We start from the raw sequence: 71,742 nt of genomic DNA, 5'->3' as shown, positions 1-71,742 counted from the left end.
ATGGAAATAGAAAAGGGAGTCGGATCAAACATGATCGCTAACTCTAGGAACGAACGAACGTATGTGTGCCAGAAGTTGTTAAATGCTTCAAGAATCCAAATCTCATTAATTAATTTTTATCTAACTAATTGTTATCTCCCTTAATTCTGCTCACTCGTTCAGTGAACCGAATACAATTTGGCGGGTCGTTAGATTTACCCAAAACACCCTGTATTTTTAATAAAACAACGTTTTCAGTAATTTCGGAAGGCCTGATAATGACAGCTGTCTAGTCGTTCGGATGGGACGAAAAACCGAGGTTCCGTGCACACTGGCGTGCACATAAAAGATCCCTTGACAGATGGAATTCGATGTAAGAGTAGGCCATATATATATATTGCCGCTGCCCGGACTAAATTTACCTCATAGCACACTGTGTGGCGCATGCCCGTCTTCATTAGCCCAGTTCGGAGCAAGACGCTAAAGGAGTAGGGTCGCCTGTCCATCCTCGTGGGTTTTCTCTGGGTTCTCAAACTGCTAAAGACCCCTACGCACAAGCGAATTATTGAAATAAAAATTTGATCTATGTGTTTGTCCCGAAATGACCTAGATTTTGAAATGACCTAGATTTTGTCCCGTGGACATTTTTTCTCTCTCTCTCGTACTCAGCAACTTGTCATTGTTTGCTATCTCTTCAACAACTTGGATGTCAGACAAAACCCTCACCTCATAAGCCATCTAGCTTAAGGTGGATGGTTCAGGAACCATATCAAAGGTTGCACCAGTAAGACTCTTTACAACACCTTAAAAGACAGTCTCAACGGGAACTTGACTTTCTAAACATGAGTATGCTGCCTTTCTAAATCCAACACTGTCTTTAAATTGTTTTCAGCAAAGATCACATTGCCTTCACAACTGCAACACATTTCCCCAAAATTACACCTCAGCCCATCTACCTTTTAATCCAAGAGCAGAAATTTTCTTTTCTAACAACCCTTAAAGATTCTCTACTTCATTTTCTACTTTTGACTTCTCAGTATTTATGATGGATCTCGATTGGTTCAAATTGGCTGATTGAGTTATCACAGAATTCACTTCCACGACTTTATTTGTGCTTCCAAGGTTTGCAATCTTTTTGCGGAGATCAATCTCAATTGTTTTTTAACTTGCACCTATCCTGTCTCAACCCAGTTTCTATAGCCACCTTGCGTGCAATTGCTTGTTTAAAATATCCATTTTATTAAACGAATCTTCTCTTTGAACCACATCAGACCGATTTCTGAGAAATTTAATTTTTGAGCGGAGACCTTTTGTTTCATTTGGCGAAAACATACAATTTACTATAAGCATTTGGGTTGTGCACAGTTCCCTGATCGGATAATAGTCTTTTCCAATTGACCTGCCTTCTCTTCAGCAGGGGCTCACAAATGTTCATTCGTGACTGTTACATCCACTGTAGACATGGCCTGTCTTTTCTCATTAACAGATATTACCATTTCATTGACTTCTTCCTCCGAGGATTCATCCAATCCAGAGTCTACTTACATAGCCCCGTGTTCATGCAGTGGAACAACAATTTCCGCATCAGGGAAGGCCACAATACTGCCCTAGTCACGATCAGGTTCACCTTTGTACCACAGCTGAGAGAGCTGTAACATTGATAATATCAACACCATTCTTTTCATAACGTTCTTTCAATTTATTGGCTAAAGCCTTAAATCTGTTCTTTTTGTCAGTCTTGTCATACATAAATTGAACAAATCCTTTCAGGGCCATCTCGAAATAGCAAGGTATTTTCATCAACAGTATATATCATATAGTATCACAAAATCGGTATATGATGATATAGTATCACAGAATCAGTATGTAATCATGCAGTATCACAGAATCAGAATATACTCATACAGTATCACAGAATCTGTATATAATCATACAGTATCACAGAATCCGTATATAATCATACAGTATCACAGAATCCGTATATAATCATACAGAATCAGTATATAATCATACAGTTTCACAGAATCAGTATGTAATCATACAGTATCACAGAATCAGTATGTAATCATACAGTATCACAGAATCAGTATGTGATCATACAGTATCACAGAATCGGTATGTAATCATACAGTATCACAGAATCAGTATATAATCATACAGAATCAGTATATAATATACAGTATCACAGAATCAGTATGTAATCATACAGTATCACAGAATCCTTATATAGTCATATAGTATCACAGAAACCGTATATAATCATACAGTATCCCAGAATCAGAATATACTCATACAGAATCAGTATCACAGAATCCGTATATAATCCTGCAGTATCAAAGAATCAATATATAACTCATCACTATCGTTTGTATCTTGTAAGGTAACTGTCTGTAATTATAAAACAAAATGAGACAAGTTAGCTTTGGCATGATATCGTGATTTAAAGTTAAACCTTTACATTTGACAGTATAAGAGATTTCGTGTGTATTTTCAATTTTCAATGCATAGCTCTTAGGGGCCGTGGCACAATATTCGTGTATGCAACAGGAATGATCTATTTCATCCGTAAAATCCCCTAGTGACACAGGGACATCATTGTCTGTGTCGAAATAGAGTACCCTATGTGAAAAAAATAGTCTTGTCGAAATAGAGTACCCCATCATTCAATTTGTCGGAAGACTCGTACAGTTTCATACGTCCATATGCCGCGGTGAAAGCCCCGACATGTGGAGCAGGGGGTATAAGATCGAGGCGAGGTGTAAACTGAACCCAAACAACGTCCTCTGAGAGGATTTCAATATTCTTCACTTCTGTCGTCCCATCCTACAACATGTCGTAGAAGACTTTGGGGTCAACTACGATAACTCATTGCACTCTTGCGTCGGATCGTTCTGCAAATTTACCCCAGAGAGTTAAAACATAACGTATCTCAGTCCTGGGCTTCTTGATATATTCTTATCCTCGAGAAAAATGTTTTCGTGTTGTTTGTAATCTGCAATATATTCCTTACGCTTTTGCTCAAGTACAGGCCAATCAATATGACTACACGTATCTAAGTTATTACAACTTCTGTGTGAATGATATCCATTGACAAAATTCAGCGAGACAATGGTAACCGTTAAAATCCTCCCTCTCCGGTGTTCTTCGCACCACAAGCACTGATTTATTTATCGATGTATAACGGACATACACGATGGGCTATACATAATATGGGGACGTGTATATTATTTTTATCTAACATAGTCACAAAATCATAAAAAATAAAATAATACCTTTACCGTCTATATCTTCATTTAAACTTTAACACCTATGATTAGGGTTCCACGTACAGTTGTGTACAATTATTACATTTCCGTACATCACAAAAATTGTTTTTACCGTAGTACAACATTTAAGGCATGCCCTATATTTCGTGCATGTTGAAACAGTGTATAGTGTTAAATTTTGCTTATGTCGATCAAAACAGGTCTGTCCACGAAGGTATCGGTGACAAATTCCTCATTTTATCCTATTCCTAGCCTCTATCAAGGAACATTCTCCAGTATATCTGCTTGATTTACACACATTTGCACAAACTTGTCACTTCTTGTTCTTATTGGGTTTTTCACATTTGTCACAGTAATGGCTACAGTTTAAACAGACCATGATTGTTTTTGATGTAATAGAAATGATTTTCCATTAAATACAATCTTAGAACAGGGACCCCTGGAATAGCGAGAGAGAAATGGGGTTTAACGTCCACTCGACACAAACTAGGTCATTTCGGGACTAACACATGGTTCAATTCTTTTTTTCATTCATTCGCTTGCGCGTAGGGGTCTGTAGCTGTGGGAGAGGACCCGGAGAAAACCCACGAGGTTGGACAGGCGACGCTACTCCTTGTCACGTACAACCGGGGAGTCGAAACCCCGCCAGTTGACTCAATGACAGACCATATGATACAGCGCGCGCGTGCTAACCATTCACCCCCCCCTCCAAGAATAGCATCTCCTCTGTATATAATACAGTTAGCTGCCTGGGCATCCTAAATCACAATCTGATATCTATCTTTTAAATGATCTTGAAACTTAACCCATTCAATTCGGCGAGAGGCGTAATGTGGGGTCCACACCATGCAGTCGTACAATTTCTTGGTCAAATTAATCTGTAGTGGATGTCTTTTAAGGTTAGTTTTTACTTGGCTGTAATATTTGATTTGTTCGGGTGCCTGTGGTGTTTTTTGATGAAACATTTTTCATACCCAGAATAATAGATTGTCCGAAGCATGTTTGATAGCCATCGTTGGGTACCGGTGTAAGGAATGTTTTCGCTTTAATAAAAGCCTGATTTAAAACCACACTTTTTGTAGGAATGTAAACAACCGATATAGTTGTTCTTGGCTGGTGTATTCTTCAAAATCGCTCATTTTATAACAAACAAACACATGACAACTAACTTTTCTGTTGCTTTAGAGTCTTTTGTCAACCCTTGAAGTGTTATTTGTAGCATGCACAGTTGTTTTGAGCGATGGTCTCCAGGATCGGGATCACTGTGATACTTCAAACGTACGAGATTATCCAACATCAAAATCAAGTGACACTGCCTAAGGCTGACCATTTGAGTTACATTACCAACTAGACTATCTTACGTAATATGATACTCCTTGATATAGGTCTGGTGGTAGAGCTGGCCATCCATCGACTTTGATATAAGGTTGTTTTCAGCAATGCTGTAAATCCATATTTACTTGTGATGTTGAAGAGCGTAATTATGCTGTTCATTAAAAGTTTCGTATGTTATTCGTTGTTGAAAATTCCAATAAAAGTATTAATAGAGTTCATTAAAAGTTTCGTCTGTTATTCGTTGTTGGAAAATTCCAATAAAATTTTTGTTAAATGTATTAATAGAACTTCATATACAGAGTACAATCGTTCATATTTTCTATTTAAGAAATTTTCAGACAAGTTCCTGTGTTAAAGAGTATCTTTGTTAATGAACATTTCAAGAATAAGTTGCATTTCCATACATCCGTCGACACTCATTTTCTCGGTTACGTTATATAAAAACAATATATATGTACATAATTTCTTTAACCGGATGTCGTCATGGTGTTAGGGAATTAGAATCAATGAACATAATATGATGACAGTTCAACGAATGATATTTGTTGTTGCACATGTTCAATATAACCTGTTTTGTTAATTTGTTGGTTGGTGCTTCGGGGTTTCAAGTACAGCCGACAATAATGTCGACTGTATCCAACAAATCCTGGATACCAGGACACATACGTTGAAGTCTCGTTTGCGTAACAAAGTATCTCAACACAAACCATCAAATACTTGACTGTTGTGTACTATAAATCTAGAATGTATGTTGGCCATTAGGGTTTTGTTCTTACCAAAACGGTCTTGCACCACTTCTGTGTGAATGATCCATTCACAAAATTCAGCGAGACAATGGTTACCGTAAAAAATCCTCCCCTCTCTCTCCGGGTTCTGTGCTCCACGGGCATCTCACGGTTAATTGAATTCTTTGTCGATGTATAACGAACATACACGAGGGGCTATACATAATATGGGGACGTGCATATTATTTTTATCTAACAGTCTCAAAATCATAAAAAATAAAATAATTGATACTTTTACCTTCAATATCTTCAATTAAACTTTAACACCTGTGATTAGGGTTACACTTACAGTTTTGTACAATTATTACATTTGCGTACATCACAAAAATTCTTATTAGATGGGTCTACTTTTTCAACACGTGCATCTACCATAGTATAACATTTAAGGCATGCCCTATATTTCGTGCATGGTGAAGCAGTGTATAGTGTTAAAGTTTGCTTAGGTCGATCAAAACGGGTCTGTCCACGAAATGAAATGGAGTTTAACGTCCTACTTTTCTGCTCCTAACCTGGGCCATGGTTGGGTACTGGTGTAAGAAATGTTTTAGCTTTCATAAAAGCCTGATTTAAAACCACACGAAATGAAAACAAGCCACCACTTTTTGTAGGAATTTAAACAACCGATATAGTGGTTTCGTTACCTAAAATGAAGGTTTTATTCGACTGCAAAATTTTTAGAATTTCGTGGGAATCAACTCTAGTGTCAGGCGTGTCTGAATTGGGGTGATTTATAGTTAAACTTACCCTTTCCAGCCTCTGTATGTTAAAATTGGTTCGGATGCTATTTAATATCTCGGTGATCAGTTGGTCTTACGAGTTGGGGTCCAGTGATGTGTCGCTGTTAACAATCTTCAACTGTAAAACTTCTGAGGCCACATTAAATTTCCTGGAGAATCGTCTTCAACATACACTTGCATGTATACAGTGCCAAATTGAAATTGTAGCCCAAAACTATGACAAATTAATTCTGTGACCAAGATCATTACAGGTTGAAGTTTAGTTTTCTAATGATTTCCTATAATCAGGTATTTAAAGTTATGACGTCTGTTGCGCACCAGACATGGTATTACCCAGAACACTCAATACCACATTACTTTGTGACATGTACCTATTTTTTTCCCAACAGACAATCTTTATGATTAGTCCTTTTATGAGTGCGAGATGCACATTTACATCTGGATTCACTTGGTGCAGTCTTTCGAAATGTATCCATGGCATTTCCGGACAGAGTTTGTTCTGGATCGAAAGATATTGACACACTACCATCGTTATCATCATCGGACACAGTTCCTTAAGAGTGCTGCAGCGATTTTGCGCTAAGCCATGTCTTTCGCTCCAGTTGTTCTAAAGAACAAGCCCTTTTCAGTAACGTCTTAGCACCCCTTTATTCATTTGAAGTTGTTAATTCTCTCCGTTTTATCTTGCGTTTCATCTGTATCTCCCATTGCTTGAGTAACTTTGGCAGCACAGGCAACCCTAAACGTTTATACAAATCTTCAATCCAACAATACTTAGTCCCTATGTTGTTGTTCATAAAAACTGAGTTGGCCTGTAGCAAACCAAGATTGGTTGAAACAACATAATGCAAACGGTGAATATTCCAATTTTTACTTCTAAAGTGTATTAGAATGTTATGTACACTTTCTGGTATATTGGAATGGCCTTTACCCAAATCTGGATGAATTATCTGATTCACATTCACATGAAAGGTTACGTGCCCTTGGCATGCTACAGATCGGCACAACACAGGCGGTTGTGGCGCGGACGATGAATGTTTCTCAGTCTGTCATAAGCAGGCTATGGTCCAGATACCGTGATACACAATCTGTACAGGACAGACCACGCTCAGGTCGACCAAGGGCGACAACTCAAGCCCAGGATCGATTTATCCGTACCTTGGCCTTGAGAAATCGTGTCATCACAGCAAATCAGATCAGCGCTCGTCTTCAAACAGACACTGGTGTGAGAGTGAGTGGCCAGACGATTCGGAATCGACTGCATAGGGGTCACCTTCGCGCCCGACGTCCTCGCGTGATCCCTTGTTGGAGAGATCATCACATTCAGGCAAGACGTCGTTGGTGTAGGGATCGTCAACACTGGGATAATCGACGCTGGAGCAATGTGATGTTTTCAGATGAGTCAAGGTTCACTGTTGATTTTTTGGACAGACGTAGGAGGGTGTGGGATCGTCGAAACGAGCGCTTCCAAGACGTTAGCTACGAAAATAGCATCTTTAACAAATCATATTTCATTTAACACCATATTTAGACCATATCATGAGCATCTATATCTGCTTAAGACTAAAGTTATTCCACCTTTCGGTATTCGCATACAACCCCTTTTGTCTGAGGCTGGTATCAGCCTGGACAGTATTGCGAATACCCCTTTCTTTAGGACTCCACCGTGGGCTATATCTCCCCCAAAGATTGATTTCCATCTTACACAACATAAAAAGAGAGATACTAGCTCTACGGTGTTTCAGTCTCTCTTTCGAGAGCTGAGGTCTAAATATGGTGATTATGCTCCAATTTATACAGATGGTTCGAAAGATGGTGATCGGGTAGCTTCAGCTACCGTGACACCATCTGAGACCATTTCTGTCCGCCTTCCACCTGCTGCTTCCATCTTTACAGCTGAACTCCAGGCCATTCTTCAGGCTTTGGAGTTCATTCAATCAACATCTGATTTAAAATATATAATTTTTACTGATTCTTTGTCCTCACTGCAAGCAATAAATAATAAACAGCTTGAACACCCATTAGTAGCAGACATTTATGGTCTATTACTATCAAACGAGTTCATCAGCAAGGACATTGTCCTTTGCTGGCTCCCCAGTCACATGGATATAAAAGGGAATGATCGAGCAGATTTGGCTGCCAAGTCTGCCTTAGATCTTCCCTTATCCGAATTTTTAACGCCATACACGGATTTTAAATCCTGTATAAATAATTTTATTTATGACCGCTGGCAACGGTCTTGGGATCTTGCAGGCACAAACAAACTTCATCACATAAAGCCTCTCCTTGGAGAATGGCCAAGCTCCTACAGGTCTAACAGGAGAGATGAAGTTATTTTGTGTCGCTCTCGAATTGGTCATACTTTTTTAACTCATATTTTCATTTTGAAGCGAGAGCCTCAACCGGAATGTGTTCACTGTCATGTTCCTTTGACAGTGAGTCACATCTTGATTGAGTGCAAACATCTCAAGTATATTAGATCTAAATACTACCGTTGCCAGTCATTACGTCAGCTATTTGCTCAACCGGAGCTATATGATAAAGTGCTAACATTTTTAAAAGAGACAAACCTTTATTCTCAATTTTAATTGTATATATTAAATCATGTATATTGTTTTAAATATTTATATATGTAAAAGATTTGTTATATTTATTTTAATTATATATTTTCTGTGATATTTGTTTTTATTTACATATATAAATTCAATTATGTGATATTGTTTTAATTTGTCTCGTTAGATTCACCATATGTTTGGCGCAATATAGCCCGGTTGGAGCTGACGTGCCATTAAACAACATTTCATTTCATTTCCAAGACGTTAACGTCATCAGACATGATCGATTTGGGGGTGGTTCTGTTATGGTGTGGGAAGGCATCACTGTTGCTGGAAGAACGGCTTTACATGTTGTTGCAGGGCGTGTTACAGGCCAGTACTACCGGGACAACATCTTGGCAGTCCATGTTGTGCCGTTCGCACGACGTCATGGCCGCCGTTTCATCTTCCAGGATGACAACGCAAGATGTCACAGGGCCAGGATCGTTACAGGTTACCTCCAACAACAGAACATCACCACATTACCTTGGCCAGCACTGAGTCCCGACCTCTCCCCCATCGAGCATGTCTGGGACATGCTTGGACAGAGGTAACGTCAACGTCAACAACGTCCTGCCAATGTCCAAGAACTTGCTGCTGCGTTGCAACAGGAATGGGACAATCTGGACCAAAATGACCTTAGACGTCTCATTAGGAGTATGCCACGTCGGATCAATGCTTGTTTGGCAAACAGAGGAGGATTTACCCGTTACTGACTTGGTTGTGATGCTGTGGTAACTTTGCTGTTTGACCCCGGGTATCATTTTACCCTTATAATGGTCAGTCTGTGCCTTACTTAGTCTAACGATCATTTGGAATAAATCGATGAATGTGAACTTCATTTCATTTTGTCATTTGTTTCTTCGTCAGATTCATTAGGTGACTTTAATAACACTTAAAAATCAAATATCCCCTACTTTTTTTGAATAGTATTTAAAATATTTTTATTAAATTGTATATTGACAGTGATATAATTGTACACTATTATATTTTCTTGATTATTATATTGTATATTAACTAGTCAAAAGCCAAGACTTTATGATTGTATTTATATTGTATCATTATCAAATATTTGTGATTGTACTATAGGCAAATGCCTTAAAGTTGTAAATAAATTATTTATTATTTAAAAAATCCTGGATACCAGGACACATACATTTTACGCACGTAATTTATTGTATTTCATCAGGAAATGCGTTCAAAATATGAGATTCTAAAATAGCAGGCCAAAGTTTCAAACTTCCCAAGTAAACCAACTGTTTTCTTTGATACGTATGGAAAAATCTTCATACTTGTTGGTTGGAGGGCTATAGGACTATTTCATAACTGTTTTTACCCATGATGTAAATACTAGTGCCAGTATCGATGATAAAATTAATTGAAATGTGGTACTTTCCAACTTGGATTATAGTTGTTGCATATGGTATGCAATAATACAAAGTAAACTCTGAAAACGCTTATATCGAATTCCAGCTGCAAAGGGATCCTTTACGTGCACACGGGACCTCGGTTTTTCGTCCCATCTTAACGACTAGACAGCTGTCTTGTCGGGCCCTCCGTCTTTTATCACTGACAAGGGGAAACCATGTCGGAAAATCAGGAATAGCTTCCTCGGCCAATGCAGGGATCGAACACCCGACCTCCAGGCTAGCGAACCAGCGTCTTACCCACCTAGCCACCGTGGCTCCCACCAATGCTGGAGGACCCTAATGTGGAGTATGTAACTGACTCAAAATCGGATGGCCTCTGCAGAGTTATTTCGGTACAATCAACGGTCACACGCACTCTTTATATAACTCTTCAAAACACTCTGGCATGATTTTTTTTTTAACTTTCCTCCTTGGCATCCTAGCGTTGATGTCTCATAGTATATGAAGCATACACTTTACCCAAGTAGTGAAAATTCGAGACACATGACTGTCACTGATTCTGAATCTCTCGGACGGGTGTAAATTAGCGGAGCCCTATTTTTACTCGAGTTAAAAACATTTCATCGATGGGTTGCAACTTTCGTTTTTTTCCATCAGAATTTATTGAGCCCCAATAATTAATATACCCCATTTTTAGTTCCAAAATTTATATATCTGTCCTAGACATTTTTAAGAGCTTTATAACAGTCTCATTTACTAACCGAAGAAGCAGTACTCATGGACGAACTTTACTAATTATATTTGGCACGCTTTGGTGAGTATTCTCTGAAATAGTTTGTCTAATTTATGTTAATATAAATTCATTTCCATTGACAATATGTCCAACATTAATTACCGAGCAAACACCATCTGACTTCGAATGGTTTCCTTTTGTATGGTCAGTACCATATTGCATCTCGGCGATGTTATACAAATCCAATGTCTGACAAGGGACACAACGCACAGCAAACACGTTTACCCATTACCGAGATCCCTGTAGTCGCCTATTACGACACGCAGGACATGCGAAGGGTATATTCTAACCACACCCTAAGTGTGGGGGGGGGGGCATACGATGAGTTGTCAAATATCGCAAATAAATCGCTTTGTTTTAAAATAGTGTGTGTGGGGGGGGGAGGGGCTCTTAATGTTTTCAAAAGCATGTAACCTTCATCAAAATGTACAAGTTTTGATATGGTTTCCAAGTCTCCAGCTTTTATTTTTCTAAAAAGCTATTGATGCATTTCCAAGGAAAATTTGCATTTGTAGGGTTTTCAAATTTGAGGAGAATATTGTCATCTCTTCTTTTAATTTCAGATTTGCATATTTCACTATAATATACAGAGCCCTTTCTTCCGTTTTTTTTTCAAAACGAGCATTTCCATATGCAACTCTTCCCTCAAATAAGCACTTGCTTGCCATTAGTAGTCACAAGTTCCGAAATTAAAGGTTTAGTCTTTTAAGAATTCATGTCATTTGTAGTTACATAATTATTGCTACACTTGGGATAGCTATAATTGCAGAAGTCATCTTCAGAATTCCTATACTCATCGGGATATTCCCGTCCCCCGGGTCAAAATTATGAATCTCTTTTTCATTATTTTCAATATAGTCTAACGATGTGAGAAGAGATCTTTTGCATTAGATATCCCACCTCCTTCACTCCAGTCATCTTTATCATGATCAGTTCCATTTTCAGTGTTTTCCAATTAATCACCTATGTTAGCAGTGCAGTTTACACAACTTACCACTTTATACGTGTCTTTATCTTCGACTGGCAGTTGATATTTATGGAGGGGGATCCTCGCCAAAACTCTCAATTTGTGAAAATACATTTGTCGATTTGTCAAAGTACATTTGTTAATTTGTCAAAATACAAAATACATTTGTCGATTTGTCAAAGTACATTTGTTAATTTGTCAAAATGCAAAATACATTTGTCGATTTTTGAAAATGCATTTGTTGATTTGTCATACAACAAAAATACATTTTTTCATGTGTGAAAATACCTGTCTAACCTACAAAGCACAAATTTTGAAATAACACAGCTTAACTTTACAGTTTCAAGATATGTAATTTCAACATTTGTATTTTCAAGATATGTAATTTCAACATTTGTAGTTTCAACATTTGCAGTTTCAACAGTTGTATTAACGACACTTGCATTATCAAGCCTTGCATTAACAAGCCATGCGTTAGCGAACTATGACCATATTTGGGTTGATGACGTTGATCATTAATCCGGAAAACGCCGAGTTTGGTCCTACAATGATGTCTCCCGTCTCAATAAAAATATCTCTTCTTGGGTGGAGTTTTTCAAGGGGAACTACTCCCATTATTTCCGTTCTTCAAACAGCAAATGAAACTAGTTTATAGGCAAATTCGTAAGTAATTCTCTCTGTGAATCAGATTGGTTTATAGGCTAGAGTAATATTTTTTAATTAGTAAATTTAGACAGTTTTAATTTGTAAAATCATATATCAACAGACATATCAATAATACAGGTGAAATTAGTTTTTGTTGTCAAAATTTATATTTGAAGATATTTGCACGAATTCGCGGAATTGGGGTGACACTGTGACTTTGAAACAGACACATAAATAGTAGTAGTTTTAGGCTATAATATTAATAATACCGTAGATCCACACATCTACTTTGACTAATATTTGAATTAAAATATTTTTTTAGATTTTGTTTTTATATGCATTGTGGTCTAGTCTATACTGGCGAGAGTTTTTATCCAGATTTAATGAAACTTTGTATGTAGCCTGTAGGGTATCTTTGTCTTCGTAAAATGAAGTTGGGTTTGATAGGCCTAACATTTGCAAGAGTTACTGCTCGTCTGCTCTTTTCTTGTGTGCTCTGTATAGAGACTCCAATCAGTGCATAAAAATGAGATGTTAAAAACTCCATTTCATTCATTTATTATCTAAACTAGATGCCATATTTTTTTTTATCCAAACATATTAATCAAACTTAGGCCAAAAAAATACCTGTGTTTCCTTTTTCCTCTCCAAAAAAAAATAGAGTCGGTAGGTAGGGTACTAGGGATTAAGTTGTTTTTTTTTCTGTTTCCCCTGCCCCTTCTTTTTTTTCGCAAATAGTAAGGAAAAATATTCCTGAAATACTCAAGCAAACTGATTTTTATACACCCACATACAAATTACGTGCAGAGTTAAGCCTCTTTTTGGGCAAAGTTCGTCAATTTAGACTTTGTGAGTCGGTAGCTAGGGATTAAGTTGGGGTTTTTTTCCGGTTCCCCTGCGGCCTCTTTTTTTTCGCAAATAGTAAAGAAAAATATTGCTGAAATACTCAACCAAACTGGTTTTTATGCGCCCACATAAAAATTACTTGCAGAGTTATGCCCCTTTTTCGACAAAATTCGTCAATTTAGACTTTGTGAACGCGATAGTCTACAATGTTCATCCGATAGAAATGAAACTTGGCATATCCAAAGATCTCGGATGAGTTCGAATTTGGTGCAATTCGAAAATTACGTTCAGAGTTATGCCCATTTTTTCGACAAACTTCGCCAATTTAGACTGTGAACGCGATAAGAGTCTACAATTTTCATTTGATGGAAACGAAACTTGGCATGTGTCATGGTCCGATCTTAATGAAACTTGTTATGTGTCTTTATCGCTATACAGTGCAGATCAAGTGCGAATTGGTTGCGATGCGATAAAAATCATTGAAGTTACTACCTTACTTGAGCAAAGCTGCTGGTGGGCGTATATCGCATGGCGACCGCTTGTTTTCCTTAAAACTATTTTTTCCCTGACAGGCCTATTTTATTCCTGGATGAACATCCACGAATTCCGGAAGAATATATACCCCTTTCTAGACAACACTGTTTATTCGAACTTAACGATTCTTAGTACCGTACGTATCTTTGTTTCCATGCAATGAAGGTCATGTTTGAATTTGGTTGTGATTCGATAAAAATCGTTAAGAGTTACTGCCTTTAGTTTGCCTGTGCACTTAAGGTGTAAGTCCAGTTATATTTCAAAAATACTTACAGGGTTATTCTGTTTTTGATAATGTCTAATTTTGAGAAAATGTTCTTGTTTTGGGTGTCTGTTGTGTTGTTGTCCAACTAAAATTCTTTTTTATATTTTTCAGAATAAAAATGTCAGATAATGATCTGAAGAAAACTGCTGAGCTTCTTAGGCAGGCAGCCAGAGAACTGGAAGAAAAATCTCGAACTACACAGACTCCTACTACTATATTACCTGGACCGTCAACACCAAATGTCAGCGAAATGCGCCGTTTGTTTTGTCCCTATTCTAGTATTTCGAGGACAAGTAATAAAAGAGTTGCTGGTACTGGTAGACAGAACACATGGACTCATCGTTTTTTTTGTGTGTCAAGTTGCACACAGGTAAAGTATTTATATGATAAATGAACATATTGGAATAAGCTGAATTTTAATAGGGCTCATCATCGCCCAGTCCACAAGGAATTTTTCATACAGCAAGGGCAAGAACTCTGAAAATAAACATTGGATGAATTCTGTATGTGTTCACAATACATTGTGGACTACAGACAAATGAAAGATAGACAGAGACGACATGTTCTTTGGTGGTTGTATTAAAACTATGCAGACACGATTGAATAATAATAATAATAACTTTATTCAGATACTACAAGGCCATAGGCCCATTGTACATCGAATATATAGTATGTTATGAGAACATCGACAAACTAACAATAAACAAAACAGTATACACATTATATACATACAGATGTGACATTCAATTGATAGTGGTACATAGTTTAGGTAGATGTGGTAGTAGGTGATAGCTTGTAGCCATATAGTAATACATATGTCACAGTTGATTTTGACCAAACATTTTACCACAAACATCACATTTAATACAGGGTAATAGTGGGTTGTGATCATTGTAGTTAAGTTGCAATGGCAGGAGCATTAACTGTCAAAAATGACATTAGGAAATCACTAAGTTACTACCTTTTGACATTATTACAACCTGAAGTTAGAAAGGTTCGACATAGATGCTACAACGCAGAATTATGCGGTCAAATCAAATTATTTCAATGTGAAGTTTGGATATTGGATTGTATAAGAGCAAGTTACTACCTTTTACCTTAGGTAGTACGACCAGGAAACTAAATCATGAGATTTGAACATTTGAATAATATTTATTATAGTAAGCTTATATTTCAGATGATTTATATTATTTAAGATTTTCAACAAATTTCTAGCTATTATTTGAATTTATGTACCAGTATGTATTTTTAATATATTTTTAGAACACTGTCCCTGATCGGTTCGCAAGAAAAGTCACACAGGATGCTGGACTGGGAGAAAAAAGAATAACTCTTTTTAAGAATGATGATGCGAAGTATTTTTCAAATGAAATATATTCACATTATCCAAAATTGATAGATGGAGGAGGGTATGATCTAAATCGTGCCATAGGAAGAACCATAATGGAGTTTATTGACCCCCCTCCATCAGGGTACACAAGTGCTTTTCTGGCACAGTCATACATTGGACAAGCCATCATATATATCAAACCCTTACAGAGAGATCTGGATATTACTATTAGTGGGACTCCAAAAGGCATGCAGGTATGTACAGTCGAGTTTTTTTATACGCCCACGCCATCGCCCCTGTCCATCTGCCCACAATTTGTTGTAAACCAAATAGAGACCAGAGTTAACAAAACTTACTGTAGTTGTTTATACATCCAGCATATGGAAGAAGCCTATCAACGTTTTCCGAAATTATTCCTGGCAAGCTACCTTATCCACTATTTGATTGATAATACCATTTTTGCAGTAGGTGATAAAATCATTCAACAGATCATTGGCCTTCCTATGGACACTGATCCTGCGCCATTTATGGCAAATGGAAACCTGCATAAATACAAATTCGATTTTCAAGATAGGAGTAAAACTAACTAACTGCACGCAATCTTAATAACACATTTCGATATATTGACGATGTAACTGCCATTAATGATAAGGGAAATTTTAAGCGCTACAGAGACCAAATCTATCCACCTGAACTTGTACTCAATAAAGAAAACACTGGAGATCTACATGCTGCATTCCTTGATATTGATATCACTATTGATGACTGTACTTTTAATACTACTGTATATGACAAAACAGATTATTTCCCTTTTGATGTAATTAAATATCCCTCAACTGAAAGTAATAGTAATAATGAAAATACCTTATATAATGTTTTTTACTCTCAGACATTTAGATTTATAAACATATGTAGCCGTCTTCAAATTTTATAAATAAATTAGTTTCTTTGTATAAGAAATGTTTAAATAAAGGTGCTCTTCACAGCAGACTTCACAGACAAATTGAAAAACTAATAAACAATCACAAATTGGATAAATTTAAAGTCTTTAATTCTAACTTTGGACAGCTAATATTTGATTCGTTATCATAATTTTATATTTTGTAAAATTATATGTTACTCTCCTATGGAGCGAATAGTATTTGACGTTTAGTGACTTGTTGCTGAGTTTGCGCTTACGGAGACCCCGTGGACCACAGCCCTTTCGTCAAGTGATTTTGATTGCTACTGGTAGAGTTTGTTTGTCTTCTCTGGGAGTATTTGCCTTTTTATGTACTGTGTATATTGTGTCTTGTATTATATACTGTGTGTGTTATGTCTTGTATATATCTAGTTTTGTGCAGTCTACCTGCATCGTCTATTACATTATATTAAACACAAACTTTTGGTTGAATATAGGATAGAGTAGTGAATGTCAAATTATTAGCATTTAATTTGTAGAGTTTCATAATTCAAGAATTCTATTACATTGGGGTTTTACAGTTTAAAGAATATAAACCTATTCTGATCAGATTTGTGAGATTCAGATATAGCTCTATAATACCGTCTTGATTTCTCCATGTATAATATTCTGGGATAAAAACTGAAACTATCTTTTACTTACAGTCAGATATGATAACACAGGAGTGCATGGATTGCGGTGAAAAAGTGCCTTTAAATAATTTGAGAAAACATATACAAGAATTTCATGAGGTAAGTAAGCATTGCAAACTAATCAAAGGTTAGAAATTAAGCATAATCTTGAAATATGATTTTTATGTGCCCATATGTTATTTTGTTTCGTATATTGTCCTTGCACTAGTCCGTCCATATTTTCGGACCATAATTTGGTCGTATAAAAACCTGTAGCTATGCACTTTAGCCAAGCTCAGCCATAGCACTAATAATATAGTGGCAGTACGGCAAACAGAAAACAATGTGAAATAAAGATCATTGACCGATTAGGAACCCTTAAACCGCATGAAATTAACACAAATTCGTTTTATTATATTGTAGACCTTTTCTATGCCTGTCCTCTTTTCATAATTCATGATACAAATCATAGCTTTAAAACTGTTAGCTACATTACTTGCAAAATCCAGTTTCTAGGTTGTTTTTCTCATGTTTATTTTATTATTTGACCTTTTAAATACATTTCAACACATTTACTATCCAGTACCTAATGTATTACTATTTGTTTTGTTTATATTACTGTTCTGAATGATTTGACTTGAGGGTTCTCCCTTGAAACTGGTGGTACCAGTAATGTTTTGGCTGTCACATTTAGATTCTGCTGTTAGTTGTATCTAGTTTAATAATATTTTTTGTTTGCTGATGAATGGATAACTTTCCGAAATGTTGCGTTGTTTTGCATCTGTTATCGACTTATTCGCCTACCATTACATGTTGAGCGTTTTAACTTGTTTTCTGAATAACCAATGTCATGTTTACTCATTGTTTTTACTCACTATGTGATAACCTATTGACTTTGCCTTCATTGAATTATTATTAAAATTTTTAATTTAGCTTCAGGAAGATAATTTACCTAAAATAAAGAGACAGAAGTCAGAGCAGTTGTCCTCTGTTACTCCTATTTGTAAATATGCTTGTGTAAGTGAGGTGAGTTAATAGTGTTTGAATTTGTAAGAAAATTAAAAGTGGTATTCAGAACGCAGATCTCATTAGCACAAATAAACAACATTTTCATGACATTATTTGACAGGACAGCCTTCTAAAGTCACTTAGTTTGTGATGTAAAAACTCTTATTTTTTTGCCAATAATGAAATAATTGCTAGGGAGAGGAGTCTCACATAGCCTTTAGCCTGTTCTCTGATCCTTTTCCATGTGAATAAAATATTGCATTAAAAAAAAAATTTGTCAAAAATAATTTTTTTAAAGCTTCTTTGAACAAAATTTTTCTTTGACACTGCATTTGTCCTGCACACCTTTAACATTTTTTTATGTTATGCCACACATCACACCCGGAACTGAAAATCCCGTAAGGGATGGTCATACAAGAAATTTGAAAATATATTCTGTATATTTTACAACTTTTTGCGACCATGCCTTACCGAATTTTCATGTTCCAGAAGTGACATATGGTAGAACATGGTACAGTGCTGTTAATGAGGTGGAGGTCAATTGAAATGTTGCAGAATTTTTTTTGAAGTATTCACATCGGCTTAAATTACCCTCTATATGCTATGAAAATATCAAATTACACGAAACAATATTTTTAAAATCACAGATGAAAATATTTTGAAAATTTGGTTGCTGTGTTAACAAATCGTGTGTTGATTTTCTTTTGTGGCCGTTTGTATATTATTAATATTTGTGATAAGACGACCTACAATTTTTGCAGAATTCAACCAAGAACGAAGAACTTGTTGTTCATGAAACTAAGTATTTCATTTTGCAAAGTTTATATTTTTGTTTTTTCATAGTTATGAACCTGATCATATGAGTTTTTGTTATGATTCATTGTTAAAGGGATAGATGCATGTAATTATATGTTTACTACCAGTATATAGAGATGATAATTTAAGCTTCTCATAACAGTTTTCAGATTGTGTATATAAGTATTCAAGCCCCAACCCTTTTACAATTTCCTTTATGCCGTGCCAAGGATCTATTATATGTCATTGCCTCGTCCACGGCACCAACAACACCTACACGATCTAATTGGATCTAAAAAGCCTGTAATATTAGGAATCTAAATTTATGTGAAAATAGCTTAAAACAGCCTCTATTAATTGTAAACTGTATAATTTTGTGAAACATTCCCTTAAATGTTAGTTTTGTAGTTATGTTATTCTTCTTTTTATACACCCACTTGTGGTCGTATATTGGTGTCGCCTCGGCGTCCGTCCATCGTTATACGCGCCCAAAATTTAATTTTGGTCGTATATTGTCGTCGCCCCTGTCCGTCCACAATTTCTTGTGATCACTCTCACGCCTAAAGTTTTCGACCGATTTTGTTAATAATTGGTATGTGAGTTCGCATTTTGAACGTAACTTGCAGAATTATTGCCTTTGCCCATAATTTCATGAATTTTTGTGGCCACTCCAACGCCTAGAGTTTTCAACCGATTTCGTTCATACTTGGTATGTAAGTTCATAGCCATAAGGTATAGGATAAGTTGTGTCTTGGCTATGATTCTAAAGTAACATGGAGAGTTATTGCCCTTTTTCCAAAACTTGCTAATGTCCAGAGACTGCATGTATTTTGAAATATACTTGGTTAGTAAGTTCATAAACATGGTGTAAGTCCAGTTATTTTCCAAATATTGTTTAAAGGGTTATTGTCCTTGCTTCTTGATAAGGTCTAATTATGAGAAAATGCTGCTGTTTTGGGCGCATATTGTGTTGGCGTTTAACTCTTGTTTTGTTGGCGTTTAACTCTTGTTTTAATTTTAATATTGAATGATAATGATGAGTATTATTATTATCAATAATATGGACGGATTATAATAATCATGGTTATAAGACATCTGTCATGAATTTAACATTTTCCATAAGAGACAGATAGTCTTGTTTCATTTACACTTTATCTGTGGCCTCTCCAGTTCCCAATTTAAAAAGAAAATTATTAGAGTTAACAAAAATATATGCATATTTTTATACGCACAAACAGTGTTTGGTTGCATATTGTCTTCATGTGGGATGGCCCCGTTAAGTTATAGGAGGTATTGAAATTTCAAATTCGATATCGGTACGGTATTGTTTTTTGCACAATAGTAGGCATTGATGTGCATGTATTGACACAATACTGACACCACACAGTTTATACAGTATATCCGATATACTATTTGGCCCATCTCTATCAGCCTCTACTTTTGTTTAATTTACAGCCTGAAATCTTGCCCAATTTGCGGTCTAGAATTTGATGAGGATTTAGTTGAAATACATGCTGCATCTTGCGGCGAAGATGACAAGAAAACAGACGAAGGAAGGACACAGTAAACAATTTTTTTATTCCTATAATATAATATCTTTTATACTTTGTGTGTTTATAGAAACATGTTTGCATTTTCACTTTCGAAAAACTATTCATGCGGATCACATATTTAATGGTATCTCTAAATATATTATATTATACCTTCATTTTTATGTCATATTTTTTATACACCAAAGGTTAATATGGTAGTATAATGTCGTTGTCTCTTCCATCCGTCGGCCCATCCACAATTTCATACTTTTAAATCAATTTCGTTCAAATTTGGTATTGAGGTTCATATTCGTAAGATCTTGGTTAAATTGTAACTTGAAGGTCAAGTGCGAATTTGGGTGCGCTGCGATAAAAATCATTACAGTTATTGCCCTTATTTCGCCTGAAAATTGTATTTTAGATTTTGTGTGCTCTTTGGAGCCAGAGTTTTTGGCCGATCTGAATGAAACTAGGACGATTTGAATTTTATGATGATTCGATAAACGTAGTCAGTTACTCGACTGTGTACAACCCGTCTATAGTTAGCCTAGTTAGTGCAGAAAAATGGGACGTTAAACTCCATTTCATTTCATTCATTTGGACTGTGTAGATATAAATTTATTGTCAAAGCTACCGTGGGCGTATATCGCATGGCAATCGCTTGTTTTTAATACTTACGATATAATTTAATTTCTCTTGGAATTGTTTATCTGTTTTCAAAGAAGCTTAGCAAAATGTGCAGTTATCAACATTTTCCATCACAATTTAGATCTTGATGAAACAACGCTGCCATTTTGGGTGAATGTCATGCTATATGTTATATGTCCACATCACTATATGTAGACCTATATTGCTATTATTATGTTGTATACTGTTTAAATGTATCTGAGCAATAATCGATTGATAAATGTGTTGGTTTTGTTTTCAGGACTGGTAATTTAAAATATGATTTGCATCAACTGTCCGAGAAAATTTTTGGTCAAAATGTAAAGGAGAGATTCCATGTCTCAGTAGTTAGAAAAATGTTTTTGCAAACAGCCATGGAAAATCTGGAAGATTTTGAATTTGATCAACTGTTAAATGTAATATTCATAGGGGAAGATGGGGTGGATGCAGGCGGCTTAACAAGAGAGTTTTTCTCTCTTATCTTTAAACATACTCCCATTTTTGAAAATAGTGGTTTTGCCATCAATTCAACACTACTACAGAATAAAACATACAAGACTATAGGCAAAGTTGTTGCCTTTTCTATCTTAATGGGAAATCAAGGACCAAGATGCCTTCTACCACAGTTTACTAAATTCATCCTTCAGAATGCACAACCTGCAGTTGGTGAAATTTCAGATGAAATGTTAACTGGAGATGTTCTCCAAGCTCTTAAAGAGGTAGGTTGGTAATTGCAGCTCAAATGAAACAATTTTCATTTTATAGTCCATATTAAATTGTGGCCTGTGAACACGATAAGGGCTACAGTTGTTACCTGTGTAGTAAAAAATGTTTGCGAACACAAGTTATTGGCCATTGTTTGTCCAAAAGTCAGATAATTGACTTCGCGTACATTCAATCTATGGCATGTTCAACTTTTGTTTGATTTATTAAAAGTAGTTCTTACTCTCCTGTTTAAATATAAATTTATTGTCAAAGCTATCACTTGTTAATCTTTGCTATTGTAGATTGATTCTTTAGAAGCTCTAAATGTATCAGAGGTTTTTGAGAAAAATGCTGATATATTGGAATCTGCAGGATATAAAAAGATGTTGACATTAGAAAACAAAAAAGAAGCCATGTTAGCGATTCGATGCCATTATGGATTTTATCGTTTTTTGCCACCATTACTGCAGTTCATAGAAGGTAAGTCTGTGTCAATTGGGCCCGACAAATTGGCCTCGCGACAATTTGACCCGCTCAAATAGTCGGGAGCCAATTGTCGCGAGGCCAATTGACGGACCGCCAAGTTAGTCTATGAAAGTATTTGCTGACTTATCTTAATTGTTCTCTTTGTGGAGCTGTGAAATGTAATTGTGTTTTTATGGTGCTTTTTTTTTTTAAACATGAACAAAAATTTAAAACAAACCCAACAAAAACATTTTGAAATTATACAGACTGAAATGGCATATATCCAATATATGCAACTTTTACCCCTCAGCATTAAATTTCAAGGCTGTGATAATAGAAATGATATAAATTAATTTGTACAGATACACATAGATCTTATATTTTTTAGGTCTCAAACTTCATGGTGTTTATAAATTATTAATGCAGTATTCAGCAGAAGCCACCGAATACTTTAGCCGGACAGATGTTAAGGCTTTGGATGTAATTAATTTGTTTCATCCTAGTTTCTCAATTAAACCAGAAGACAAGGAGTTAGAAGAGATAATTGTGTACAATTTTCATCAGTTTTTGAAGAAACTTGAACGTAAGTATAAGTTATTACTTTTAAAGAGTTTAATAACCAGAATTATATAGTCTGGGATTCTGTACAACCTTACACCATCTCTTCTCCTTAATTTCTTGTCATATTTCGGTGGATGCACAACTGTATATTATCAGATGATAGAGGAGATCTTTAGCTTTTTTTAGACTCATCATTGAGTTCCACACTTAATAACATTAGAAGGAAATAATGTATGCTTTAAGTTTTGAAAGGACTTTATGTATGAGTTCGAATTGATTTCTAAACTGAAAAAATTTATAAATCAATTCTAACTCACTTAGAACATGACCTCTACTTTCAACACTAATACCAAATGAAATGAAATAGAGTTTAACGTCCCATTTTTATGCACTGTTTAGGTTAACTAGAGACGGACATTTGCCAAGCGTGTGCAATGAGGGTAACTAACTGAGAGGAGGATGCCTATTACATTTTGTATAGTAAATGTTCGCTGAGGGCAGAACTAGAAGCCAAACAAATTCTATTGATTTCTGATAATTAAATGTGACAATCCTTGTCGACTGCCCGGACGATTTAGCTGCTGTGGGTTCCCTTTTGTGCCAATAGGTTGATTTGTTCCGCTCTTTGCAATTCCTTAAAGGTTCTTTGACACTTCTAAAAATTATTTGTATTTTGACTAAAGTGCACATAATTATATTTTATATAATAGAGAATGTTTAATATATATATAAAAAAAACTTTTTCAACAGAATTTACGATGAATGTAAATTTGTTACTTTTGAGGCGAAATATAAGTGCAATGAGTCTGAATTCAATGAAAAATAATAATTTCTATAATATTCAATACATTGTAATTGCATATGCATGTACTTAATCTTTCCTTAAACTACCCCCCTGAGATGACTAAACATTGGGGTGATTTAGTCAATGATTAAGTACAAGTCAACGTTCGAGAATACCACATTTTATGGTATTCTCGAACAATGATTAACTCATTGATTAGGCTAATCAAAGTTTATAAAAATCTTAGCTTAAAATTTAATCAGCCTTTCAGAATATGGCTGGTCGAAAAGTCAGAGATTAAATCTATGATTAGCACTAATCCAATTTCGAGAATACGGGCCTAAGAGTTTTGGCGAGGATCCCCCTCCGTCAAGGGTCGAAATGTTCATGCACCTGTCGCTGAGATCCATTACCTGTGCATATCGGAAAATAGCTCAAACTAAAGTTTATGCATGTATTAGGAAATTAGTTATGAATATTTTACTGATACATTCTAAAATATAATGAATGCCGGCAGGCGGCAGCCCTTCATAGAAGACTAGTAGCTGCCTTGAAGTTAAACTGCTGTATGGCGTATGTTAACTTTCTTGATGGTCTTTTGTTTCAAATTATTTAACAAGTTTGTATATATTTTTAGGTGGAAAAATCAGTACCCAGTGGTTGGATATGGAAACAGATCTCGAAGATGATGTTCAACTGAATACTGGACATTTTCTTCTGGCAACAACTGGTAGCCCTGCCATATCTCCAAATATAGGAGATGGGCTACTACTATTTGACCATGCAAATTTAAACTGCACTACAGTAAATACATGTGCGCCATCTATTACTATTAACCAAACGAAATATATGAAAGAATACGATTTCCTAGAAAATGCTTTTATTAACATAATTGTATGTGGTTTTGGTTTGAATTGAAAATGTATGTAGCATGAACTGGGCCTCTGTTGGTGAAATACCCAATAAAAACCTATTAATTGAAAAAAAGCAGTGTTGATTTCCTAATTCATTTCATGATAATTAGAAATGAAATTTACGGTTGCAAGAAACAAGTCCATTCCCTGATTTTCTGAATCGAATAAAGGATTTATTTGGCACATCAATTCTTCGATCTTTTGATCAGTTAAAGATATAGGAAAATGACCAATAACAACTCTTTCTGGTTCATCATCATATGCCATCAAACCATTTTGTATTGTTCCGTAACTTTGAAAGTCTGCCTATAAAAAAATATTTAAAATCTAATGAACGTCTGTTTGGGATTGAATTTATAGGTTTATTTAAGATATAAGTTTATTTCATATTGTAAACAAGAATTTTAACGAAACTTGCTGTAGTTGTTTATACCAGCATAAGGAAGAAGCCTATCGAAATTCAATGTTTTCCAGAGTTATTGACCTTGATTCACGAAACCTTGTAAACGTGATAGAGACCAGAGTTGCTGTAATTGTTTATAAAAATGGCGAAAATTAGGTCAAGTCACAAAATCATCTGATTCTGACGAAGCAAGCAATTAATTATATATTATTGAGGTCACTGATTATGAATATGCTAGTTTAAAAGTTGTATCTTATCTTTGAAAAGGTTGAAAGTTTCATTTTACTAGTTATTGTGCATGCCCATAAAAACTTCTTCTTTACACGATAGAGATCACAGTTCTCAACGAAAAGTTTTGAAACTTTCTGGGATATAATAACAGTTGTTGGGGTGTATAAGGTTGGAGACTTCTATCTTATCATTAACAGATTAAATCATTTGTTTGCTATGGAAATTAAAATATCCCAAAATCTCACCCTCCAATTTTTGAATATTTTTAGGCATAATCTTAACCACTGTCAAAAAATGAAAGATTATATTAATCTGGATTTCTTGAATAAACATATCAATGAAAATATACCTCAGAAGCAAGATTTTCATTTGGATCCAGGATTTGACCATCTATCCATAACTGTAACGGCGTTTTCTGATTAGCTGTCCTAATAGATAGACTGATAAAGGCCTCTCTAAATTCGTTCAAGTGTTTTTGAATCCTTGGTATGAAGATATAGTGTAGGGCTTGAATATGTATTTCATCAGTTGGTATAAATATGTTTTCTGCTTCCATGTAGCAAAAAAGGTAGTAGAAAAAACTGATGCATCCCATCCACAAATCTCTCCAAAATCTCTCTATTCTTTGAAATAAAAAAAAAATTAAGTGTGATGATCTATTTCACTGTTAAAATATGAACAGGTTGTTGAAAATGACACCAGAGCAACAAATTGTCAACATTCCTTTCATGAAACCACACAAAGTCACAGAATGAATGTTTTTAGCAAAGTCTAGACAATGGTACATAATTTGATTTTTGAACAAACTACTTTACCTACATTTGATGACGACAAAGACACATTAAAACTCTGGAATCTAGATTACAAACAAAGGGCAGTAACTCTGGTGATTGTTATTGAATCGTATCAAATATTGAACATGACATTCGTTTTCTGAACGCTAATATACGATCACAAGTTTAAAATTCTAATTAGGTGATAAATGTTACATATCCATTGGTTAACGCAAAACTGCACATATCTTTAATATTAATGAAAACCCTCGAATGGCACGAAGACTGCTGATTATCGTTTATAATAGTTGAAACCTCTTAATACTGTAGTCAAGTGGAAGAAGTCTGAAACATGTTCCAAACAATAATACGGGCATTCTGTATGATGCTTCACACTGACTAACTATCAAGATTTTAAACCATTTAAACTTGGCATATTTTTATGGGATCAAGGACCATAACTTGAAAATTATTATTCAAAGGATAATGCGAACAGACAGATGTATAACATAAAATCGAACATATTAATGCAGACGTACTAAATTTACCTCTGATTATGGACACTTCTTCCAGTAATATGGCTGCCTCTTCCAAAACCTCTGGAATTTATCATATATTCTGCAACACGAACGTTCTCGCCCCCTTTATCCGATCTAACTCTCCATGGCAATCCATAATTTTGAACAGCTTCATTAAATGCTTGCATAACAGTTTCTGCTCTATTGTTGTTGCTAATCTTTAAATATGTAGGGAGGCGAGAATAACCGTCTATACCTCCATGAACAACTAAGTGCCAGCTTAAAAGATATGGAAAAAATATACAAATGATCATTACTCAGCTACCACTAATCAAACTGAACTGCGATGAGTTAATGTTAAAGATACAATATATAATATACCGGTAATTGACAAACCGCCATTCCATCGTGTTTCGAAAAATGCAACCCATATAAAATATTATACTAGTCATACAAATACAGTAAGCCTATATATCATAAACCAGTCTGACATTAATGATATTGAATAGCTGGTTTCGAATGGGTGTTAAAAATCCAAATATGGATTTTGGATTAATTATCTTGAGTAAGCGAACTCACTTAACAGGAGTCAGAAATCAACAATGATTACTACAGTACGAAGACTCTTAAATCAATTCTATAAGCTTACATTACAAAACGGTATATCACCTGTAAGCAGGTATGGAGGGGGACACACCTGGCCAAAACCAGTTGGGTCCCGACCCAAAGGGCCTTTCAAAAATTTATGCATGTTAATAGTCAGTTTTAAAGCGAAGATTGCACATTCAGCAATTGAAATGAAATGAAATGGAGATTAACGTCCCATTTTTCTGCACTAATTTATAGGCTAACTAGAGACGGGCATTTGCCAAGCGTGTGCAATGAGGGTAAATTTTGCTAAGGCAGCGGCAACACCCTATTCTCACTACCGATTTTAACTGCCGAGGTGACTTTAACATGCCCTCTCGTAGCTTAGTGAACACAGGCCTCCGTTTTTCATCCTATCCAATGGACTAGAACGCTTTTCCATGTCATTCCCCACCTGACAAGGGGGAACCCAGTCGAGAAAATCCACAAGGTCGACCCGATCTCCGCCAGAATTCGAACCTGGGACCCCCACCATGAACGGCAAGCGTCCTAGCCACTCGGCCACACCAGGCCCCCATCCAGCAATTGAATTTTCAAATATTCACGGCATACAACGCCATGCACTGCTAGTCCCTCTTTGGGCTGATAAATAAGCTTAGTCCGCCCCTGCCTGTAATTGAGTCAATACTAACCTTATCAATTTATGATAGCCGTCTATATGCCACAATGAGTTTGGCGCACGAACAGAATATCTTCTTCGTCTTACTGGATTTAAAGTAAGTCGACGATAGAGAACACCTTCTATATCAATCCTTCTCATCGATTCACGAACCCTGTATTCTTGAATTATATGTCCTTTACTGTGCAGGTGTCCTTTTATACTTCGATACCCAATATTTGGAAAGTTACTAAGAAGGTCAATTACTATTTCATCTAGCTCATCATTGGAAATATGACTATATTTTTCATTTAATGAAATACCATATTCAAGCAATCTTCGACTCATGGTTCTGGGACTAATATTAAATAAATTGGCCATGTCATTCAATTTGAATCCATTAGAAACCAAAAATTCTAGCTGTTCAAATGGAACTAACTTTGATGGTCGTCCAGTATGTCCTGGTGACAATGAATGTCCGAGAGATCCAGTTATAACTTCATTGGCCTGCTTTCGTTCGATTAAATTTGCAGCATTTTGAATATGAAATAAACAAGTTTGTAATCCATTCATCGTTATACTGTCTTCTTCCGTGGAAGGCATGGAACACATTAAATCTGAGACAATACCTGCTACTGTATGTATATCATGTATGATGTCTGAAAGCGATTGAAAATTTTGTGTATCTAACAAATTGCAAATTCCCTCTATTCGGGACTTCACTTCATGAATAAGTTCATTGGCCATGTTGAAGAACGGAAATAATGAGAGTAGTTCCCCTTGAAAAACTCCACCCAAGAAGAGATATTTTTATTGAGACGGGAGACATCATTGCAGGACCAAACTCGGCGTTTTCCGGATTAATGATCAACGTCATCAACCCAAATATGGTCATAGTTCGCTAACGCATGGCTTGTTAATGCAAGGCTCGATAATGCAAGTGTCGTTAATACAACTGTTGAAACTGCAAATGTTGAAACTACAAATGTTGAAATTACATATCTTGAAAATACAAATGTTGAAATTACATATCTTGAAACTGTAAAGTTAAGCTGTGTTATTTCAAAATTTGTGCTTTGTAGGTTAGACAGGTATTTTCACACATGAAAAAATGTATTTTTGTTGTATGACAAATCAACAAATGCATTTTCACAAATCGACAAATGTATTTTGCATTTTGACAAATTAACAAATGTACTTTGACAAATCGACAAATGTTTTTTGTATTTTGACAAATTAACAAATGTACTTTCACAAATCGACAAATGTATTTTCACAAATTGAGAGTTTTGGCGAGGATCCCCCTCCATAGATATTGGCTCAGTGTTTGGGTTCTCTTTGTTAAGGAGACACAATGCGTAAACAACAATTTACTTTCGGCATTGTTGAAATAATATATCTGTATTGCCCAGAAGCTATTCAATGTAAACAATGTCGAAATTGAGTCGTTTGCTAGATACACGTTTGTAATGTTTAGTTTCTTCGGCTGACGGTGAAATTTTCTTACGATAAGAAATTTTGTTTATGCCTAGGACTGAAATGAAATGAAATGGAGTTTAACGTCCTACTGTTCTGCTCCTAACCTGGTCTAATGAAGACGGACATACGCCATACAGTGTGCTATGAGGGAAATTTTGCCCGGACAGCGGCACTACGGCCTACTCTTATATCGAATTCCAACTGCCAAGGGATCTTTTACGTGCACGCCAATGTGTACACGGGACCTCGGTTTTTCGTCCCATCCGAACGACTAGGCAGCTTTCCTTGTCAACCCCTCTGTCCTTCATCACTGACAAGGGAGAACCACGCCGGAAAATCTGGATGAACTTTCTCGGCCAATGCAGGGATCGAACACCCAACCTCCAGGCTAGCGACTTACCCACTTAGCCACGTGATCCCCTTATGCCTAGGACGATAGACTGTCCAAAACACGCTTGATAACCGTTGTTGAGTAAGGGTGATATAAATGTCTGATTTTTTTAATTCATAAAAGCCTCGTTCAAAAGTATCTTATTTGGAAACATACCACCTTCTTTAGAAGGAACATTTGTCACAGCTATAGTTGTTTGACCGTCATTAACTAGGGTTTTTTTTAGATTGCATAACTTTCACAATTTCATCCAAAATTAATTCCAAAGTTAGTTCTTCGTAAGGTCTGAATGCGATATATATCGGATTATCCAAATCGGGGTGATTTAATTGTATTCTGACTCTCTCATTTGGGTGAATATTAAAATTTTCTCTGTCTCTAATATCTGGGTGAATAGACTCTAACCAGTCCGGGGGATTTGGCTCATCTGGGTTTATAATTTCCAGTCGTATGTTAAATTTCGTCGAAAAACGTTGCTCCACTGAAATAAGCTTTACTAATTTTTTTAATACCACCGCCTTCCTGACCGATCTTAAAAAAAGAAAAGGATGTGATTTTATTTTAAAAAAACAAGCCCGGAGGGGTTAACAAATCAAAAATATCGATTGCTTCGTCATCTTCTTCACCACTAATGATTGGTAATTAGAAGGGATGATTAATGGTTCAATTGTTTCGTTTTTAGTAGGTGAATTGACTACATTCATTTGATTACCGTGCAAAACTGTAAACATTTCGCTTACCTGTGACGGGTCAAAGTCACTATCATTGTCTGAAAATAATGCGGGTTCATTCTTCGTCATCGCCTAGGTTTTGACATGCCGCCTGCGTCTGGCTGAGACTCCATACTTCAAATTCATCCGTGAGCTCTAATATTTCACCCCATTGCTCCGTTGTGTAGCTTTCAAACGGATCCATTCTGTTAAAGAGAATAGATATATGTATTATTACAAAACAAGCAAATGAATTCATCTGTAATTTTTTTAATAACGTGGAATGTGGCTAAACAATCTCTTGATCTTGATTGGAATTCGAAAAATGGTAAGTTGAGTGTTTGTAGGGTGTAATATAGACAATATGTCAACCCCTTAGAACAACCTGAATTAAAAAGGTTTATTTTGTTAAAACAGTAACATTGTTAAGTATTACCTTGGGTTTTTTTTTTGTTGTTATGTACAGTAACGATATCTTTGATCCTAAAAAAATAAAATAGGAGACCTCTCCCTTGGTGTATCATGTATTCGCATATCGCTCAAGGATTTTAAAATACCTAGTTAATGGTTCGCGTGTTGATTTTGAATTTCTCAACCGAACCCCGTCAGGGTGGTCATGTGTGGGGTCATTGTGTACCTAATTTTTTATAGCTGTAGGGGTATGATAAAAACACATCGTGGTTTCAATAACCCTAGTCATCTATTGAGGTCACCTTTTCAACGTATAGGATTCGCTTCGATGATTTTTAATACAGTATAGTCGAGAGTGTTATTAAACTTTTAGTGGGGGTTTATCACTATATGGTTGTGGGTTATAGTGAAATAGTTATTATTTTTAACCTACCAAATAACAGCTGGTGATGACTAAAAACCTATTTTCTTTCTTTTAAAAAAACACACACTACGAAACATAATTAAATGAATTTTCAAAATGATAAACTATTTTATCATTAACCCAACTGTTCGTCGTTTTGATTTTATTTTCTAAACAACGAATGCTGTTCGAAAACACATTTGATTTTTACTGGATATGAAGTCAAAGGCTAACGTTAAGAATAAATATATTATTGAAAAAAGAATTAAAAACAACTCTCTAAGTCTAATTTTGTATTGTCATAAACTCATTTGGCATTGCCTATTTATTAAGTTACCTATTTTTTTAAAAATAAAACACGAATAAACTAGGTATCTTAATTATTTGGTCTGATCAGGTTTGTCATTTTCACCGCGGTAAAAAAAACCCAGGGGCCTGTTTCACGAAATTTTAACCAAGATAAAATCCAAATTTTAGTAATTTGATGGGATAATATTAGATTGATTTTAGTGCTTAGCCAATCAAAATTGAAGTATCTACTAAAATTTGGATTTTATCTTTAGTTAAAATTTCGTGAAACAGGGCCTAGATGTCTTAATTATTTACGCTACTAACCTTTTGTCATTTTCACCGCTATAAAAAAAAAATGAATAAAAACAGATGCCTTAATTGTCTAGGCTGGACACCTTTTGACACTTTCAACGAGGGCAAAAAAAAAATTGAATAAAACCAGATGACTTTTTTATTTACGCTGGCCATCTTTTGTAACTTTCAACGCGGGCAAAAAAAAAATTGATAAAACCAGATGACTTAATTATTTACGATGGTCATCTTTTAAAAAAAAAAATGAAAACGTCAAGGGTCCTACGTATCAGGGTATGTCGTAAATGTAGTGTTAGTAATGTATGTGTGATAACCGAAGCTATTGATGGTATCACGACCTGTTATTGGTAGTTGTGTGGTAGAGTGATTTTATTTAGTTTATGGGTATTTTAATATGATCACAATACTAATGTAATTTTAAGTAATATGTCACACATCAATGCATCTTTAAACTATCCTGCTCTGTACACTCTTCTAACCAGTGAGTTCGAGTTCATCATCTGGTCACTGGGATTCAATTTTCACCTTTGACCCAAAGGTTTCTTGGATTTGTATTTCCTATCTCCTTGGTCACTTACTTATAGAATCTTGTAGTGTGAGGTTGAATATTTCATTCAACCTTGGTAGTGATTTTATATTTAAAGTTTCAATAGTTATAATAATAGTTTCATTTATTCGTATCAATTGTGTGTATTTGGTATTGGAAGAATTATTATCTACAGATTTATTGTTTACAGTTTAAAGGTATGTGTGGCTATTTGTTTTATCAGTTTTATAAGTTTATATATATTTTATTTGTCTTTGTTAAAGTTGGCGGACATGTTGGTTTTAAGTAAAATTGTCAAATAAGTTAAAGTTAATCTGGTTTTTGTTAATTACATTCTGCAAATACAAGGCATACAGTTTATAATAGTAATAATAGTAACGCTATTTAAAGCATTTCGCTTTAATAATATAATTAATATCAAATACCCCATATTTTATTACAGACAGAGCTATAAGGTACTTCACCTTGTTCCAGACTCTGGTTACTTTATTAAAAACCCCTTCATGGGTAAGAACATTATTATTATTAGTAAGATTATTTAGATTATGCCTGTATATTTCATACGGGTTAACAGGAGGTAGTTTCCCTTTAAAGTATTTATATAGACTAAGTATATATAAAAGTAGTAGTTAGAATAGAGATTTTAGTGTTAATATGTAATATATTATTTTAATGAATATGAATGAATTGATTTTATATGTTGGATTATGTTATTTATACTGTAATTGTATAATTTCAGGGTTTTTATTATAAGGTAATAAATTGCTGTTTTACTGAACCCTTGGTGTGGTTATTTACTTCATATTTGACCCCCTACAACAGTTGCACGAGGTTTGAATAAAATGTCTTGACTGAGAAGATCTGTTTGTTATACAAGAATAATATGAGCCCCAATAGCCCTAACAATATAACAATATGTATATTGTATTACGAAGAAGCAAGGTGTACTCCAGTTTTCCAGTTCTATTAAATACTTTCAAAAAAACAAAAACTCAAAAATGTAAGTTTTATTTTGCTTTTTTTTCTTGTCATATATTATTTTTTTATGATTCAATACCTATTTTGGAAAAAAAAATCTTAAATTATTATCACTATTTTTAAACGCCCACATTGAAATGTGGTCGTATATTGTCGTCGCCCCCGTCTGTCCACAATTGCTTGTGGACGCTCTAGAGGCTAAAGTGAATATCCGATTGACTTTAAATTTATATACAGTGTTTAAGGCCATGAGACGAAGAAGCCTATTGATTTTCAGCGATTTCCGATAATTACTGCCCGAGTTATGGCCCTTGATCACTTCAAAAGATCTTGTGGACGCTCTAGAGGCCAAAGTTAATATCCGATTGACTTTAAATTTATACACAGTGTTTAAAGTCATGAGACGAAGAAGCCTATCGATTTTCAGCGATTTCCGATGATTATTGCCAGAGTTATGGCCCTTGATCACTTCAAAAAATCTTGTGGACGCTCTAGAAGCCAAAGTTAATATCCGATTGACTTTAAATTTATACACAGTGTTTAAGGTCATGAGACGAAGAAGCCTCTTGATTGTCAGCGATTTCTGATAATTACTGCCAGAGTTATGGCCCTTGATCACTTTGAAAAATATTGTGGACGCTCTAGAGTCTAAAGTTAATATCTGATTGACTTTAAATTTATACACAGTGTTTAAGGTCATGAGACGAAGAAGCCTATTCATTTTCAGTGATTTTCGATAATTACTGCCAGAGTTATAGCCCTTCATCACTTCAAAAAACCTTGTGGATGCTCTAAAGGCTAAAGTTAATATCTGATTGACTTTAAATTTATACACAGTGTTTGAGGTCACGAGGCGAAGAATCCTATTGATTTTCAAAGATTTCTGATAATTACTGCCAAAGTTATGGCCCATGATCACTTTGAAAAATCTTGTGGACGCTCTAGAGGCCAAAGTTAATATCCGATTGACTTCAGATTGATACACAGAGTTTAAAATCTTGAGACGAACAAGTATATTGATTTTCAATGAATTTTTATGACTAGGAACAGCTAAATCCATGATACAGTATTAAAAGTTTTGTATACAAATTCTAATGGTTTTCTGATTTGTTGCTCTTAATCAGATTTTAGTGTATTATAAATGTTTCATTACCGAAAAAAGTAAAAATATGCGACAACTCTTGTTGACTGCCCGGACGATTTAGCTGCTGTGGGCGTATGTTTCGTTGCCTGACAACCTATCTTTTTAGTAACTGTGTATGGTGGAGGGGGGGGGGTGTATGGTGGGTGGGGGTTATGTTAGGAGTGTCTGGGTGGGTGGAGGGGGGAAGGGAGATCTCGGTTAGTGGTAGATGTATGTATAATTTAAAGTTTTAAGCTAAATTATAGTATGTATTTTCTATTGTTCAAGGTATAGCATACACAACCTTCGACAACTGTTACAAGCAATGATCGGACTAGTTTTTGGAGCGATGTCTCCCTATATAAAATCGCCTGCACCAGCCCTTGTGGTTGAATTACTGGACATTTTGGGGGACGCAGATGAGCTGTTCACCAGGGACCCTTTTATACCACATAAACAGCCTACACGACAACAAGAAAAAGAGATGTGAGTTTTTATTTTTTTTTATTTTAAGTTGAAGTTTTGTCAACCATTCACAAGCGGGGACTTGTCGCGCGTGCCATACTCTTATCGTCTGCTACGCTGTGTACTCCATCAAGGAGCCTCTATGGAGGGTAAGTCGCCTGTTCGCTAACATTTATTTACAACACAGACTTTTCACCGTATACCTATAGTTTAGAAATATGTTTACAAGACACCAAATGCGATGGTTGACACGGCCTGTAATATTAATATTACTTCATTTAACTGATATGTATTTTTTTCTTTTTTGTTTCCCCATAGGTTATTAGCTTACCTAAACTATGTGACAGCACGATTGATACTTATCGAAGAGGATACCACCACATATAAAAAAAGATAGGTTGCCAGGCAACGAAACATACGGCCACAGCAGCTAAATCGTCCGGGCAGTCAACAAGTGTTGTCGCATATTTTTACTTCTTTCGGTAATGAAACATTTATAATACACTCATGAAGTAATTATCAGAAAACCATTAGAATTTGTTTGGTTTTTAATATCATGGATTTAGCTGTTCAAGTCATAAAAATTCATTGAAAATCGATATACTTGTTCGTCTCAAGCTCTTAAACTCTGTGTATCAATCTGAAGTCAATCGGATGATAACTTTAGACTCTAGAGCGTCACAAGATTTTTCAAAGTGATCAAGGGCCATAACTGTGACAGTAATTATCGCTGAAAATCTTCGTCTCATGACCTTAAACACTGTGTATAAATTTAAAGTCAATCGGATATTAACTTTGGCCTTTAGAGCGTCCACAAGATTTTTTGAAGTGATCAAGGGCCATAACTCTGGCAGTAATTATCGGAAATCGCTGAAAATCAATAGGCTTCTTTGCTTCATGACCTTAAACACTGTGTTTAAATTTAAAGTCAATCGGATATTAACTTGAGCCTCTAGAGCGTCCACAAGTGATCAAGGGCCATAACTCTGGTAGTAATTATCGGAAATCGCTGAAAATCAATAGGCTTCTTCGTTTCATGACCTTAAACACTGTATATTAATTTACAGTCAATCGGATATTAACTTTAGCCTCTAGAGCGTCCACAAGCAATTGTGGACGCCGGACCGACGGACGGGGGCGACGACAATATACGACCACATTTCAATTGCTCCAAACCTACAAAGAGAAGGTGGATTGGAATATGTCGTGTCTTTAATTAATTTACTACTTATCCTGACATAACTATTTGCATATTCCGTTTTTCCTTCTCGGTAATCGTCGGAAGACATCAAAGTAAAACTGAAACACCGCCATGACCTCTGACCCACCTCACTATCACCACTGACCACATCACGTGTCACTACTGTCTTAAACTTTCTCTTCCGTTTTCCGTGCATGACGAGTGCACGTGTTTTTTTGTTTTTGTAGCTCTCTGAGTTACTTGGTTTGATAATTGTTTACCTTTATTTGACTTTATTATGTCTTCTGCTGATATCCCCATTGCTTACTCGGCTGGGGAAATAAGACGATCTATGTGTACGAGATGCAATGTCTCTAAATCGGCCAATTTTCCGCATCCTATTTGTCCCGATTGTGTTGAGGGTGAAACTTGTTCGCTACTACGAAGATGTGATTGGTGTTTACCTTTAGATGAGAAAGCCTTCAAGGTGTATTTAGATGTTATTCGTAAGAGAGCCACTCAACAGGACAGGCTTGTTAGAAGTTATGTCACCGTTCCCGAGGAGAGCCAGTCTCCTGGTGCCGGCATGTTTAGTGATGCAGAGAGGCAGGTCGGTGATTTCGACAGGATGGAGTCGCCACAAGAGCGTGGTAGAGGCGTATCTGAGATATCAAGTTCTCAGAAGGACGGCGCATCTAGGAAGCCGGGAGTTTCGGCGTTGCCCAGCGCATGTCTGAAACCGAAGTCATTTAAGAAAACCAACGCATCCAAGCAGACTAGCGCACCACAGAAGGTCGGCGCTCCAAAGAAGATCGGCGCTTCACAGACGACCAGCGCTTCACAGGCGATCGCCGCTTCACAGATGACCAGCGCTTTACATGCGCCCAGCGCTTTTCAGACGTCCAGCACTTCACAGACAGTCGGCGCTTCACAGGCGCCCGGTGTTACACAGACATTCGGCGCTTCACAATTTTGGATGTCTTGAAGAATTTATTGATTAACACCGGTCAAGTTACCGGAGATTCCTCATCGTCGACAGGTACGACTCGTATTCCATCATCAACGAACGCTACCACACACGATGTGGAGGCACCAGTTTATGAGCCAGCGCATGAGAGTGGCGAATTAGATCACTCGTCAGCCAACTCTGAAGCGTCCGATTCTGAACCAGGTATTTTGTCACCGAGAGATACAATTGATTGGATTTACAGTACTTTACCTGATCTTTCGCCACAGCCTTTGCGACCAGATCGTCCAGTGGAGTCAAATGTATCAAGAAAATCAACACCAGCAGTTACTGTTGGTCGTTCCTTACCCCCTGATGGAACTGTAAAACAAGTGTCTTCATTCCTTAACTCTGCGTTCAAGAAATTGAATTGGAAGGGAAGGTTGTTCAATAAACCAGTTATTAAGGAGAGTTTATACCCAATACATGGTCTGGATTTTTCTATCGACGCATTGAAAGTAGATTCTAACATGGAGTGTCTGACTTCTAGGAGATCTATTCCTGGGGCTAAGATCGAGGATGGAATACTGTCTTGTTGTTAGGCATGTGTTAAACAATCCATGATGGCTTCGTCTCATTTAGGAACACATTTAGAGGCTTTATTAGAGAAGTTTTGTCATTCGAAGAACGGAGATGACATTTGTGTTACTTCGGCTATCGCTTCAGCGGCATCGGCGTTGAATACTATTGCCAACATTAATACATTCCTAGTTGGTAATATTATCAAGGAAAGACGGGTTGCAGCTTTAGAAGGTTCAAAGTTAGAACACCATTTGAGAGAGTCCTTGCTTAGACAACCGGTTACGGGAGAATATGTGTTTCATAACAACATTCAGGAGGCCTTAAAGGCACAAGATAGTCACAACACACAGGTGGCTATGGCGAAGTCACTCGAATCGAATATCAAGGTCGAGCGGATACTTAAAAGGAAGCATGTTTCTTTCGGACGGAATCAACCATCGTACAAGAAGCCACGATTTTCTCAACAGATGACAGCTTCAACGCCATCGGCAACGACTTCGACGTCATCTAATAGTTATAAGTTTGGACCATCTAATTCTTTTCGGAACCAAGATAATAGAAGAGGTGGAAGAGGAGGGTCTTATAGTAGATCTTCGTACAACTCGAGGACAGGCACGTCACGACGAAGTTGACTTCATGTCAGGGGGGGAAACGGGCCTTTCGTCAGACAGTTTCATCTTGTCAAATGTACAGATTTTTACCATTCCACCCCCCTGGGGTGTAGGGGGTGATAAGAATATACCCTTCGTATGTCCTGCGTGTCGTAAAAGGCGACTAAAAGGATCCCTGTAAAAGGGCAACGTGTTTGCCGTGCGTTGCAACCCGTGTCGGTGGAGAGTGGAATCCTGGTAATTGTGTGGGGACTTGGCTTGCGAGCCCTTTCTCTGCAACACATTACTTTGGCCCATGGTTCACCTAGACGGGGGGTCAGAGTGGCCCACTCTGATCAATCGGCTGTGGTCGTTTTTAGCTCTGTAGAATGTACCCTTTTCCAATTCAATGCTCTGTTGTTTATTCACTCAGCAATTGCCTACCTTTGTGTCCTTAGTGCATTCTACAGAACGGCGGCTTGGGTCAATCAGGTTGGAGTAGTATTTTTACTTTCTGGCTTGAGTATACCCCTCGTTGAGCCCTGAGGCCATGCGCTGGTTATCCGTGCTAGACCTCCCCCTGGTAGGCAGGGCAGTAACCTGGGGGACAACGGGGGGTGAAATTTAAAAAAATAATTCCATGGATTCCCCAGTCCCACCCACCCCAATCAATAAACAGAAACGTCCTAATTCAGAGGACGTTTCAAACTTATTTAATACAAATAAAAAAGTTCTAAAGGCTTGGCCGAGGTTTCTCTTGATGGAGAGTCCCTCTACCGACCTATCTAAAGTTTCACCATTTTTGATAGCTAAAGGTATTGCCGGCTTAGCCGGTGAACCCAAAACTATCAAAAAACTAAAAAATGGAACACTTTTGATAGAATGTGCCAAGGAGCAGCATGCTACCATGCTACTCCAGTCAACGTCCTTGGCAGACATTGCTATCAAAGTGTCACCACATAGGTCACTTAATTCAAGTAGAGGTGTAATTAGATGTCGAGATCTTGAAGGCAGCAGTGAGGATGAAATGGTAGAATACCTTTCATCTCAAGGCGTGTCACATGTTAAAAGAATTAGTGTACGCCGAGGAGATAAGGTGATTCCAACAAGCACCTATATCCTTACTTTCAATCGTCCCGATATTCCAAAGACTCTCAAGGCAGGTTATTTAAACATACCTGTTGAATCGTATATTTCAAATCCTCTTCGCTGCTACAAATGCCAAAGGTTTGGTCACAGCAAAACCGTCTGCAGAGGTAAAGACACCTGCGCTCGATGTGGTCATGATGGCCACGAGAGCACTACCTGTCAGGCGGAATTTTGTTGTGTCAATTGCAAGGGTAAGCACTTTGCTTATTCTCGCGAATGTCCCATTTGGCAGAAAGAGAAGCGAATTCAACAGATTATGTCTGAACGAAAAATATCATACTTTGATGCTAGGAAGCAAGTCGAGCTTACTACACTCTTTCCCGTTACACCACAAGGGAAATCTTTTGCGGGTGTAGTTAAAGCCTCTACAAACTCCGTATCAGTTCAGACAGACATAACCTGGCCTAATCAAGTTAAAAAGCCTAAAAATATTACATCAGATCATAATAAAGGGGTCTCGAGCTCTTCCCAATCGCGGGAGTGCTCGACTCAAAGCACTGCTACCATTCCTGATGAGGGTACATCTCCTTTGCCTCCATCTGGAGTTATTGGGATTATTCCCAATACTCCCATTCCAAATGGCAAGGGGGCTCCTCCTATAAAGCTGACACTGCTGATCCCAGTTCAACTGGGTCAGTGGTACAGTTTAAGAGTACTCCATCTGCAAAGGATAAAACAGTCCATTCCAAGAAACATCAAAATTTAGGAAAATTTCGAGAGAAGGATAAAAAGGGTGCAAACAACCCTATCACTCTCTTCAATAAATATGGGGATGATCTGATGGACGGCATTACTGTAGTGGATGTCCATGTGGACCCACTCAGTAAGCCGCCAAGAATTAAATTTCCCTGACAATGGTAAATTCCATTATTCAATGGAATTGTCGTGGTTTAAAACCAAATTTTAATGAAGTTCAACTTCTAATTCAAAAGTACAATCCTTTAGCTATTTGTTTACAGGAAACATTTTTGAGGAATTCTGACACTTTGTCTTTTAGACATTTTGTTGGTTACCATCATCACTCAGTTGGTGATGGTAGAGCTCAAGGGGGTGTTTCTATTATTCTTAATGGAGACATTCCTCAGGGTCAAGTCACACTTAACTCGCCCTTACAGGTAGTTGCAGTAAGGGTGACTCTGCATATTCCTATTACACTCTGTTCTATTTATCTTCCACCAAGTTTACATCTTAATCCCAGAGATCTTGATGACCTTGTTGCACAACTTCCTCTCCCGTTTATTATTACGGGAGATTTCAATGGTCACCATTCGCTCTGGGGTAGTCCAGATGATAACATCAGAGGTAAACAAATAGCGGACTTCATTAACCTTAATAATTTGTGTTTATTAAATGATGACTCGCCTACTTATCTACATCCTGCCACAGCTTCTTTTTCTTCCTTAGATCTCACCATTTGCTCTCCGGTCCTGTTTCAGGATTTTACATGGAGGGTAAATGAAGATCTGTGTGGTAGTGACCATTTTCCTATTGTAATTGAAAACAATGGTCCCTCTCCGGTCGAAAGACCTCAGAGGTGGAAGTTGCATAAGGCTGACTGGGCTCTATTTGAATCTCTGTGTCTCTTCTCTTTTGATGCAAAGGAGTTAGAAGATGCAGATGAGCCCATGGCCTTATTCACTTCAATTCTTCAAGATGTAGCTGAGCAGGCGATTCCACAAACCACGACTAAACCAAAACGTTTCAATAAACCATGGTATAATGACGATTGCAAATCCGCTCTAAAAGAGCGTGATCGTATCCTGAGACAATTAAAGAACCATCCTTCCATGGAGAATATTGCGGCATACCAGATGGTCCGGGCTAAGGCCCGTAGAACCATACGTCAAGCAAAGAAGTCTTCATGGCAAGGTTACGTCTCTAGGATCAATTCCCGTACAACATCCAAATCGGTATGGGATAGGATTAAAGGTAAAAGTAGTGCATTATCAGTTAACCATCTAAATGTTGATAATACCACCTTAACAACACTTCCTGATATTGCTAATTCTCTGGCCAGTAGTTTCTCATTCAATTCATCATCCAATTTCTCCTCTGATGCCTTTCGGGGCATTAAAGCACAACAGGAGAAAAGGCGACTTAATTTCAAGTCCCGCAATGATGAATGCTACAATGGCAATTTCTCTGTTGCTGAGCTCCGGGATTCATTAAAACGAGCTCGTGACACTGCAACTGGTCCAGATGAAATTCATTACCAAATTCTTAAACATTTACCTTTTCCAACTCTCCTAATTTTATTAGATCTTTTTAACCGGATTTGGGTTGATGGCAATTTCCCTCCTTCGTGGCATGAAGCCACAATAATTCCCATCCCTAAACCGGGTAAAGATCATACGAATCCTAACAACTATCGTCCGATCGCTTTAACTAGCTGTATTTGCAAAACCATGGAGAGATTGATCAATCGAAGGCTTGTTTGGTACCTTGAGTCCAACAACCTCATTACAGACCTCCAATGTGGATTTCGGTCCCAAAGGAGCACTCTTGATCATCTCATTCGATTTGAAACGTTCGTCAGGGACGCTTTCATCCAGAAGCAACATTTAGTTGCAATATTTTTCGATCTGGAGAAAGCATATGATACCACGTGGAAACATGGTATCATGCGCGACCTCCATAACCTCGGCCTACGAGGTCGCTTACCTGTCTTCATTAAAAATTTCCTGGAAGATAGGTCATTTAAGGTACGCCTGGGATCAATATTCTCTGACCCATTTCCTCAGGAAATGGGAGTTCCTCAGGGAAGCATATTGTCTCCAACACTCTTTGCAATAAAAATTAATACAATCCCAGCGTGCCTTAAACCAGGTACAAACGGCGCTCTTTATGTTGATGACTTTCAGATGTGCTATGGTTCTACAGACATGCGGATAATCGAACGTAAGTTGCAGCTTTGTTTGAATTCACTTCAACAATGGGCAACCGAAAATGGATTTCGTTTTTCGAAATCCAAGACTGTCTGCATGCATTTCTGTCAGAAACGAGGTTTGCATCCAGATCCAGAACTTTATTTGGATGGCAATCGCCTTCCAGTTGTGGATGAAACCAAATTTCTGGGGTTGATATTTGATAAGAAATTATCATTTATCCCCCACATTAAAAGCCTAAAAAAGAAATGTCTGAAAGCCCTCAACATATTGAGAGTCTTATCAAATACTGACTGGGGAGCAGACCGTAAGGTCTTGCTCCGATTATATCGAGCTTTAATAAGATCAAAACTCGATTATGGGTGTATTGTGTATGGGTCTGCCCGCGAGTCTTATCTCAAAGAGCTCGACACCATACACAACCAAGGACTTAGAATCAGTTTAGGAGCATTTCGTACATCTCCAGTGGAAAGTTTATACGTCGAGGCGCATGAGCCCTCACTGCACAACAGACGTGATAAACTGGCCCTGCAGTATGCTACGAAAATAGCATCTTTAACAAATCATATTTCATTTAACACCATATTTAGACCATATCATGAGCATCTATATCTGCTTAAGACTAAAGTTATTCCACCTTTCGGTATTCGCATACAACCCCTTTTGTCTGAGGCTGGTATCAGCCTGGACAGTATTGCGAATACCCCTTTCTTTAGGACTCCACCGTGGGCTATATCTCCCCCAAAGATTGATTTCCATCTTACACAACATAAAAAGAGAGATACTAGCTCTACGGTGTTTCAGTCTCTCTTTCGAGAGCTGAGGTCTAAATATGGTGATTATGCTCCAATTTATACAGATGGTTCGAAAGATGGTGATCGGGTAGCTTCAGCTACCGTGACACCATCTGAGACCATTTCTGTCCGCCTTCCACCTGCTGCTTCCATCTTTACAGCTGAACTCCAGGCCATTCTTCAGGCTTTGGAGTTCATTCAATCAACATCTGATTTAAAATATATAATTTTTACTGATTCTTTGTCCTCACTGCAAGCAATAAATAATAAACAGCTTGAACACCCATTAGTAACATCTGATTTAAAATATATAATTTTTACTGATTCTTTGTCCTCACTGCAAGCAATAAATAATAAACCGCTTGAACACCCATTAGTAGCAGACATTTATGGTCTATTACTATCAAACGAGTTCATCAGCAAGGACATTGTCCTTTGCTGGCTCCCCAGTCACATGGATATAAAAGGGAATGATCAAGCAGATTTGGCTGCCAAGTCTGCCTTAGATCTTCCCTTATCCGAATTTTTAACGCCATACACGGATTTTAAATCCTGTATAAATAATTTTATTTATGACCGCTGGCAACGGTCTTGGGATCTTGCAGGCACAAACAAACTTCATCACATAAAGCCTCTCCTTGGAGAATGGCCAAGCTCCTACAGGTCTAACAGGAGAGATGAAGTTATTTTGTGTCCCTCTCGAATTGGTCATACTTTTTTAACTCATATTTTCATTTTGAAGCGAGAGCCTCAACCGGAATGTGTTCACTGTCATGTTCCTTTGACAGTGAGTCACATCTTGATTGAGTGCAAACATCTCAAGTATATTAGATCTAAATACTACCGTTGCCAGTCATTACGTCAGCTATTTGCTCAACCGGAGCTATATGATAAAGTGCTAACATTTTTAAAAGAGACAAACCTTTATTCTCAATTTTAATTGTATATATTAAATCATGTATATTGTTTTAAATATTTATATATGTAAAAGATTTGTTATATTTATTTTTAATTATATATTTTCTGTGATATTTGTTTTTATTTACATATATAAATTCAATTATGTGATATTGTTTTAATTTGTCTCGTTAGATTCACCATATGTTTGGCGCAATATAGCCCGGTTGGAGCTGACGTGCCATTAAACAACATTTCATTTCATTTACCATTCCAAGGCAGGAAGTTTCGGTCGAAACGTCCCCTGTCGGATCATAGCTCCAGAAGTATTGGAAGAATTGGAAAATTTTAGGCGATCGGTGGGTGACAGATGTGTTGAGAAACGGATATCGTCTACAACTGACGTCATCTCCGCCGTTGACGAAGACACCTGTAGAAGTGATTTATCCAGATGCGCATACGGAAATCTTAAGAGAAAACATTCTTATTCTCTTAGAGAAGGAGGCAATCGAAGAGATCCATTGGACAATCTCACTCCGGGGTTTTATTCAAGAATATTTTTGGTTCCAAAGAAAAATTCGACCAAGCTGAGAATGATTCACAACTTGAAGTCATTCAACCAGCTTTATTTGGCTCCACCTCCGAAGTTCCAGATGACATCGCTCGCACAGTTACGATTCGTCCAGCAGATTTCCTAGCATCAATCGATTTACAGGATGCCTATCTGCACATCCCGATTCATCCATCATGTCACAGGTACCTTCGGTTTTATTTCGAAGGACGTCATTACCACTGGAGGGTTTTGCCGTTCGGAAAATCAGTGGCTCCTTGGTTGTTTACCCGGATTACCAAGCCGATAGTAGGATTTCTACATTCTCGAGGAGTCCGGTTCGACTCCTACATAGACGATTGTATTCTAGCCAACTCAGAGGAACTCCGTCTTTGTGCGCAACTGAAGTTCGTTCTTCAAGTATTTCACCAACTAGGTTGGTTAGTGAACAAGGAGAAGTCAGACTTAATACCTACACAGAACCTCCAGTTCATCGGGGGACTATTCGACACGTCTCGGGGAATATTGTTGGTACCTCGGGACAGATGGGACAAGATACAACAAGTTGTTCAGTCTATCCAAGATGCTCCACAGTCGGTTCATACATGGACCAAGGCTTTAGGCCTTCTAACATCAGCCCAGTATGCTACGGCCCGAGGAAGGCTTCAATTACGACCACTGCAGATGTTCATACAGTCCAGAATGGAGTCACTGGAACTTCAGGATTTAATAGTTCTACCTTCGGAGCTACAGCGGCATGTACTTTGGTGGAAGGTTCCCGTAAATGTGATGACGGGGGTACCGTTGGTAGAGCAGGAACCCCAGTCATCAGGGATGGGGTGCTCATTCAACGGGTCACCAGAAAAACGTTTCGATCCACAATCCCTTCGTCGCCGGAACGTGGAATCACGAGGAGAAGAACCTTCACATAAACGCTCTAGAATTTATAGCAGTAATTCGAGCAGTTCAAAATTGGTCAGACCTTTTAATAAATTCGACAGTAATGATCGCAACAGACAACTCCACAGTAGCGACATATATCAACAAGCTGGAAGGAACAAGGTCGAAGGTTCTGATGTCCCTAACATTTCACTTTTATCAGACGGTAGACAGTCTTCAAATTGCAGTAAGAGCCAGACACATTCCAGGAGCGTTGAATGTTATAGCGGATGCTCTATCCCGACCGGACAGACCGAGTGCAACAGAATGGATGCTTCACCCGGATCTTTTTCGACAGGTGTGCAGACGCCTATGGACCCCATTGGTGGATTTATTCGCGACAAGTCTCAATCATCAGTTGCCAATTTATGTATCACCCGTTCCAGATCCAAGGGCATTAGATCACGATGCACTAGCGATCAGTTGGCACTTGATGGACGCGTATGCATTCCCACCAGCAATCTTGATTCCAAGGGTGCTACAGAAAGTGCGGCTCTACAAATGCAAAATTCTTTTGATCGCGCCTTGGTGGCCAACACGTCAATGGTTCCCGGATCTCGTTCAGTTGGCAGAAGTAAATCCTATAAAACTACCAGTCTGGAAAAGACTTCTAGTAAGCCCTCACACAAAGCAAGCTCATCCAAACCCGGAGTTATTCCAACTTCACGCTTGGACTTTGTTCGGGAAGGACTGATGGAAAAAGGGTTTTCTGAGAAATCATCAGTTGCTGTATTGAAGGCTGTATTGCATCTGTTCGTGATAAAATTATGTCCGTCAAACTTGGACAGTCCAATGTTATTTCAGCGATGGTGAAGGGGTTTCGTCAGGAGGACCAATTACAGAAGTTTAAGCCTCCACCATGGGACTTAGGAATTGTACTTTCGTATTTAACAAAATCGCCTTATGAACCGTTGCTGGAAGCTGACATGACACATCTTACATATAAGACAGCATTTCTACTCGCTTTTGCCACGGCTGCTAGAGTTTCCGAAATACATGCGTTGGATGTCACTCAAGTCAAATTTATACGGGCCGAGAAGGGTGCGGTGCAGCTTGGGCTTATGTTCGATTTCGTGGCCAAGAATCAACGACCAGGTCAACCTGATAGAACATTTTTAATTCGGTCACTGGATAACATTTTGGGCCCTGACGACAATGAAGATTTATCGTTGTGCCCCGTTCGCGCGTTAAATATCTATTTACAGTCTACAAGTAGTTTCAGACGTCAGCGTAAGCGGCTTTTTCTACCACTGAAAGCGAAGCACGGTGACGTGAAGAAAAATACTCTCGCCTTTTGGTTACGGGCTACGATTTTGGCAGCTTACTCAAGTGCAGGTCTTCCGCCTTCTGTGTCGGATCGACCTCATGAAATTCGTGCATACGCAGCAACTTTAGCTCTTCATAATAATATCTCTGTCAGCGACATTATGAAGGGGTGTTTTTGGTCTGGTGATACGACATTTGCAAATTTCTATTTGCGAGATTTATCGGATGAGACTTTAGATGGCGTTCATTCATTGGGTCCGTTGGTGGCAGCACAACAAGTGCTTTCAGGGCCTAGAAGAGTTCGATAATAATGGTGTGATTATTGATGTATATATGGTAGCAGTGTAATTACGTTGAAGGGTCAGAGGCCTTGACCTTTATTATGGTGATGGTTATTTGTAATATAATGGATATATATAGACAGAAAGCAGCGCCAGAAACCAAGACAGGTGGGTTCCAGTTTTGTCTTGTTCTCCAAAAATGTGATACGGGCACTTTTCGGTGTTTTTATATGATTTATGATATCATATTAATTACTCGGAAGTATGTGCATTTGGGGTCACGGTAACCGAGATGTATCGAGTTTTACCGTTGATTTCTGAAATCTATTTTTAGTATCACCACTACTCCACGTGACAAGATGCCAGCACCGCCTTTTCTGATGAATTCTGCAAATAGTTATGTCAGGATAAGTAGTAAATTAATTTACATAAATCTAATATTTATGATATTAGATAATACTTATCCTGACATAAGATCTCGATCCCGCCGTCCTCCCCTTGGCATGTGACTATGTTATAATGGTTAGCAGGTTAACGGAAGAGGAAGTTTAAGACAGTAGTGACACGTGATGTGGTCAGTGGTGATAGTGAGGTGGGTCAGAGGTCATGGCGGTGTTTCAGTTTTACTTTGATGTCTTCCGACGATTACCCAGAAGGAAAAACGGAATATGCAAATAGTTATGTCAGGATAAGTATTATCTAATATCATAAATATTAGATTTATGTAAATTTTTAAAATAATAATAAAAAGTTTTGAAAAAAGAAATCTTGTTTCATTATCGCGATTTAACTGACGTGTATAACCCGAATGCTAGGTGTCCCCCCTTTTTTGTGTGTGAGGTGGGGAGGGGTGATGAGTTGAAGTTAGTTGAGTGGTGTCTTTTTTACAACGAACCTTGAAAATAAAATCCACGAAGGAAATAAGGAAAGAGGTGGGCAAGATCGAACAGCTCACGGGACCTTTGGTGCCAAAGAGCTGTTACAATGTTCTTGGAGAACATTTTTTAAGAAATTATTCTTACAACATCCACATGTTGATTTCCATTGCACATGCAACCAACGAGCCAATCCTAGTGCTCAATCTGCCATAAAACACATTGAAACTGCTTGATATTCTGCTCTGATGTAAATAAACCATATATTAACGAAACTGATATCTGTTATCACTAAAATAGTGTTATAGTTGACCGCGTAGGCCATAAAAAGGTTGGTCATAGACGCCCGAATAACCTCTTCTTACTGGAGCACATCGACAAAGAAGAGGAGATGAACAAATTTGTTGGCAACAGTTTTATCAAAATCCTGTTAACCAGTCATGCCTGAATAACCTCTGCTTACTGGAACAAATCCACAATGCGTAGCCTGTACCGTCAACCTCAGCTTTTAACACCAACACTTAAGCATTCTCTGAGGTAAACTGTGTGCCAAAATCAAACAGACGTACATCGAAATTTTAAATTACTGAAAGGAAAGTTAACCATTTGAATCAGATGATAAAAAAAGAAAAAAGATAGGTTGCCAGGCAAGGAAACATACGCCCACAGCAGCTAAATCGTCCGCACAGTCAACAAGTATTGTCGCATATTTTTACTTTTTTTGGTAATTAAACATTTATAATACACTAAAATCTTATTAAGAGTAACAACTCATTAAGTAATTATCAATCAATCTGAAGTCAATCGGATGATAACTTTAGCCTCTAGAACGTCATAAGAATTTTCAAAGTGATCAAGGGCCATAACTTTGGCAGTAAATATCGGAAATCGTTGAAAATCAATAGGGTTCTTCTTCTCATGACCTTAAACACTGTGTATAAATTTACAGTTAATCAGATATTAACTTTGACCCCTAAAGCGTCCACAAGATTTTTTGAAGTGATCAAGAGCCATAACTCTAGCAGTAATTATCGGAAATCGCTGAAAATCAATAGGATTCTTCATCTCATGACCTTAAACACTGTGTATAAATTTAAAGTCAATCGGATATTAACTTTAGCCTCTAGAGCGTCCACAACCAATTGCGGATGCCGGACAGGCCAACGGACGGACCCCCCTGGGGTGTAGGGGGTGATAAGAATATACCCTTCGTATTTCCTGCGTGTCGTAAGAGGCGAATAAAAGGATCCCTGTAATGGGGCAACGTGTTTGCCGTGCGTTGCGACCCGTGTCGGTGGAGAGTGGAATCCTGGTAATTGAGTGGGGATTTGGCTTGCGAGCCCTTTCTCTGCAACACATTGCTTCGGCCCACAATTCACCTAGACGGGAGGTCAGAGTGGCCCACTCTGATCAATCGGCTTTGGTCGTGTTTAGCTGACGAGTAGGCGCATCTTTTCCACTATTCTGTAATGTATTTGTTGCAGATCTACCTTTGTGTCCTACGTGCCTACTCTAAAGCAGCGGCTTGGGTCAACTAGGTAGAGTAAAAATATTTAATCTTTACTTTGTCTAGGTATATCCCTGTCTGTCCTCGTAGGGCGCATGCGCTGGATATCCGCGCAGTAGCCTGCATTGATATTGTAACTCTTTGGTGGTTGGAGAGCAGGCAGGGATGAATCTTTTAAATTACTCAAATGGCTTCTCAAACCAAGAAGACTCGTACTACCAAACGTATGTCGACCGAGGATTTAGAACCATTACCAATAAAAACTTCCCGAACCTGGCCTAGATTTCTGGTCATACAAAGTACTAACGATATCAATCTTAGTAAAACATCTCCTTTTTTGATTGCTAAAGGTCTTGCTGGCTTGGCTGGTGAGCCCAAAAGCGTCAAGAAAATGAGAAATGGTACTTTGTTAGTGGAATGTGCTAAAGAATCACATGCTACTTCATTATTAAAATCAAAGACTTTAGCCAACATTCCTATCAAAGTTGCACCGCATAACTCTCTAAATTCATCAAGAGGTGTTATTCGGTCTCAGGATTTAGAAGGCAGCTGTGAGGAAGAGATGCTTGAAAATCTCGCCTAACAAGGTGTTACATACGTCAAACGTATTTCCATCAGACGTAATGGTAATATTATCCAAACTAACACCTATATCCTGACCTTTGATAAACCAGATCTTCCTAGGATGATCAAAGCTGGTTTTCTTGCCATACCAGTTACCCCGTACATTCCATTGCGTTGTTTTCATTGTCAACGCTTTGGACACAGTAAAAACGTGTGTAAGGGGAAAGCGATGTGTGCTAGATGTGGACAAGATGGTCACGAAAGTACATCTTGTCAACTCGACCACCATTGCATTAACTGCAAAGGGCCTCATTTTGCTTATTCTAGAGAGTGCCCAATATGGAAGAAAGAAAAACAAGTGCAGCAGGTGAAAACAGAAAAAAACATACCATATCCTGAAGCAAGGAAGCTGGTAGAGGCTGCAACCCCAACATTTGCAATGTCTTTTGCAAATGCAGTCAAGCCCAAGACCACTTCCATTGCTTGTCAAACACCTGCTGTATTTCCAGCTGCGACGGAATCCTCGTCACCACCGAAACCTACCATTCCTCCAAAGCCCGTAAATATTTCCCTCAACACCCAGACTGCTAATAAGTCTGAGGAGTCTGAGATTGAGCCTCCCACTCCTCAACCAATTGGTGGAAATCCACCCAAAATAGATATTACCAAGGAACGTTCTGGTAAAGGCGTTCCTAAAAATTCTAAATTGGCTACCTTCCGTAGTAGGAAGGGTGACGAAGATCCTGTCGGAACCTATAACAGGTTCGGGATACAGGACAATCTAATGGATGTTGTTGTAGAAATACATGACCCCAAACAACATCACAGAAGTCCTGTTAAACCTCCCTGAAAATGGCTAATTCCATTATTCAATGGAATTGTCGTGGTCTGAAACCAAATTTTAATGAAGTTCAAATCTTAATTCAAAAATTTAATCCCTTAGCTATTTGTTTACAAGAAACTTTTTTAAAGAATTCAGATGTCTTAACACTCAGACATTTTGTTGCCTATCATTATTTTGCTAATAATGATGGTAGAGCACACGGTGGTGTTTCCATTTTCCTTAATGGAAATATTCCGCAGAGCAAAGTCACCCTCAATTCGCCTTTACAGGCAGTTGCAGTGAGGGTGACTTTACATATTCCTATCACACTCTGCTCTGTATATTTACCACCTAGTTTACATCTGAACCCCAGAGATCTTGATGACCTTGTTGCACAACTTTCTCTCCCGTTTATAATTACGGGAGATTTCAATGGTCATCATTCACTCTGGGGTAGTCCAGATGATAATAACAGAGGTAAACAAATAGCGGACTTCATTAACATTAATAATTTGTGTTTATTAAATGATGACTCGCCTACTTATCTACATCCTGCCACAGCTTCTTTTTCTTCTCTTGATCTAACCATTTGCTCTACGGTCCTCTTTCAGGATTTTACATGGAGAGTGAATGAAGATCTGTGTGGTAGTGACCATTTTCCCATCTTGATAGATAATAATGGTCCCTCTCCGGTTGAAAGACCGCAGAGGTGGAAGTTACATAAGGCTGATTGGGCTCTTTTTGAATCTTTGTGTCTCTTCTCTTTTGATGCAAAAGAGTTAGAAGATGCAGATGAGCCCATGGCCTTATTCACTTCAATTCTTCAGGATGTAGCTGAGCAGGCGATTCCGAAGACCACGACTGAGCCCAAACGTTTCAATAAACCATGGTATAATAACGATTGCAAATCCGCTCTTAGAGAGCGTGATCGCATCTTAAGACGCCTTGAGAATCACCCTTCCATGGAGAATATTGCAGCATACCAAATGGTCCGGGCGAAGGCTCGTAGAACCATACGCCAAGCAAAGAAATCTTCATGGCAAGGATATGTCTCAAGGATCAATTCCCGCACCACTTCTAAATCGGTATGGGATAGGATTCGTAGAATTAAAGGTAAAAGTAGTGCATTATCAGTTAACCATCTAAATGTTGACAATACCACCTTAACAACATTCCCTGATATTGCTAATTCTCTGGCCAGTACAATTTCATTCAATTCATCATCCAATTTCTCCTCGGATGCCTTTCGGGGCATTAAACATCAACAGGAGAAAAGGCGACTTAATTTCAAGTCCCGTAATGATGAATGTTATAATGAAAAGTTTTCTATTGCTGAACTCCGTGATTCTCTTAAAAGGGCTAAGGATACTGCAACTGGTCCAGATGAAATTCATTACCAGATATTAAAACATTTACCTTTTTCTACACTTTTAATATTATTAGATCTTTATAACCGGATTTGGGTTCATGGGAATTTTCCCCCTTCATGGCGTGAAGCCATAATAATTCCCATCCCTAAACCGGGGAAAGATCCTACGAATCCTACCAATTATCGTCCGATCGCTTTGACTAGCTGCATTTGCAAAACCATGGAGAGATTGATCAATCGAAGGCTTGTTTGGTACCTTGAGTCCAACAACCTCATTACAGACCTCCAATGTGGATTTCGGTCCCAAAGGAGCACTCTTGATCATCTCGTTCGATTTGAAACGTTTGTCAGGGATGCTTTCATCCAGAAACAACATTTAGTTGCTATATTTTTTGATCTGGAGAAAGCTTATGATACCACATGGAAATATGGTATCATGCGCGACCTGCATAACCTCGGTCTGCGGGGTCACTTACCTATCTTCATTAAAAATTTCTTAGAAGATAGGTCGTTTAAGGTACGCTTGGGATCAATATTCTCTGACCCATTTCCCCAGGAAATGGGAGTCCCTCAGGGAAGTATATTATCTCCCACTCTTTTTTCCATTAAGATAAATACCATACGGGGTCGACGGCTCTCTTTATGTTGACGACTTTCAGATGTGTTACGGATCGACAAGTATGCAGACAATCGAACGTCAGTTGCAGCTTTGTTTGAATTCTATTCAACGATGGGCAACTGACAATGGATTTCGATTTTCGAAATCCAAGACTGTTTGTATGCACTTTTGTCAGCGAAGAGGTTTACATCCTGATCCGGAACTTACACTAGATGGAAGCCCCATTCCAGTTGTAGATGAAACAAAATTCTTGGGTTTGATATTTGATAAGAAATTATCATTTATCCCCCACATCAAAACCCTCAAAAAGAAATGTCTGAAAGCCCTCAACATATTGAGAGTCATATCAAACACTGACTGGGGAGCAGACCGTAAGGTCCTGCTCAGATTATATCGAGCATTAATAAGATCTAAACTCGATTATGGGTGTATTGTGTATGGGTCAGCCCGCGAGTCTTATCTCAAAGAGCTTGACACCATTCACAACCAAGGACTTAGAATCAGTCTAGGAGCATTCCGAACATCTCCAGTGCAGAGTTTATACGTCGAGGCGCACGAGCCCTCATTGCACGACAGACGTGATAAACTTGCACTGCAGTATGCTACAAAAATTGCATCTCTGCCTCGTCATATTTCATTTAACACCATATTTAGACCCTATTATGAACATCTATATTTACTGAAAACCAATGTTATTCCACCCTTCGGTATTCGCATCCAACCCCTTTTGTCTCAGGCTGGTATCAGTCAAGACAGTATTGCGAATACCCCTTTCTTCGAGACACCACCATGGTCTATATCTCCCCCCAAGATCGATCTCGATCTTACAAAAAACAAAAAGAAAGATACTAGTTCCACAGTGTTTCAATCTCTCTTCAGAGAGAAAAGGTCTAAATATGGTGATTATGCTCCAATTTATACAGATGGTTCCAAAGATGGCGATCGGGTAGCATCGGCTACTGTCACGCCATCTGAGACCATTTCTGTTCGTCTTCCTCTTGCTGCTTCCATATTTACTGCTGAACTCCAGGCCATCTTTCAGGCTTTGGAGTATATCAAATCCTCTTCATCCTTAAAACACATTATATTTACTGATTCTTTGTCCTCTTTACAGGCAATAAACAATAAGCAGCTTGTACACCCTTTAGTAGCAGACATTTATCGTCTGCTACTATCACACGAGTTTAACGGCAAGGACACTGTCCTTTGCTGGCTCCCCAGTCATGTTGATATTAAAGGGAATGATCAAGCAGACTTAGCTGCCAAGTCTGCTTTAGATCTTCCCATATCACAATTTCTTTTACCTTTCACCGATTTTAAATCGTCCATTAAATTATTTGTATATGACCGCTGGCAACGGTCTTGGGATCTTGCAGACACAAACAAACTTCATCACATTAAGCCTCTCTTAGGAGACTGGCCAAGCTCCTATAGAACCAGCAGGAGAGATGAAGTGGTTTTGTGTCGCTCTCGCATTGGTCATACTTTTTTAACACACATTTTCATCTTAAAGCGAGAGCCTCAACCACAATGTGTTCACTGTCATGTTCCTTTGACAGTGAAACACATCTTGATTGAGTGCAATCATCTCAAACATATTAGATCTAAATATTACCGTTGCCAGTCAGTACGTCAGCTATTTGCTCAACCGGAGCTTTATGATGAAATGCTAGCATTTTTAAAAGAGACAAACTTTTATTCAAAATTTTAATTGTATATATTTATCATATATTGTTTTTTAAATATTTATATATGTAAAGGAATTGATATATTTATTTTTAAGTATATTTTCTGTGATATTTGTTTTTATTTACATATATGAATACATTCCTGTGATATTGTTTTAATTTGTCTCGTTAAATTCACCATATGTTTGGCGCAATATAGCCCGGTTGGAGCTGACGTGCCATTAAACAACATTTCATTTCATTTCATTTCCAACGGACGGACCGACGGACAGGGGCGACGACAATATACGACCCCATTTCAATGTGGGCGTATAAAAAGGCAACGATAAACTTATGAGTCAAATCCAAAGTATTGGAAGAGAGAGAGAGAGAAATGGGGTTTAACGTCCACTCGACTCAAACTAGGTCATTTCGGGACTAACATATGGTTTAATTTTATTTCAATAATTCGCTTGCGCGTAGGGGTCTTTAGCAGTGGGAGGAAACCGGAGGACACGGAGAAAACCCACGAGGTTGGACAGACGACCCTACTCCTTGCCACGTACAACCGGGGATTCGAAACCACGCCAGTTGACTCAATGACAGACTTTATGGTACAGCGCGCACGTGCTAACCATTCAGCCACCCAACCCCCCAAGTATTGGAAGAGTTGACTTACAAAATAAAACGGCCCAATCTCATCGTTGATTAAAGAAGCTGTAGTTCGGTAGAGAAAATCATTCCAGAACCAACTTTCAATTATTTTTTTTAAATCAGTGCATGAAAGAGGATCTAAACGAGCAATTCACCATACGCAGAACAATTTGTGCCAAAACCGGTTAAGGAAAAGTTTTATGTTGTCCTTATCAAACTGAGAAATGTAAGTTCTATTTACACGACATATAGTGAACTCTTTAATAAATGCCAAGACATTCAGATCAGTGTTTCGGAAGAACAAGCTTGATTCTTATGGAAACCTCACGCCAGGCTACACGTGTGATTGCTGTAAAGCCACATGGTTTTGTTGCAAGGAATTTAGGGAAAATGATGAACTGGATGCTTTTTTGGACTACGGGTTGCAATGGGATCACTCATTTATAAAGATCGATATGCACATTATTGGCGGAACAAGGACTCGCACATTTGTCAATTAAAAGGATTTCCAGAAAACATGTCCACGGACAGGTTTCTCGCTATTTGGTCGGTAATGCACACTGTAAACGAAGATAATCTGGACATAGAATGAATGAAATGTTGTTAAATGGCACGTCAGCTCCAACCGGGCTATATTGCGCCAAACATATGGTGAATCTAACGAGACAAATTAAAACAATATCACAGAAAATATATTAATTAAAAATAAATATAACAAATCTTTTACATATATAAATATTTAAAACGATATACATGATTAAATATATACAATTAAAATTGAGAATAAAAGTTTGTCTCTTTTAAAAATGTTAGCACTTTATCATATAGCTCCGGTTGAGCAAATAGCTGACGTACTGACTGGCAACGGTAGTATTTAGATCTAATATACTTGAGATGTTTATCTGGACAGATAGGATTTACAAAGCCCGCCCAATCTTCAACTACTTACTTCCAAAGTTTAGGCATTATAACAGTCCGCAATGTGAAATGTCTTTGGATGAAGGAATGATACCAACTAAAACAAACTCTTATTCAGACAATACGCTGGGCTATAAAAACATGCCTGCTCTTGTGACTCTCACAGCGGTTACATATGTAACGCCGAGGTTACACTGCACGGCGAGAAGGTGCCAATGGGGTTGATGGTCTTGGGGTAACAGGTAACCTTGTGGTTCGACTGTCGGCTGATTACACAGGCCAGAACTATTCGTTGTTCACCGATCGCTTCTACACTTCAGTCAATTTGGCGGAGTATTTGCTGAATAACAAAGACATTCGATTATGTGGCACTGCTATGACTAATCGAATACGGTTTCCCCAGGAGAGATACCCAGATGGAAAATGGTCAATGGAACTGTCGCAGCTATAGTGTGGAAGGAAATGAAATGAAATGAAATGGGGTTTAACGTCCTACTGTTATGCTCCTAAACTGGGCTAATGAAGACGGGCATACGCCATACAGTGTGCGATGAGGGAAATTTTGCCCGGGCAGCGGCACTATCGCCTACTCTTATATCGAATTCCAACTGCCAAGGGATCTTTTACGTGCATTCTAATGTATACACGGAACCTCGGTTTTTCATCTCATCCGAAGGACTAGACAGCTGTCCTTGTCAGGCCCTCCGTCCTGCATCACTGACAAGGGGGAACCACGCCGGAAAATCTCGATGAACTTTCTCGGCCAATGCAGGGATTGAACGTGTGGAAGGATAAGTGTCTATTTTGTCATAGCTCTGTATATCAATTCACCCATGCAAAATGTCCTACCAATTGACAGGAATGAGAACAAGAGAATCCCAGTTGCTGCTCCAAAATCTGTGACGTCCTACAATGATTTCATGGGTGGTACAGACCTAAACGACCAGATGACCAAGCTCCACAAATGTAGAAGGCATTACAAATGGCCGAAGAGACTGATCATGATATAAAGTCATTATAGGGCATCGCATCAAACCAAAGTAATTTTAGCTTAAAACTGAGGTCCGCGTACATCTTGGCATGAATGTCGTGACAGTCGCAGAAAAACTGGACTTTAAACCCCATTTCATTTAGTAACTTTTACAAGACAGAAATAACGAAGTATATTAATGGTGCTATTTGTTACATTAAAACAGTTGGAGACATTCTTATTTCTTTTTCAAATGTTCGCAAACAAAGATGTTATAAATGGCGGAGCGATACTAGCTAAATAGGTTTATAGTCAAATATCAAGAATGATAGAATTATCTAACTTAACGCCTTTACACTTGCAATTGTTTTTCCTAAGTAAATAATGTGGGTTTTTTTTTATTATGTAAACATTTTGCAGGTGTGATCAAACTCCACTACAAGGGTGCTCGAGAGAATTTTAAAAATAGGGGAGAGCTGCAGGAGAGAGAACGGGAGGCAGATGATAATGAAAAAATAAATGAATAAATTTTATATAATTGAAAATGTTGCATAGTTATTGTATGTTTGTGCTACATGGAATTTGGAAGAAAATCTTGGGTGTTTCTACAGGAGAGAGTTTGATCAATTCTATTTCTATAATTCGCTTTAGCCGTGGGAGGACATGCGATCTTGACTCAATGACGGACAGATTTCACGCGCAAGCCAAGTGTTAAACCAGACCCCCCCCCCCCCCCTGGATTAAGAAGGGATAGGGCTTTCCGCTTTGTGATGTTCCAAATTTTAAAATCATTATTTTCGATTTTCATTCCTTTTTTATTGTTCAATATCATCTCCAGTACATTTAGATTCCTAAATACAGGCACTAAAGCTGTTGTGACAACTTTTGTCACTTTACTTTGCCCTTAACAGGCGCTATAGCCACTAAGCAACGAATACCTGACAACTCATCCCAAAGACAACTCATCCCAATAAAAGATAACTCATTCCAAGTTAGAAGACAGCTCATCCCAAGTTAAAAGACAACTCATCCTAAGTTAAAAGACAACTCATCCTAAGTTAGAAGACAACTCATCAAAACTTTAAAAAACCCAATCATTCCAAGTTACAAATAAATACCGCAACAAATATTGATTTTTTTTTTATTTATTAAATTAATCAGTAATATAAAAATTTATTATATCAACAATTTATATAAGAATTTATTAGATCAACAATTTATAAAAATAATAATGTTAAATTATTTATTACATCAACAATTTATTAAATAATACATTTTATTATTTATTACATCAACAATTTATTAAATAATACATTTTATTATATCATGATCAATTAATACATTTTTATAAATATGTTTTTTCTTCGGTCAGTATGTCGTTCAGTAGGTTAGCCATTTAGTAAGTTTGTCCTTCAGTTAGGTCCATAAATTCCCCCACATCTCTTTAGTATCTGGTTGGTACTAATAGTCTGGTCTGTGTATGAATGCCATAGTTGAAATAATTTGAATTGCGTTGTTCCTGTCTGTTTTTGCTGGTGCCTTCGTAATTTCCCATCTGATACCATCTTAATTTGGGTTATTATCCAGTTGTCCAAAATGTATTTCAATATTGTTGAATTTAATACAATATTGTTGAATTTAAAAAAATAACATTAAAGTGATACAAATTTCATCTTAACACACCTAATTTAAAAAATTGGAAAAATTCAACTAAATGATTTGAAAAGCCTAACGTAAAGCTTTTCAAATGTGACTTGGATTTAAAAATATTTTCAAACCCTCTGGACAAGTAAAATAGGATGTAATGGATAATTTACACAACCGGTAGGACACTTAAACATCTAGTACTTAGAATAAGGCTCTTATTTATTTTCTGGAGCTGTCAAGCCAGCAAGAGTGTTATTGTCCCTTTAAGATAACAAAATCAGATTGGTTTTGGTCTGAGTGGTCTTCAAAGAAAGCAATTGTATTAAAACAGGCACTTAAATTTGTTGGGATGAGTTGTCTTATAACTTGTCTTATAACTCTACCCATGTTTTAAAGTTGGGATGAGTAGTCTTTTATATTGGGATGAGTTGTCTTTTATATTGGGATGAGTTGTCTTTTATTGGGATGAGTTGTCTTTGGGATGAGTTGTCTGTATACCTGAGCAACATATGTGACATCGAATCTGTAGCTGAACGAATAGATTGCCAAATTGTATTTGGTTCACTGAGCAACGAGTGGGTAACTAAGGGAGATAACAAGTAGGTCAAATAAAATAATCAGTAATTATTAGATACTAAATTTAAATATTGAGTTTGGATTCTTGAAATCTGTGACTATTATTATATACTTGTATTTCTAACACACGTTTGTTTCATAAGTGCGGTAATATTTGCTGTATATGGTACCATTGTCCATGCGACAGTCACCCGAAAAACCAATCTCAAAGAAAGGGAGATAATAATTAGGTCACTAACTTAAACGTAAGTATTATTGAACAAAATTAACTATTAAACTTTTTTTATTCTTGACATCTAGTTTATTGGCATTAAATAAACAATTCCATGCTAAGTTAATTGAAATTATATTTAATTAGGACGGATTGACGTACATGACTCGCCCTTCCTTTTAAGAGGAATATATTTCCTGTTGTGGTATACTAAATAAAGACATCATTAAAGCAGCCCACACACACACACACACGCTCAATATAATTGTCAATATTATTGGTGTTAATTTTATTGAAGCAAATTTAGGTTTCCCCATATTGTCTTAATATTCATTCTGATGAAGGGAGCCACGGTGGCTAGGTGGTTATGACGCTGACTGGCTGGCTAGCCTGCGATGGGTCGGGTGTTCGATCATTGCATTGGCCAAGAAAGTTCATCCAGATTTTCCGACGAGGGTTCCCCTTGTCAGTGGTGGAGAACGGAGGGCCTGACAAAGACAGCTGTCTAGTCCTTCGGATGAGACGAAAAACCGAGGTCCCGTGTACATATTTGAATGCACGTAAAAGATCCCCTAGCAGTTGGAATTCTATATAAGAGTAGGCGATAGTGCCGCTGCCCGGGCAAAATTTCCCTCATAGCACACTGTATGGCGTATGCCCTTCTTCATTAACCCAGTACAGGAGCTAACAGTGGGACGTTAAGCCCCATTTCATTTCATTCTGAGGAAAGCAGCCATCATGGACGGAACTATGGTATTTGTTTAGCATTAGCTATGGCAGTTCCAAGTGGTCAAAACGGTGGTCCGGGCGCATCGACGTCTTTGCGTGAAATGAAATATTGCGTCAATATTGTTGATGACGTCCACACACGGTCAATTGTACGGTTCGTCAATAAAAAAAAACTACGGACTTTTGATTTCTTCATTCACATTGACCAATTATTTCGAGCTTCAATATCGCATACACACGCTTAATATAATTATCAAGTATTGACAATTATATTGAGCGTGTGTGGGCCGCTCAACAGTAAAGCCGCATTAACAAAAATAGTGTTCATGCTTTGAATAGAGGAATCCAAGGTTCGATTTAGTTTTGACTGATCAATTTGGCTAATCAATTCAAAATTTGAATAGCATTTCTTGGGAAATGTGACGTGTCGTTACGGGGATGTAGCTTTAATTTATTGTGAACAGGCACTACACGACACTTAAAATTTCAAAGACATCAAATTTATATCAAAGACGATCAAATTTATTTTCTGGTATACATAATCATAGTCTACATTGGCGGTGTTCTCTATCCTTCCCGCTCATAAGTCTACATTGGCGGTCCCCCTGATCCAAAAGCCTTTCTTGTATTTTAATGCCTCGGACCCCTGCGATTATGACGTCCACTAAAATGTCATCCGGGTCTGTATAGTCACAATCCATGATGCAGAGTTTTAAATCTGTAATGTAGTTGTCAAAACTTTCATTTTCCCATTTGTTTTCGACAATTGAGACGGTGTCGAGCCTTTCGTTTGTTTTTCTTCGGTTTTAAATAGGCCTCTATTTTGGCTAGTACTACCTACCGCAGGGTTGTTCTCTAACTCGCCTTCAGACCATGTAAATGTCTTGTAAATTTTTCTTGCCTTCTTTTCCTAGCCACATTCCCAACCCTCCGGCTCTTTCGGGTATCACCGGACGCTGCTAACGGGCCTTTAAACACAAAATCAATGTGCTGCTGAAATCGGACATATTCTTGGAATCGAAATTGGGGTTTTCGAAACTTGTATTAAAGAAGTCATCTTTTCATCTCTGTCACGTGCGGTGGTGTGTTATTTTTCTGACGCTGATGAGGCATGTCCAAATTCTTGATTTCCGTGTCGAACAGATTACTAACCTTCGTAATTTTGACAGTTTCTGGTCCTTCTTGGACTTATTTCAATGTTTATGACATTAGATTATCGAGGCGATGGCTCGATTCTGACCCCATGTAAGCTGTGCTTTAAGAACGACCAGTATGGCAATTACATTTGCAGCTGGCAAATGTTCCGGTTTGGCAGGTTGAATTCTTTAATGTCCTTTTTGGGTTTCGTTCCTTCAAAGTCACATAATTCTGTTAGCACCATGTTATTAGAGCGTTGAATTTTTTAAGGTTCTTTTTAGATTTACTTCCTTCGAAGTTTTTCAATTCTTTGTTATCGTGACCAAAATATTTTAGTACTAACTCCGGCAAAATAACAGATTAAAAGAAACTTTGATAATACAGCAATCTGTCATGTCCAGATCACAAAGTCGCAGTAGTCCAAATTACAAACACGAAGTTGAGCCTGGATTTGGTAGTAGTATTGGTGATCATGTTTTAGTTGCAATATTGAAACCGGAATCTTTTCCATCTCTTATTTTTTCTTTTCTAATACCGACAGGGCACTTGACTTCTATACAAACCTTCCCACAACAACTACACTCCACTATACCACCTGGGGAAACTCCCAAGTTTGAGAGTTCCAGAAGAGACCATTATCTGACAGTTGAAAAGTATCATGAAGTTTTTCCAACTTGGAATGATACTGTTACCTTGCCTCCTGTTCACGAAAACATTATCTGACAGTTGAAAAGTATCATGAAGGTTTTCCAACTTGGAATGATACTGCCTCCTGTTCACGAAAGCATCCCCACTGTGTAGCAGATCGATTTTAATATAATCCTGGATGGATTTTGGCAAGAAGTGAAGCACACCGCCTTCATACGTGAAGCAGTTAATCTTCCCGCCCTGAAGCTGTACCAGAGTTTACTGTTGGTTTGTCTGCGTGTGTGGTACTCGACATTTGAAATATCTTCATGGGTAATCACAATAGTTGATTTGAAATAGTTGATTTGAGCTGTTTGCCATGAGACAGCAGACAAAGTTATACAACAATTGTACACTGACGTTTAAGTTGTCTGCAGGTGAGAATAGATAGATGTATATAGGGATACATAATAAACCGTCATTTCCTGAAATATATGACACATGTATTTACAACAGGACAGGTAGAGATATTTTCTGATATAATTTATAAGAGTTCTATCCATTTATATATATATAAATATATATGTATAGTAAGTCTAATGTTCAAAACTTTTGATGTTCAGTTTCTCATCGCAGGTTTCCACACCGCTTATCTGTTGCATGCGGCAATCGCTCGTCTTATGGACCGGACGATTACATTTCCGCGACAGGAAATGATCAACCACCATTTGTTCCGTTACGACTAACGGTGGCGGCACCGTCCCTGTCTCCACGCGCGTGACGTAGCTCTCCGTAAAGTCTTGGTCTTGTGTAGCAATTAATGCCGCTGCCTGGAGGGTAGGCGGGGACGTCTTCCACAGTTCATAATACAGCTGTTTTACTGCAATTCCATCTGTAAATGTCAACACCATATGGGCTTGCACATCTGCATTGTTTACGGTTTTAGACGCTAAATGCGCAGTGGCCAAAATTCAGTCCGAGAATTGCTGAACATTATTATCTATTCTCGGTTTCATGTTCCTTATGGATAAAATAATGTTGTTCGTCAAAACGCGAACTTAACTCAGCTTCCTTTCATCTAACGTAATAGTGACATTATCACGAAGAAATATTTCGATGAAATCGCATACACCCCCTCTAGAAGTGTAGTAAGCACAATCGCGTGTTAAATCTTTTTTCATTCCCTTTATCGTTACATATTTTTCTAAAGATTTTATGCAGGATTTAATTTTTCCAGAGTTTCCCTCGCAAGATTCTACCAGAGTTGCGATGGTAGTCAGTACCTTTACATCTTTATTGTCCTTCCACACAAAACACAGAATCTCTTCCCCATATTGGTACGCAGTGTCACCCTTTCGTAAATGAATGTTGAGCACATCAGCTGGCATGTTACGTCTATGTAGACGCACAGTTCCACAAACTCATCTGTTCGGTGTAATAATTAACTTTTTAAACACGATAAACAGGTTTATAGAATTACCACACTTTTATGCAGGATCTAATTTTTCCAGAGTTGCGATGGTAGTCAGTACCTTTTACATCTTTATTGTCCTTCCACACAAAACACAGAATCTCTTCCCCATATTGGTACGCAGTGTCCCCTTTTCGTAAATGAATGTTGAGCAAATCAGCTGGCATGTTACGTCTATGTAGACGCACAGTTCCACAAACTCATCTGTTCGGTGTAATAATTAACTTTTTAAACACGATAAACAGGTTTATAGAATTACCACACTTTTATGCAGGATCTAATTCTACCAGAGTTGCGATGGTAGTCAGTACCTTTACATCTTTATTGTCCTTCCACACAAAACACAGAATCTCTTCCCCATATTGGTACGCAGTGTCACCCTTTCGTAAATGAATGTTGAGCAAATCAGCTGGCATGTTACGTCTATGTAGACGCACAGTTCCACAAACTCATCTGTTCGGTGTAATAATTAACTTTTTAAACAGTTAACCTAAATAACTCATCTGTTCGGTGTAATAATTAACTTTTTAAACACGATAAACAGGTTTATAGAATTACCACACTTTTATGCAGGATCTAATTCTACCAGAGTTTCCCTCGCAAGATTCTACCAGAGTTGCGATGGTAGTCAGTACCTTTACATCTTTATTGTCCTTCCACACAAAACACAGAATCTCTTCCCCATATCGGCACGCAGTGTCACCCTTTCGTAAATGAATGTTCCGCAAATCAGCTGGCATATTACGTCTATTTAGACGCACAGTTCCACAAACATTAATACGTCTAAAATATCGATCTCTTCCTCTCCAAAGAGTTTGGTGCAATATAGCCCTGTTGGAGTTTATGTGCCAATATTTCATTCATTCATTCCAGCGAGTTTAACTAATGAATTGAAGTCGTTAGGGGAGATCTAATTTCTATGACACATTACTTATAAAAATTCCTCTCCATACATTAAAATCGCTTACCATAATTATTTACATATATAAATATGCGATATTATTTTAAATTTGTCTCGTTAAATTCGCAATATAGCCCGGTTGGAACTGGCGTGCCATGAAATTTCTTTTCATCTCACTTACCATAAAACTATCGCCTGATCCATAGCGATGTGGAATTGTTCGATGAGCTCAAATTGCTATTAACGGATCCATTGCTTAACTCTCAGTAGTGGTTTTACTACCCTTGCTATCTTAGATATACCCGTTGTTGAAATCTCATCACTATCCGAATATATAGGACTATTCACTTGAATATTAAGTTCGTAATAAAACTGTCCTTGATTTATACAACCGCCGTTTTAATACATTCCCGTTGTTGGTCTTCAGGCTGTTTATATCTTTCATACATCTAGTACCAAACTGGCTGATCGTAAATCCTCTGTAATTGCCAGGATCGTTAACCATTTTTATACGCCCACATTTAAATGTGGTCGTATATTGTTGTCGTCCCCGTCCGTCCGTCCGTCCGGCGTCCACAATTGCTTGTGGACGCTCTTGAGGCTAAAGTTAATATCCGATTGACTTTAAATTTATACAGTGTTTAAGGTCATGAGACGAAGAAGCCTATTGATTTTCAGCGATTTCCGATAATTACTGCCAGAGTTATGGCCCTTGATCACTTCAAGAAAACTTGTGGACGCTCTAGAGGCCAAAGTTAATATCCAATTGACCTTAAATTTATACAGTGTTTAAGGTCATGAGACGAATCCTATTGATTTTCAATGATTTCCGATAATTACTGCCAAAGTTATGGCCCTTGATCACTTTGTGACGTTCTAAAGGCTAAAGTTATCATCCGATTGACTTCAGATTGATACACAGAGTTTAAGATCTTGAGACGAACAAGTATATTGATTGTCAATGAATTTTTATGACTTGAACAGCTAAATCCATGATATTAAAAATTTTGTATACAAAACGTTAGCATGGGGCAGAACTTTATAAAAACCACACAAATTCTAATGGGTTTTTTGATAATTACTTCATGATCATGAGTTGTTGCTCTTCATCAGATTTTAGTGTATTATAAATGTTTCATTACAGTATTTAAATTAGTAAAACAAAGAAGCCTATTGAATTTCAGCAGTTTCGGTAAATTACATCTCGAGTTATCGCTGTTGAATCTTGTGAACGCTCTAATGACAAAAGTTATCAACCGATCTGTATGAAATTGATATGCATCATTTAAATTAGTGAAGTGAAGAAGCCTATTGAATTGCAGCAATTTCCGTTAATTCTTTCGGGAATTATGGCCCTTGTTTCACCTTGTGAACGCTCTAACAACAAAGGTTATCAACCGATCTGTATGAAATTCATATGCATCATTTAAATTAGTAAAGCAAAGAAGCCTATTGATTTTCAGCAATTTCTGTAAATTACATCTAGAGTTATGGCCCTTGTTTCACTTTGTTGAATCTTGTGAACGCTCTAATGACAACAGTTATCATCCGATCTATTTGAAATTGATATGCATCATTCAAATGAAGAATCCTATTGAATTTCCGTTAATTTCTTCTGGAGTTATAGCCCGTGTTTCACTTTGTTGCACCTTGTGAGCGCTCTAACGACAAAAGTTATCAACGGATCTGTATGAAATTTATATGCATCATTTAAATTACTAAAATAACGAAGCCTATTGAATTTCAGCAATTTCCCTTAATTACATCTAGAGTTATGGCCCTTGTTTCACTTTATTGAATCTTGTGAACGCTCTAATGACAACAGTTATCATCCGATCTGTTTGAAATTGATATGCATCATTTGAATTAGTGAAACGAAGAAACCTATTGAATTTCAGCAATGTCCGTTATTACGCCGTGAGTTATGGCCCTTGTTTCACTTTGTAATTTGTAAATGCTCTAACGACAAAAATTATTATCCGATCTGTATTAAATTCATTTAAATTAGTGAAATGAAGAAGCCTATTGAATGTCAGCAATTTCCGTCAATTACGTCTAGAGTTATGGCCCTTGATTTACTTTGGTGAACGTTCGAACGGCAACAGTTATCATCCAATCTGTATGAAATTTATATGCATTATTTGAATTAGTAAAACGAAAAAGCCTGTCGAATATGAACAATTTCTGTAGATTACTTCCAGAGTTACGGCCCTTGTTTTAATTTTTAGAACCTTGTGAACCCTCAAACGACGAAAATTATAATGTCATCTGTATGAAATTGTCTATTAAATTCCCCTAATTACCTACAAAAGTATAAATGTGACAACCCTTGTCGACTGCCGGACGATTTAGCTGCTGTGGGCGTATGTTTTGTTGCCTGGCAACCTATCTTTATATACATCTATATAAAAAAAATTACAATAACAAATTACTATTTACTGAAGATTTTTCTGTCACTTTATATGATCCAACTGAAGATATTTTCTGTCACTTTATATCACTTTATATGATCCAACTGAAGATATTTTCTGTCACTTTATATGATCCAACGGAAGAATATAAACCCAAACTATTTTTTATAACATATTTCTCTTTTTGAAATTTCATGATGTTCTTCATCTATCAACGGTTTTCCATCTGAAAACTCCCTCACATTTGGTTCGTACATTATCATCATCTTTAATGTTACTTCATTCTACAATAAAAAAAAAACCCATCACATTTAGTTACTTTTAAAGAAAGAATATTGGTGGACGTTTTTTCGCTGGCTAGTTCGCTACCGACGGCAGTCAGATCATTCTGATTATAATAGGCCTGAGTTGGTATAGTACAAAAGATATTACATTATAATAAATAACTCATCTGTTCGGTGTAATAATTAACTTTGTAAACAGTTAACCTAAATATTTCATCTGTTCGGTGTAATAATTAAGTTTTTAAACAGTTAACACGATAAACAGGTTTATAGAATTACCACACTTCAGATATAATGTACAAGCAAGCAATCCGTGTTATATAAGTGACCAAGTCAGAACTAAGTCGGTCTGTGATAACAATTAGTTTATAACACAAATATGATAGTGTCAATAATTTCTATTGGATATTATATGTTGAACGATGAGACAGGCTAAAGGATCTTAAACAAATAAGTATATGCATATATAAACAGATATCACAATTCTTTTTAAATACCAAAATTTCCATGTGGTATCATAAGCTTTCTCAGGGTCGACAAATATTGCAACTAAATGTTGGTTCTGAATGAAAGCATCCTTGGTGAACGTTTCAAATCGAACGTGAAGTTCGAAGTTGCTCCCTAAATCATCCACATTTTCAGTTTTTCTGCTCATGAATCCAGAATGTGTTTTTCTCCTCCTTGGCCATTTGTGTTTTCCTCCTCCTAACCAATTTGTATTTTAAACACGCAGGTCGAATTTCCCCAGCGGTCTTGTATCTGTCGTATCCATATGTGCTGCGCGACTAGGCACGAACATATATAAATAGCGCTAAACTTTCTGTACACAAATAAGTGTCCCCCACATAACCCAAAAACCTTTGTAAACATAGTAACCATAAACAACTTAAAACGGAACGATTGCGAGTGTCGTTAAAAATTACTGATTAAAGGTCTTATTTGACACTTTTTCGGGGGCATTAATCCTTACAGTCTTATTTGGATGTACACAAATACGGGCCCCCCACATTACACAAAAAAAACCTTTGTAATAATAAACAACCCGTGTGTTGGTCGCAAAATGAATGACTTAACGTAGTAACCATAAACAACATCAACATTTAAAAATCAAAAGGTCTTGATTGTAATTTCTTCGGTGGCTGTAATCTTTACAGTCTTCCTTTGGACGTTCAAAAATAAGTGACCCTCACACAGGGGCGAACCCGGAACATTTCATTTCCAAACCAAAAATACATATCGTCTCCTGTTCATTTCCTGAGATGTCTCGCGTGCCGTCCACAATTACACCAAACTGAACTGATTCAGCTTTTACCTTTTTAACGATTTGACGCAAAATTTCATGGCTCAGGATCTCATTGGCAACATCATGGCTTGTGTAGTTAGTGGTTATTTTTAGCCACCGTTACAGGATTTATTTTATCGTTCACTTGCCCGCAAGGAAGAAGGCGCTTGAATTTTCCCTCGCCATATTCTTTTCGCTGGCCAGATATTTTATCGTAGTTTATTATTTTCAGCAATGCATTTCTGGCATTAGTCTGGTCAGATGACAAAGTATATCCTTTTTGCTGAGATTAGCGTGCTTTAGACGGGCATCGCGGTGAACATCAGATATTTCATGGGCATGAAATTTTTCTGTTTTTTTTTCTCCCAGTTCGCGAACCCCTCCACCCTAAACGCAGTCTCCTTCCGGTAATGTGATGGGTTCAAAAGACCCTTGTTTACTGCATCCATCCACTCGAAAACAAAAACTTTTCCCGATCGTTCATCGCAATGTAGCCAAGATCGCCCCTGATACCATTTGGTTTGGAACTTCAAAGTCCGGTTACCACAGAGCTGCGACACCATAAAGTCTACATGTTTCGGTTGATTCGCGCATTGAAAAGAAATGGGTTCATTTACTTCACTCGTTTCAGTTCGGTTCTCTTCGGAAACAATGACACTGGTACTGGGCACGGAGTCAACTTGAGGCGTCGACTCTATTCCAGGTTTTGACAGTGAAACACATCTTGATTGAGTGCAATCATCTCAAGTATATTAGAACTAAATACTACCGTTACCAGTCAGTACGTCAGCTATTTGCTCAACCGGAGCTATATGATAAAGTGCTAACATTTTAAAAAGAGACCCCCCCCCCCCCTGGGGTGTAGGGGGTGATAAGAATATACCCTTCGTATGTCCTGCGTGTCGTAAAAGGCGACTAAAAGGATCCCGTAATGGGGCAACGTGTTTGCCGTGCGTTGCGACCCGTGTCGGTGGAGAGTGGAATCCTGGTAATTGAGTGGGGATTTGGTTTGCGAGCCATTTCTCTGCAACACATTACTTGGGATCAATATTCTCTGATCCATTTCCCCAGGAAATGGGAGTCCCTCGGGGAAGTATACTATCTCCTACTCTTTTTTCCATCAAGATAAATACCATACCATCATGCCTTAAACGTGGGGTCGACGGCTCTCTTTATGTTGATGACTTTCAGATGTGTTACGGATCGACAAGTATGCAAACAATCGAACGTCAGTTGCAGCTTTGCTTGAATTCTATTCAACGATGGGCAACTGACAATGGATTTCGATTTTCGAAATCCAAGACTGTTTGTATGCACTTTTGTCAACGAAGAGGTTTACATCCTGATCCGGAACTTACACTGGATGGAAGCCCCATTCCAGTTGTAGATGAAACAAAATTTTTGGGTTTGATATTTGATAAGAAATTATCATTTATCCCACATATCAAAACCCTCAAGAAGAAATGTCTGAAAGCCCTCAACATTTTGAGAGTCTTATCAAACACTGACTGGGGAGCAGACCGTAAGGTCTTGCTCAGATTATATCGAGCTTTAATAAGATCTAAACTCGATTATGGGTGTATTGTGTATGGGTCTGCCCGTGAGTCTTATCTCAAAGAGCTTGACACCATACACAACCAAGGACTTAGAATCAGTTTAGGAGCATTTCGAACATCTCCAGTGCAGAGTTTATACGTCGAGGCGCACGAGCCCTCATTGCACGACAGACGTGATAAACTTGCTCTGCAGTATGCTACAAAAATTGCATCTCTGCCTCATCATATTTCTTATAACACCATATTTAGACCATTTCACGAACATCTGTATTTACTGAAAACTAACGTTATTCCATCATTCGGTATTCGCATCCAACCCCTTTTGTCAGAGGCTGGGATCAGTCATGACAGTATTGCGAATACCCCTTTGTTTAGTACTCCACCCTGGACTATATCGCCTCCAAAGATCGATTTAGATCTAACGAAAAACAAAAAGAGAGATACTAGTTCCACGGTTTTTCAGACTCTTTCGAGTGTTGAGGTCTAAATAAGGTGATTATGCTCCCATTTACACAGATGGTTCCAAAGATGGTGATCGGGTAGCTTCGGCTACCGTCACGCCATCTGGAACCATGTTTGTCAGACTTCCACCTGCTGCTTCCATATGTACTGCTGAGCTCCAGGCCATCTTTCAGGCATTGGAGTTCATTCAATCATCTTCTAATTTAAAACACGTTATATTTACTGATTCTTTGTCCTCTTTGCAAGCAATAAACAATAAGCAGCTTGTACACCCATTAGTAGCAGACATTTATCGTCTGCTACTAACACACATTTTCATCTTAAAGCGAGAGCCTCAACCAGAATGTGAACACTGTCATGTTCCTTTGACAGTTAAGCACATTTTGATTGAGTGCAAGCATTTCAAGGATAATAGATCAAATTTTTACCGTTGTCAGTCATTACATGACATGTTTGCCCAACCGGGTTTATATGGTAAAGTGTTAGACTTTTTAAAGGAGACAGGATTTTATCATAAATTTTAATTGTATATATATATATATCATTTCATTTTTGTATTTAATATTTATATGCATAAAAGTTGTATTTTATTTTTAATTTTACTAACTGTGATATTGTTTTTATTTATGCATATAATGTTTTTCTGTGATATAATTTAGCCTGTCTTGTAATATTCACCATATGTTTGGCGCAATATAGCCCGGTTGGAGCTGGCGTGCCATAAAACCACATTTCATTTCATTTCCACCATTTCGTAGGACCAGTGTACTGTTGTACCCCCTAACATCATATGGCTCTCTTACGACTTAACGGGGTGCTCTTATCCGAATGATGTTTGTTTCCCAGCCTCTCGGCCCAGGAGGCTGTGGTGTTCCCCTGGGAAGCCTCTCAATAATATCTAAAATAAATGAAACCCCGCTCGTTCTTTTTAAATAGTTACGTGCATGAGCAATGTATCGAGCCGCGGGAAATTGACCAGGTGCTTCCTTTACCGGATTGGTCAAGTGCAAAGATGCTACCCTAGATTTCGACACAGTGTACTTATATGGGCACTACGATTCTAACACATAGGGTTACCATATTTGGATTATCAGACCATGATGTCATTGCCCGACTTTAAACCAGACATATTCTTGTTAGCCGAGTTCTTGTCAGTGGTACTAGCTAACGACGACAAAACATTAACCAGAACCTCTCTACATAACTTAGGTAACCTCCACAGTATATAGACCCCATAGTATTACATATCTTGCGGTTTCATTGTAGTATATCATTCTCTGGTACACAGGTACCATAGCCATATGATCCGCTAATATATGTTGTGGTGTTGTTTTATATGAACTTTTAGTTTCATCAACTTCATCCCTCAACATCATCTGTTTAACATCAGTGTTGTGACAACTTAATCAACATATATAAATATCCCACTGTGTTCTTTTGTCTGTACGTAAAACAATTATTAGAAGTAAAAATTCCTGTTTACGGCCAATATAAATTTCCTGTGGTCTAATCTTTAAACCATGAAATGCTGTTGGATGGATGACATTTAATACAACTTGTAAAAAGTAGGTGTTCACGTTTGTTACAGATTAACACAAGGGGATGTATCAATCTTTGCTAAGAGAAAACCACAGCTGGCTTTGCAAGCTGTGGTTTTACCTGGGCATTTTAGATAAAAACTCTGCTAATTTATT

At 37.6% G+C, this 71,742-nt stretch overlaps 2 protein-coding genes and 1 long non-coding RNA gene across 4 annotated transcripts; 2 read left to right on the top strand and 1 right to left on the bottom strand.

The window, feature by feature from the left end:
• The first annotated feature begins 12,090 nt into the window (after nt 1-12,090).
• LOC126831591 (uncharacterized) lies at nt 12,091-25,428 on the top strand. 2 transcript variants are annotated; one of them, XM_056102798.1, is made up of 10 exons: nt 12,091-12,489; nt 14,228-14,486; nt 15,380-15,700; nt 17,052-17,138; nt 17,952-18,044; nt 20,277-20,384; nt 21,282-21,738; nt 22,027-22,204; nt 22,578-22,772; nt 24,172-25,428. In XM_056102798.1, exons 7-10 carry the CDS (start codon nt 21,376-21,378, stop codon nt 24,450-24,452), a joined length of 1,017 nt encoding a protein of 338 aa, XP_055958773.1. In that variant the 5' UTR covers nt 12,091-12,489; nt 14,228-14,486; nt 15,380-15,700; nt 17,052-17,138; nt 17,952-18,044; nt 20,277-20,384; nt 21,282-21,375; the 3' UTR covers nt 24,453-25,428. The 2 variants fall into 2 exon arrangements, with proteins under 2 accessions (XP_055958773.1, XP_055958776.1); XM_056102801.1 differs by having other exon boundaries at nt 12,481-12,609.
• Nucleotides 24,418-28,785, bottom strand: LOC126811868 (uncharacterized). The gene is made up of 4 exons (XM_050537912.2): nt 27,654-28,785; nt 26,404-26,652; nt 25,432-25,705; nt 24,418-24,754 (listed from the first exon to the last, which is right to left on the bottom strand). The coding sequence occupies exons 1-4, from the start codon at nt 28,364-28,366 to the stop codon at nt 24,536-24,538; spliced, it is 1,455 nt and encodes a 484-aa protein (XP_050393869.1). The 5' UTR covers nt 28,367-28,785; the 3' UTR covers nt 24,418-24,535.
• A 4,276-nt stretch (nt 28,786-33,061) lies between these two features.
• Nucleotides 33,062-35,281, top strand: LOC130014033 (uncharacterized). The gene is made up of 3 exons (XR_008789003.1): nt 33,062-33,163; nt 34,553-34,750; nt 35,048-35,281. It is a non-coding gene; the product is annotated as an uncharacterized LOC130014033 (long non-coding RNA).
• The last annotated feature ends 36,461 nt before the right edge of the window (nt 35,282-71,742 follow it).

Source organism: Patella vulgata, chromosome 1 (genome assembly GCF_932274485.2).
Source record: "Patella vulgata chromosome 1, xgPatVulg1.2, whole genome shotgun sequence".
NCBI lineage: Eukaryota > Metazoa > Mollusca > Gastropoda > Patellidae > Patella > Patella vulgata.
This window is presented reverse-complemented; position numbering and strand designations above follow the sequence as displayed.

Coding starts and splice junctions, on each gene's coding strand:
- LOC126831591 (XM_056102798.1), top strand. CDS start 21,376: ATGTTTTTGCAAACAGCCATGGAAAATCTGGAAGATTTTGAATTTGAT. Junction 21,739..22,026: donor TTCTCCAAGCTCTTAAAGAG/GTAGGTTGGTAA, acceptor TTGCTATTGTAG/ATTGATTCTTTAGAAGCTCT. Junction 22,205..22,577: donor ATTACTGCAGTTCATAGAAG/GTAAGTCTGTGT, acceptor TATATTTTTTAG/GTCTCAAACTTCATGGTGTT.
- LOC126811868 (XM_050537912.2), bottom strand. CDS start 28,366: ATGGCCAATGAACTTATTCATGAAGTGAAGTCCCGAATAGAGGGAATT. Junction 26,653..27,653: donor GGCTATCATAAATTGATAAG/GTTAGTATTGAC, acceptor ATATCTTTTAAG/CTGGCACTTAGTTGTTCATG. Junction 24,755..25,431: donor ATGAAAATCTTGCTTCTGAG/GTATATTTTCAT, acceptor ATTTTTTTATAG/GCAGACTTTCAAAGTTACGG.